The sequence below is a fragment of the Lactuca sativa genome, chromosome 3 (genome assembly GCF_002870075.4).
Source record: "Lactuca sativa cultivar Salinas chromosome 3, Lsat_Salinas_v11, whole genome shotgun sequence".
NCBI lineage: Eukaryota > Viridiplantae > Streptophyta > Magnoliopsida > Asterales > Asteraceae > Lactuca > Lactuca sativa.
Window position 1 is genome coordinate 259,595,003 of NC_056625.2, and position 72,089 is coordinate 259,667,091.

A 72,089-nucleotide genomic window follows, 5' to 3' on the forward strand; every position below is an offset into this window, starting at 1 on the left:
CAGAAGTATATTCTCTGAACCGTTGAGCAATGTCTGGTGAGAGAGCCATGGTTAAGATGGCCAATGCCTTTTCCTGTACTTCTACACTCTCAAAATCTTCATCAGTGCAGTTCTTAATTTTCTTGTCAACCACTTGCCCCGCAACTGTAGTGGTGATTCTTATTGGGTCCTTTATGATGCATTTCCAAATCTTGAAGTCCTTCATCTTTATGTATTTTTCAATTCTATATTTCCACTCGGGAACCCATCAGCAGACATAAGTCTTGGAATTCGCGTTGTGGTGCCCATGACAGTGTCGATCTCTTGAAAATGGTTTTGATTTTGTGATTCCTTTTTTTAAATTAAAATTAATTAAGATTTAAAAGTGAAGTAAAATTAACAGCCAAAAGAAATTGAGTTTACTGCTGATAATTTGGTTTACTGTCGTAAATTGTTTGCGGCCGTAAACTTGATGATTTTTCGGTTCAAATTTTCAAACAGAAATTTAAGAAATTAATTTATTTTACGTTCAATAATTCAATATGGTTAAAATATGGTCTTCAAGATTAACAGAATTGCACCAAAATAGAATTTATGGCCCAAGAATTTAGACTTCACGGTTGATGAATTCGACTGGTTTGCGGCCGTGAACTCGGTGTTTACGGCCGTAAGCTTGGACCGAGAACACAGAATCTTCGATTTTTAGATGAAACAATAAATCCCCTTTTCTAAAAAGCGCGAACTAGCACCAAATAAACGATTGTAGAATGCCTTTGACGCCGGTTTTGCTCTGATAGCAATTGTAAGGTCCAAAAACGGATCTTACCAGTGATCAAAAGCAAACAACAATCACACAAAACAAAATAATAAGCAAAGATGTAACAAACCAAGCTTGCATACATTTTATAGTTTTAAACGTCTGATACAACTTGGTGGAACCACAAATACGAAAGACATCAACAACCAATACGTCTGACACAACCCTATATATATATATATATATATATATATATATATATATATATATATATATATATATATATATATATATATATATATATATATATATATAGACACCCGAGACCGTGAGGAGTTTACGGCCGTAACGTGTTTACGGCCGTAAACTCTATTACAACCGCAAACAGTAAAACAAATGCTAATTACACACACACACACACCCCTATCATTAACTGCAAAACCTAGAACAAACCATTATTCTAAGCCCTTCATTCTCCACTAGCCATTCCACTACCAAAGATTCCTTTGGTCCCCTCCATATCCCACATGATTCGAATTAACCAATCATCTTCTATCTTCAAATATGGATGCTCCAAGCCCAAAATAAAAATCCATGACCCATCTTCACGAGCCCACTTCATCCAAGTCCTTAGCTTTTTAGGCCCAAATCTCCTTTTATGGATCCGCAAATCCCAATAATGCCTCAAAAGCCCACAAAGCCCATTTCCAAGCTAATCCACAATCGCATCAAGCTCCGAAAATCCTACAAAATACAAAGTCCCCTATATGATCCATAATAAAGAACATAAATAAAATACAATTCAATACTAATTAAAAGAGATAAAAACACTAAAATAAACTAATAAAAAGAAGGAAATAAAATAAACTATCAATAAGCATTGTAGGCTTCCTTAGTGATGAAATAAGACTTAACAGAGATGCTTAGTTCAATTATGTTTGGATATTGGGTAGTATCTTATTTAAGGTATGTGTGTGACCGGAATAGAGAGTAGAAACTCTGTTCGAGGAGATTGATGATCGATGGAGTATGTCCTACGTACAAAAGTACTTTCTGTGTACCAAGTCTTTTTCAAAGCTTTGTGTCTTAGGTTTTGCTTGTGTCGGGGTATTATTATGTGTTAGATTACTGTCTAAGTCCATAACTATTTTGGTATGTACTTGACCCGATTATGAGCATGGTCCTTTTGGGTTGCCTTCAACAGAGCAATATGTAGGATGAATTAAGGAGAGAAAGGTTTAATTATGATTTATTAATATATTATAAGAATAATATATTATAGGAGAAATCATATTGTTTAATTAATATTAGTCGAGAATTAATTTTGTAGCTAAAAGAGATTAATTAAACTTAGGGAACTGGATTTGTAATTATAAGATAATTGCAATTGGGCTATGGAATACCTAATAATATATAGGTTGGACAAATTCTATGTGGAAGCCCATTAGAAATCGTCCAAGGGATATGTTAAAGGAATCTATAGGCTGCTTAGGGCCTAAGCAGTCAGATTAGGGTTTCCTAGCTGAAAACCCTACTAGCCTACCTATATAAAGGAACCCTATGGCCCTAAAAACGTGGCTAATGATTCCCTTAGGGTTTCTGGATGTTTTTGGGTGCTCCTCCCTCTTCTCTCTTCATCCAAGTTGCTTAGTGGTGTTTGTGACTCGATTAGAGGTGCAACACTTGAGGCACTAAGCTTTCTGAAGCTAAGGATTGATTGTTATTGCTATATAACAATTAAAGGTTAGATCTAAACCCTATTTTATGTTAATATGATTAATTGTATACTAGATCTAGGGTTTATAGCTTTCGATATTCAATTGCATGTTCATTTGACAAACTAGATCCAAAAGCTATTAGGGTTTGAATGTACACCATAAGAATGATGTATTGCTCAAAACCCATCAGTGGTATTAGAGCCTAGGGCTGTTTGTTAGTGAATTTGATGCTTGTTTGATCTGAAAATCGAATTTTTTGCTGACTGTTTGATGAACTCGCCGAGTTTTCTCTAAGAACTCGACGAGTAGCATGAACTCGACGAGTTCCAAAGAGGACTCAACAAGTTACCTGTTCTGTTGTCGGGATCTTCGATTTTCTGGCTAGATTTTAATGGGAATAATTACCATAACTCGTTTTTATTACCTAAAATCGATTTTTTATGTTTGGAATGATTATGCTTGTCAAAATTAATGGATTTGGTTAAATATGGATAATAAAGGATTATTATTAGATAAATATTTGACCTAGTTAGCTTGAAAAAGTTTCAAAAGCACCCTTTAGGTTTTATAGTTTAAATTTGAATTTAAAAGTTTTATTTTTGAAATTTAAATAGTTAAACCCTAATGTTTTGAAAAAGTTTCAAAACTTGCCCTCATGTTTTGGAATTTAAATTTTTGATTAAAAGTTCAATTTTGAAATATATTTAAATTCTAAACCCTAATGTTTTGAAATGTTTCAAAACTTGCCCTCAAGTTTTGGAATTTAAAAGTTGATTAAAAGTTTAATTTTGAAATGTTAAATTTTAAAACCATAGTATTGTTTTGAAAACATTAAATCAAACCCTTATGGTTTTATTAATTAATTAAAGTGTATAATTAATAGAGATTTGATAAACCCATAAAGTATTGGTTTACATTTAATTAAATTAAAAGTATGATTTATTAAATTAGACCACCTAGTATTTTAAAAGTGTAAAATACACCCTATACTATATATATGTAACCTTAAAAGTCTAATATTATATATACATATATACATATATATATATATATATATATATATATATATATATATATATATAAGTAAAGAGTCAGTCTTACCGTTAGTAGGCCTCATTCATGAAGCTGGTCTATAAGGGGTGTTTAAGGAAATTGCCTATAAAATGGCGATTGAATGGGTCTCCACTCTTACCCACCGCACTCTTGACTAGTGGAGGATCGTTAGCCGAATGGGTAGGATAGGACAGAAACCTTCCATTATAAGTATAGTGAAGTACAAAGTAACTAAATGCTTTTACAAATTCCCAAATCATAGTTACTTTAAGCAAAATGAGAAATTGTATGCTAATCCATGGAATTACACTTCGTACCCATGTCAAACGTTAGTGGAGTGTGTGTGCTTAATCGGCACACTAATTTGGCGATGACATTGGCAACGAAGGGTGGCTCGATGTTTATCATAGATCAATAGAGCGTGTGTGGCTAACCGGCACATTGATTATGTGATAGTAGCATTGGGTGCACCACATGATTTGTATGGTTATTCACACCTTTTTTGTCATCCTCGGCATACCAGTCACAAATAGAAGGGCATAATCGAGATTAAGCATGCCATTGAAAAGTTTAATGAATCTCAAAAGATCTAGGAGTTTCAATTCATTTAAAACTTAATCCTCATTTTCGTTTTTCATGGTGGAAATTGGTAAATCGTCGTTTACCTACCTTCAAATATTCTACAACTAGATTACGACATCCCTCTTCTAGGTTGTAGAGTATTGTGTTGGATCCTAGCCTTGATGTTTCATTTGGGTGTTACATCAAGGATTCTAATCAACTTAACTTGAATTTTCTCCCGTTTAGTAGATGTCTAGTTCTGACAATCATGGTCATCCCAAATCCCTTGGAACAAGTTTCCCATATGAAGATGATATTCCACGATATGATTGAGGAACAAGAGATCATGCTTCATTTCCTCCACCTCCTCCAATTGCTTTCCCTAACCCACAAGTTCAAAGGCTTGAAAAGATCAAGCTCACTCAATCCCTTTTGGCAAGTAAACATGAAGATGGGAAACCTGTGTGTGTACACGTCTTAGAGATGAATTCACACATTGATGGGTTAAGGATGTTGGGAGTTGAGATTTCAGGTAAGTTGGCTGTTCACTGGGTTCTTCAGTCGCTTCCTGAATCATATAGTGAGTTAGTTAGAGAGTACTATATGATGGATCATGATGTAACCCTCATTGATTGGACCTATTTGCTTATAGTTGCTGAATCAGCAATGATTTGGCGTGCTAGTCAAGAAAATTTGACTAGTGAATCAAACTCCCAAACTTCAGTGGACATTGAAAATGGTGACATTGGAGATCCAGAAAAGGTAAATTCTGAGATAGTTCCTTGTGTCATTCCAAAGGAGTCCATTTGCTTTTATTGCCAAGAGAAGGGGCATTGGAGACGAAGCTGCCCTATTTACCTGAGAGATCTTAGAGATGGGAGAGTCATGACGTATGGCTCTACTTCATGTAAAATCCATTACCTAACTCTTTTAAGTTCTTATTCTAGATTCTTAATACATGATATGATAAGATTACATTTTGATGTTTTGTAGGATCGAAGAAAAGAGAGGAAGCTTAAGGGAAGAAGTGAGCTGAATCTAATCGTGAAGAAACGGATTTCGATCGCATCGCTTGAAGATTGGATTCTTGAGCTACTACTTGGAGTTAGAATAGATAGCTAAGAAATATGTAACGACATAGTTTTCAATTGAATCACATTGTAAGGACAAATTTTTCCGCAATAAAATAAATTTTGATTTTATCTTATTTATTTATCCTTTCAATGGCATGTATGAAAAATTGATGTGTGAAGGTTTCTACTATTAGCAATAATGGATTTGATTCTTAATTATGTTGTTTGTGGAAATGTCGAGAATTTACCAAATAGGGAGAGTTTCTCATCGCCTAAGTTTCAATTGGACAGAAACTTGGAATCATACAACTTGGTTGCGTGATGAATGAGAGACTTCATATTTGGAAATTAGACTAATTCTTTGACAAAGTGTCAAGTGAAGGACTAGGAGATCGAGTACACTAGGTTGTATGTTGATCAAGTCCACCACAAGAGTGACAAAGATATTCTTCATTATTTAGTAAAGTTTAGTAAATATGATTATACTTACAAGATTAAGTGTAATTCTGAGTTGATTGAAAAAGTTTTAATAAATAGCAGAACGAATAAAGAAGAATCAAGTAGGCAAAAAGATAAAAGTTTCTCCATTCTAAGAAGAAGGGAGAGTATCTTTTATTGTGTTTTATAATAAGTCTTAATGATTAAGAACCATATCTCAATTGATCCCCTAAGTGAGTCTTAGTGCATTTGTATGTCAAAGAAGAGGAATCGAGAATTATGGAAAGGTTTATAACACTCATCAAATGTGGAATTTGGAAAAGTTTTCTTATTGTTGCACATTTGAAATTGATAAGTTGTGATGTCTTGGATAAGACAAAGACCAACTAGGACCAATTTTGTGAAGTGTTTTTGTCTTGATAAGAACTACACTAACTCTTGAATATTTGTTTTGTCTAGGAAAGTTTCCTGACAAGCGAATCATATATGTCAAGAGGTCAGTGGGAGTTTTAATAATCTTGAAAAAGTTTAAAGAAGAAATCAAGAATAAACCTTATCGATCATCACTAGCACACGACTTGAGATTTACAACCTATCGTGTTGACATTATTTTGTTTCTATGCCATTCCAATTGAGTTAATTATGCATATGAGTTCTATGAGTTCTCATTTGAATGCATAAAGACAAAGCACCTTGATCGATGGAAAGTACATTGATAGGTAAGGACAAGTTGCTAAACTACTTGGAAGACATGGTGGGCACTCGTGTTACCATAAGGCAATAAATCAAGATTAAGAAAGTTTGGTCCATATGAGTTTGGATTTCTTGCAAACTTGGTTCTGGCAAATTCACATGGATAGGAACACATACACTATAAAATCTAAGTGTCATAAGATTCCCTCCTTCATGAAAATGACTGTGAGGAAATGCTTTCACTAAGAGAGAGTTTTAAGAAGATAGCAATTGTAAAAATTGTATTCTCAAATTCGATTAGGATTATAGCATCCCTTTCCATAGTTCGAATTGTGAGATTTGGCAATTAGTCTAAACATTTGGGACTTAGTAACATAAGTTATGAATTTGTCTAGACACACATGTGAGCTTTCTAAGGCAAAGGTATATAAGTTTAAAAATCTTAGATAAAGGCTTATCGAAGCATCTGGTATTAGAAATATGAACTTCAGAAATTCAATAGGTATTGTTTTCTGTAAGTTCAGTTGTTTTCTGAATACATGTCAAAGCTAGTGGGAGCATAAGTATTATGTTTATATGATGATAATCATCATGATAGTGGGAGCATAAATGTTATGCTTGTATGATTATTAAGGCAAGTATTGCAAGTTAGCAATATTAATTATAGAAAACAAGAGTTATACTTTGCAAAGTCACAAGGGTTGAAAAGTTGTTTTGCTATAATTAAGGGAGAGAATATTATACTTCGTTTCAAAATCTAAAGCTAAAATTGAGAAATTTTAATAAATTTAGTCAAAGGATAAATGGTGTGTTCTTAAATTTCGATTATGATTACGGCATCCCTCTTCATAGTTCGAATTGTAAGAATGTGACACATAAAATATTATGGCAGAAGATTGATAAAGTATCATTTCTTTATGTAAGCCATTATGCATCGTGTCTCATACGCTTCGGGTATAGGATCGATTGCAAATGTTATAATATTTGACCATTCTAAAATTTTCCAAATGTCTAGCGCATTAAGAGGGAAAAAGGACTAGACTCGTTTTGACTAAAATAATTAAACAACTATCAAAGGACGATCCAAAGTTCGCTGAGGATTGGTCGTTTGTGAGTAGTTGGAAGTATGGTATTGGACAGAACATATCGACATTATTATGAATAGATAAGATTCTACTAAGAATGAGTTGTCATATGGAAAATATGGAAATGTTTCCATATTCGGAGTTGGTAATTAAGAATTTATGTCTACATTAGAAAATTTTATGCAAAAAGGATGTTCAAAGGAATGTACTTTGAGTGAGAGACATCACATCTATAGAATTGTTTGTAGCAATTTCTAATAGAGACCTTGTAATATGATTGGCCAAGTCTTGGTGACTTTTGTGTTATGACTTTACGAAAGGATCGTTGTATAAAATGTTAGAATCTAGCATAATCTTATAGTGGCAAGAACCGTGTGTTCTTACACTAATGATAAGGATTGGGAATTATGAAATGAGCGTCATTGGAAAAGTTTTTCAATTGATCTATTTCACAAATTAAGGACCATAGGAAACAAAGTGTGCATGCTTGGAGCATGGGACAATTGTTGTTGTAATTCAAGTAATAAGTTGATTATTCGAAACAATAAATAATAAATAATGAGTAATCAATATGGTGGATAAATAGAAGTGTTTTATTTACTCTCACAAGTTTGGGGCCATATAAGATTAAGTATTATTGTTATGATTCAGTTTGCATGTTTTGAGTTCCAGAATAATTAGGTTATTCAAACCTCCACAGTCGGCCATACGTTGGAAGTAGGTATGAAGGAAGACTGTCATGAAGAGTCTGTAGATTGTCTGAAGAGTTTAGACATTGCACAAGTTTGATGCAGAGTTCATGAGTGCTTTGATAAGATTAGAGTATTGGATTAAACCCACGCTCACTTGGATCACTTCATGGATTTATCATGGGTGATTAGTGAGACGATGATATTGTATATTCTTGAAACCGAGACGTGTGAGTTGTTATTTGTTGGTTGGTTGCACATTGATAACAAGTAAACGCACCAGTAACTTAGTGTTATAAAACTTATTGTTGTGTGTGATTCGATCAGTAAATGCAAGCGAGCATTTGAGTTGAATTTTATCCATTCCTTTTACTCAAAGTGGGATAAAAGCGATATTTGTGGGCCCCTCGATGATTTAGTGATGACACCTAAGCACTTGGCCAAGCCAGGACTAAGTTGATGTGTTCAATTATAGTCTATTGTCAGTCGTCATAAATCGGAAGTCGGGAAACAATATAGAGAGAATGATTGAAATTCATGTCTTACGTCTATACGATATCTTGAGAATGGAGGAATATATAATCCCTTATCTAAAGGACACACGTATCTGATAAGATCAGAGTTGACAACGGCTTTTGAAAGCTATGATTGTTGATCAAGTTCTGAAGTTATATAGAATAGTTATTACACTTACCCAAGTGGGAGACTGTTGGATTAGTGTCTAATTCCATAACTATTTTGGTATGTACTTGACCCGATTATGAGCATGGTCCTTTTGGGTTGCCTTCAACAGAGCAATATGTAGGATGAATTAAGGAGAGAAAGGTTTAATTATGATTTATTAATATATTATAAGAATAATATATTATAGGAGAAATCATATTGTTTAATTAATATTAGTCGAGAATTAATTTTGTAGCTAAAAGAGATTAATTAAACTTAGGGAACTGGATTTGTAATTATAAGATAATTGCAATTGGGCTATGGAATACCTAATAATATATAGGTTGGACAAATTCTATGTGGAAGCCCATTAGAAATCGTCCAAGGGATATGTTAAAGGAATCTATAGGCTGCTTAGGGCCTAAGCAGTCAGATTAGGGTTTCCTAGCTGAAAACCCTACTAGCCTACCTATATAAAGGAACCCTATGGCCCTAAAAACGTGGCTAATGATTCCCTTAGGGTTTCTGGATGTTTTTGGGTGCTCCTCCCTCTTCTCTCTTCATCCAAGTTGCTTAGTGGTGTTTGTGACTCGATTAGAGGTGCAACACTTGAGGCACTAAGCTTTCTAAAGCTAAGGATTTATCGTTATTGCTATATAACAATCAAATGTTGGATCTAAACCCTATTTTATGTTAATATGATTAATTGTATGCTAGATCTAATGGTTTATAGCTTTGGATATTCAATTGCATGTTCATTAAACAAACTAGATCCAAAAGCTATTAGGGTTTGCATGTACACCATAGGAATGATGTATTGCTCAAAACCCATTATTATGTTCTGGGGTACGAGTCCTACTTATACCAGGCTACTATAATGTGCCAGAAGTACTATCATGTACAATGTCCTTTTTTGTCACTATTGTGTGTCGGGGTAAGGGAGCGTACGAGAGTACTTTATTAGTATTTCCCCATACTTTTTCTTTTGATTAGCTTTGTGTGTCAGCGTTTCCTTTCACGAAGTAATTGAGGGAACTTCGTCGACTTCCTAATAAAGTGTGTCAGTAATAGACCACTACTAGGTATATCTGATGTTATATTGTCGGATAGGGTGAGTCTGGGGGTAAAATACCTCACAATCTCAAACCACTGCTAGGCACAGTTATCTAGATAACCACCACTAACTTAATTGTCTTGTTGTTTTTATGAATGGAGGTTCGTGGTGAAACTTATTCCATTCCCCTAATTTGATGTATTTATTGATCATCGTCTATTGGCAGGGGATTTCCGAAGCAACGTCATTAGTTTTTTGTTCATATTGATCCTTTAGGCTAGATCTTGTACGATCATTGTATTAGATATATACGTGGGAATCAACGAGATGGGATAAATTGTTTTAGAGATATGGTATATCTTAGTTAATGATAATATTTGGATTTGTAGGTTTGAGATATACATTATTATCACATTGTGGGATTGAAATCCGTATGTACTTACCAGGTTTCCCAACCTGACCTACTCAGTTTATTGTATCACAGGTAGCTATACGAAAGTTACATTATGTTGAGAGATTCAAGGGAGTTTTAAGCCACTTGTTTAATTACTATAAGGCCTGTATATTTTGTTATGCTTATGCTTATGTATTGACGATGACATCCCAATGTTTTAATATAAATAAAATACATTTCTTTGGAAATGCTTTGATAATACATTTATCATATTTTTTAGAACAAATTCCGCAACCTTATTCTTCAAAAAGGGATACTCTGATTTTTAAATAAGCATCAACAAATCGGTCTTTTTTGCTGTGAAAATAGGGATGTCATATCTTATGATCCCTGGTATTGTTTCAAAGTGATATATTCAAGTGGATTATAGGGAATGCGACATAATTATCAATGAAAAGGTTTTATTCTCGTGAGAAGTAGTATTTTGTTGGGGCGATATGTTGTCAGTATTATAATTACCCATTTTTTAGTACAAATGATGCCTATTGTCATATTAGTTTAGATCGAATTACTCATTGAAGACTAATCCCTAGAAATGACAACAAATTAATACTTGATATGGATGGGACAATATATTAAAATAAATATTATATAAATCTAGTTTCGAATTTATAAAACCTAACCAATCCAAAACTGGGATTATCACTCACCAAGCAATGTACCCGATCATGAATATGATAACTAGGTTTAGTAACGGCGTGGAACACAAGTGGAACAAAAATGTACCAATAAATATTATCTAAACTAATTAGATTTATGTAATGGATTTGATAACCGATTAATCTTAACTAAAAACTAATAAATGCTCCAAACAATTAATTCAACAAGTAATAATAAGTTCAAACAAATAATAGCAAATGAGTCCCAAATCTGCTTGTCTATCAGTCACATCCATTTAAAGGTGCAGAATCCCGATCAAACGGATGCTACCAAATCAAATAGAGAAAAAGGAGAAGAAGAATAATATGAATCTTGTATGATTTGATATGAGTGAAGTTCCCTTACACAAGATTCACACACTTACACACACTTATGCTTCTTTCTCTCACTCTCTTTATGCTCATCGTCCCCTCCTCACCCCTAAAACCTATATATATATATATATATATATATATATATATATATATATGGGGAACATGGGCCGTAAACAGGTTCACGACCGTAAACACAATCGCAAACATATTACATGACTGAAAAATACATTTTCCTAGAAAAGTAAAGTACAAAACCAATATTTTAGACCCAACAATCTCCCCCTTGGTTTATAGCTTTCTTTTCTAATTGACCCAACAAGCTCCCCTTAAAAAGTAGCTGGTTTTTCTTGTTAATCTTCATTTGCAGCTAGCCTTCAGTGTTTATCTTCGATTTCTTCAGAGCTTTAAGTTGAACTTGATGAATCTTCAATAAATGACTTCATCTTGAACCGTTGGGCTTCTCTTTAAAATTTGACATTAAACATACGTTGGGTGAGCAGGCTTCTTGAAAAGATTCTTGAAAGATAGCGCTTTCAGCTTGAGAGTCTTCAGAGAGAACGAATCTTTTGGATCACTTCAGCAGGTACAAAGATAGCAACAAATTGATTGAGGAGGCTTCAATACAATTCATCACATAATCTTCAAGTGCAGATTCACCTTGCTTCTGGGGTTGAAAGATTGAATGTTGAAAGAATAATCTTCATTTCTTGCTCCTTCAAATGAGAATTCTTCGATGATCACGGACGAAGCCTTGGCTTAGAAAATCTCGATACAGTCTCCATAAGTCTCATCTACATCTGAATTCACTTTTCAAGACAAAAAAAACTAAAAGAAAACTTAACACACACTATTTTTGGATTTTTATATTTTCGGATAAAATGAAACAGAAACAACAATATTTTTGGATTTTTGTTTTTTCTAAACAAGAAATAAAACATAAATAACACTATTTTTGGATTTTTAATTTTCTGATTTTTGAGTTTTTTTTTAATTCTCCCCCTAAATTTGTGCAAAGAGGAAAACTATGAACAAATTTAACAAAAAGAAAAATATTTGGTATCAAAGTGTGAGACAGTCTTAACTTTGTTTATCAGTACCTTCACCTTCATGAATAGATCTGGTCAATTGCCGGTATTATGGTCCACTTAAACACGAAGGATATCGACATATTTTTTCAAATATACCATTTAGCTGACGACGACCACAGGTATTGTTGTCCACTTAAATTAAGCAGTGACATCTACAGACAGCCTCTTAAATGGTTTAATTTTAGTTTCACTAGAACGTGTTCCCCACTTCCCGATATACCCTGGTTATCAAGAACCTCCTAAGGACTCCTTACTTTAGGTAGATAAATAATTATTAAGGAGGAAGACATATTTAGAGATAGATGCATATGTTGTGTCCCAGGTCAGATCTCTTTCAATCGCGCAGAGGGGACAACATATGACTAACATAGATAGAGGGATTGAGAGGTGGAATGTTGCATATGTTGTGTTCCAAGTCGGATTATTTCAATCATGCAAAAGAGACAGCATATGGCTAACAGATAGGAAGAATTGCATAGATAAAGAAGATGCATAGAAATAGAGTTGCATATGTTGCATTCCAGGTCGGATCTCTTCCAATCACGCAGAGGATGCAACATATGACTGACAGAAAGAAAGCAAGAAAATAATTTCCTACAGACCTATTTTATCAGAACCCCCCAGTCGCCCTATTAGAACTAGAATTAAGGACATAAGTCCATACATCAAGGAAAAGTCAAACCACTGTTCTAGATGCATATTAGTTTAGTGTATCCCATGGGTTCCCGTGTTTATCTCACTGCTCAATCTACACAAGCATCGTATGGTCAGTCCAAACGATCCTATCTAAATCCACACTTTCAAATCCTTTGTGCCTACCAACACATTGAACGCAGAGTCTAGACAATTCAGATTCAGTACCTTACACTGGTTTAGACTGCCCGTTATCACTTTATCTTGATATCACTTCCCAATAATACCTACTAAAGAAAAACATATAAGGAAATAACAAATTGTCTTCAAAAAGAATCATTGTAAGATAAACTCAGGAGTATAGAGAAGAAAACTCAAATTGTAAGTCACCGATTGAATTTGCATCCAGAAGGTTTGAGAACAGCACGCATAATCTCAGAACAGATATGAAAATTCTTCATGTCATTATGCACTAACCCCATGTGTGATCCCTTCCTTTCTTCCTTTCCTGCAAATGACACATACTCTCAAACAAAGTTTTGAGTGTTGTACAGTTGAGAGAAGCCTCCTATCATGTTCCCGGAACAGCCACTATCAATAAACCAAAGTCTGATGATATGCCTCCATAGTTGCTTCGACATAAAGCAGGATTAGTTGGTCTTTGGAATCCAATCCATTTTGAAACTAGATTAACCTTTGTTATCTTTGCAAGGTACTCTCTCCCATGACATATCCTGTTTATCACAAACAGAAGATGAACAAATATTAGAATCATTAGGAGATTCAGGAGATTGAACCTTTGGTACCCATCTGTTGTCGGGTTTAACCCATTTCTTTTTCGATCTTATAGGTACCTCGGCACTTGATTTTGAACTGGAAGTCAATTGCTGAGACGACTTTGACCTAACAGGTCTTTGTTTAACTAGAGCATCTCTAGGATTGGACTTCTTGGCCGACATTCCCTTCTTGTTGTTGGGAGTTGATTTCTTGGCATTGGGATTTAAATTCTTGCTCTTTTTGGCATTCCAATCGCCATTTTGTGATTATGACCTCGAAGGGCATCTTTTGGGGTATCTCCCTCTTGGCGCAATCTGTCAGCCACATAGTAGGGAACGTATGCGAGATTTGGACAGTTTCGGGTAATGTTTCTAGGTGTTCCACAGTGAAAACATGTCTTTTTCTTCACTAGGAAGTTGTTTCTTCCTGCCCCTGGTGGTGTGCCATTGCCTTGTCTCTTATTGTTCCCACAAGCACATTTGCAACAGACACACTGTTTAGCTTGAATCGGTGGCATGTATTTACCAAAAACAGGTTAATCATAAGTAACTGAGCTAGAAGCAACAGATTCAGAGTTCAAGGAGACATTGGTTTATTCAAAAGTGTTCTCCTTGTTCTCTTCTTCCACTACTTTACCTGCACAAGAAGTATAAACATCGTTATTTTTCATTTCAGCACCCTCAGTTGGCCCTGATTGTTCAATCTTAACTGAAACTGGAGCAGGGGGTTGACCATACTTAAGGTGTGCTTCATTTGCTATTTCTTCTTGTGTCAAATGGGTGAAAGTGTAAGTGTGATTGAAAGGAGGAGGAACACTTTCATACCCTAGACCCTTTTGTTGGTTATCTTTAAATTTCAAACAGTTGCCAATAATGGACATAACTACCTCACTTGATACATCAAACTTTTTAAAGTTAAATTCAACATCTTTATATTTTGTTTTTAATGCATCAAGTTCGGCAGTCACAACATCAAAATCTTTCTTAAGATATTTATAATGGACACACTTGTCACTGTAATCTGTCTGTAATTTCCCAAAGTCCTTAGTCTTGGCCTCTAGTTGTTCTTTTAATGGTTTCAGGCCTTTCCTAAGTTGGTACCCCTCATATTTAAGTTCCTCATTTTCTCTTTTTAATAAATCGATGTGTTCACGTAAATTTTTAACATTATTAATGCACGCTTGAGAGCACGAAATTTTAGTGGCCTCGGTGTTTGAAAAACTGATTATTTGTTTTTTTAAATACGCCCTTTGACTATAAACCGAGAAAGTCAACCTTAAAAGTCAAATTTAAAAAGTCAAACTTGAAAATTCAAACTTAAGAGTCAAACCAAAAAGGTAAATTTAAAATTTTGAATGTTAAACAAGAAAGTCAAAGTTTAAAGCCAAAGGTCAAACTTTAAAAGTCAAAGTGACAATTTTAGGTCAAAAGTCATTTTAGAAAGTCAAAAATTAAAGGTGAAAACTTTTTGGTTGAAAGTGTAATTTGAAAAATAGAAAATTTTAATTTTGGGCAAAAAGTGACAATATTGCGAAATTAAGAACCAAGAAAGGAATCCTTTTGAATTAAAACGCGAAGGTTTGGAACGTGTAGCAAGCTAGATCGGATGGTAAGTTACTGGAATGATGAAAGCAGGAGACCTAGGTTCTAATCCAGGCACCCCTAAAAAATGAGAAACTCAAGCTGCAAACGTCCGAGAAACCCTAATTCGTGATTACGGCCGCCACCGAGAAACCCTAGCTGCAAACGCTTCTTCGCCCGTAAATGAACTTCGGGCCATGAACCCTTCTTAGGCAGTGAACACTTCTTCGGCTGTGAACCCTTCTTCCGCCGTGAACCTGTAACATACACGTTTTGAAATCGTGTTTTGTAGTGAATAATATTATGAAATATTATATAATTTTGAAAGCTGAGTTATAACAAGATAGTTTTTACTAAGGTTGAAGTAAACCTATGTTTAGAATCACTCGGAAAATGTTGTAAGTCTTATGAGATTCCAATCAAATGTCAAATATTGAAATTTAACGAAAATATAAAATTTCAAATAAGTAAAATTTTATTATTCAAAGTTGTGGATAATTTCGTTAGAAACATTTAGGCGAAAACCTCATCGAAATCCGAGTTATAACGAAGAAGTTATAACCAATCGAAGATCCGCAACAAAACCGGCATGGTGCCGAATGACATAAAAAGTGAGTTTTGACAAACTACTCTTTAGCATTGGTGATCTAAATGAAAGTCGTAGTATTTGTTAAACCGAAAATTTTGATAAAAAGAACGTCGAAATCTAACTTCGTATGAGGAAGTTATGATTTTTCTAAGTTTTGGAATAGCAGTAGATAGCTAAAAACTCGAAATAAAGATCGAGCGATATTTAGCCGACACAACCTAAATGAGAATTGAAGGTCTCGTCAATAGTAGTACAACGGTAAAAAGTCAGACAAAAACGGATGTCGGATTCAGAAGTTATGAATTTTTAACGGATTTTTCCTGTCCTGATCTGTTAAAAATAATAATATTAAAAATAAATCCAAAATTAGCCGATGAAGTCTAAACGAAAGTTGTAGAGAATAATTTTACCTACGCATTCATATAAATAACATCAAAAACGGAGCTCGTATGCGAAAGTTATAGATTTTAGAAGTGTTGGCTTCAATTTCCGAGAATTTCGCATGGCTGGTGTTCGGTCACGTCACCCTCGCCCGGGACTCGCCGCGTGTCTGACGCCGATGACTCAGCCGAAGACCATCTGACGTGTGTGCACCCCTGTGTCTAAAGCAGCTGCATCATCCAAGACATTGGACCAATCCGAAGTCGACGCGTGCCCATCTCGCATCCGAGCCTCGCCCCTTTTGTCGTGTGTACCGAGCCTCGCAGCCCTCCTTTCCTCTTGCTTCGGATCCGAGGCTCGCACCTATATAAGGGTGCGAGACCTCCCGGGTAAATGTTGGAAAATTGTCACTTTTCACCCGTAAACTCATATTTTAACTACTTTCACTTCCCCCGAAGCCTAGGTGTCATTTTTAATACCCAGAACACGCCCCGAAGTGCCCGAGAATCCCGAGAAATTTGTATTTTCGGTTTAAAGCCCAACCTTCACAGAGCCTGGTTTTCAATAAATCTCTCGGTTTTTTTATCAAAGAAAGCTATATTATTATAACGAAGTGTTGTACAAATTACTATTTTAAAACCCGGTTATTTCAAGGTGAGTTCAATATATAGGAACAATTGTATGTTATGTGTTATATGTGCTATGTGCTTTTCCATGTTATTATCTCGTGTTGTTATTTCATGCTATATTGGTAACAAAGTTATACCTTTGACCATGTGATCAATGAAAGGACTTAGATTCACGACGGTAGTAGTATGTAGCCTCTGGCCATGTAGAGCATGTCTCCGTAAGAAAATGACTTCTATTCTATGGCATTAGCAAATGGTTAGACATGGCTATACGCCTGAAATCTACTAAAATGTTAATCAGAAATTGTATGTCTTCTGTGCCATTTGGGCCGAAGCTTTATTGATGTATATCAAGTATGGAAATTGTTATGTCTCATTGATTGTATATCTATGAATTAAATTATTGATTAATATGGAAAGCTTGTGACATGATTCACATATGCCTTTGTTGTTCCTTGTTCCTCTTTGCTTCTGCCATATTGAAGTATATATATATGGCATAACGTTATATTGTATCGATTATTGAACTCACTAAGCGTCACCGCTTACCCTCTCAATGTTTAACAATTGCAGGAGATAAGTAACCACTATAGCTATATACTGATAGAAGATTTTGAATAGTTTGAAACTATTGTATTTTGTACTCATGTATGTATATAACTATAGTATCCTGGGAAGTTATGTAATATATAACATAGTCTTAATAGTCGGTTTGTATATAGTCGTTTGTAAATAAATTATCAATGTAAAATATTATTTGTGAATATGCATGTAACATATTTTGGAGTAACAAATGTTTCATAAATATGAAAGTGTGGGCATTTCAATCATGGTATCAGAGCAGTAGTTAAAGCGAACTAAATGCCACATATTGGTATTTAGACATAAAGTATTAGAAGTTTAATATATGAACTGAATCATTGTAAGTATATGGATACAAACCATAGGAAATACTTAACTGGGGTATTTGGTAGTGATAAACCCTAGTATTCTAAGATATTAAGTTACTTCAAAATTTTCAAAGAACTAGTTTAACTGAACTAGGAATTTTAAGAATTTCTAGACATAAACATGGATTATTAAGTGATGATGATACGATGTGTATATGTTATACTTAGGTTGAATACCTAAATGGAAACAAGCACTAGAATATTAATAGGAGATATGACTTATATTCTAATATGTGCTAAATGATAAATGAATATAGCATGCCTTAGGTTGCTTGCCTAATTGCTATTATTTAAGAAAGTTTAAGGTCTATTGCCGACCTTGGTTTAGAAGAGAAAATTTTATGTTCAGGATTCTAAGAGTTTCCGTATTAGAATTGACATGAAACTTTCAAAGTAATAAGGAGACTTACGATAGTTGACATCGATAAATAGTCAAGGCATATCGTAAAATAAAATCTATCAAGCGATATTGTAAATAGTGTATTAATACCTGTAGAGTGGTATTGTACATGCGAACTATGTTTGATGAAATAATAACGCCTTTAGAGGAATGTAGTGGGTTAAAAGTACATTCGGATGAGATGAATGTTTTGGTGTAATCCATGAAGTTGTTCCATCGCTGATTAGATTAAAGTAGTAATTGCTTCGAGAGTTAGAAGAACTGAAGATGGTGATAAATACTTCGATGATATCGAGACTGAAATTGTGCAAGATTTAGAAGAATTCAATGAATATCAAAGGAAAGGCTAACAAAGTTTTACACTCAATAGGCCAAGACCTTGCCTAACATTGTGACGTAGTATGCAGTTCGAGTAGTATGATAAGAGTTGATATGTAACCCTATGCAGGATGCCCAGACTTAGTATTTAATAATATTGAGTAGCAATTTACTTATGTCACGTCCATATGGAAGTTCCATTGTGTGTTAAGCTGACTTTAACATACATGATTAGGATGGTGAATTAAGTCGTTTAGTGGTAAAAGGATAAGTAACATACTTGTCTAAGTAAGGTAGAGTAATTAGTTAAATAAAATATGCACACACAATATTGTATGAGAAGAGATGTTAGTAATGACAGAGAACCAAGTTGAAGCTAGTAGAACATGTTGAGATGCAACTACAATGCAGACTTCTTTGGATAGACTCCTATGAAGAAGACTTCAAAGATACAACCATGGGAAGAAGACTTACTCATATACAGGAATAACGATGTCATGGAAAGATAATGAAATGAGAAAATATGCCTGATGACTTGCATGAGTTTGAAGATGATGCATGTAGTTGGAAACCGTTTGTCTCTATACTACTAGGATAAATTTTGGTGGAGTGTGTCTTGCAGAGTAGACACTACCCGAGAAAGAATTTATATAAAGAATTTGAAAGTGAAATTCGTATTAACCTAGGAAAAGTATTAGGATATGCTAGATCGAGCATAGGCATGAAAAAGGATTTCAGAAGGCGAGTATAATAAATCCAAGATATGTTTGATAGAAGTGTGAAATCCTTAGTTGAGTCTAGGAGAAATTTGAGTCTAGGAGAAATTGTCATAAGTACTTGTTTGAACACATTCATGTGTGATAAGTCGTTTTGTGAAAACTTTTGAATGGTAACTTGGAAAAATGCGAGATAATACTTGGGACGAGTATGAGTAGGTGTGAATAGTAGTAGAGGCCTATACTACTGGAAGCACATGACTTACATTTGGATCAGGGAAAGTCACAAGGTTATCAAGAAGCTAGTAATTGATTCCGTTCTTGTTCAAGTATGTCATTACCTTTGTTTCGGTGATGACTAAGAATATGATTTCCATTTGAACCTTAGTGGTCATAAAGAATCAATTCCAATTAGTATAAATACGCGAAGTGAGTTGACTGGTTCAGAGAACCATGTCTAGTGTAGTGACAAAATTTCAGCCAGAAGATAAAAAAAAAGGAGATGGTTAAGATAGTCGATAGAAATATAACGATCTTCATTAAAGGATTGACCAACCATGTTGCTAGAGATGTTACCTGTTATAAAGATGATGAAAAATTTTAGTTATTCATGAAAGGATTACGGTGTGAGATCCGTGATTTCATGATCAATCGGGATATTCTGTCATTGAATAAAGCTGTCAAGTATGCCTGACAGCGCGAGCATGACTTGGAGATACGTGGTGCCACTTTTTCTGTTTTAAATCATCCACATATTGATCGGACTGTTCCATTTTCCATCAGCTCAATCTTTTCGATCTGATTCTAATACAAGAGTGCAGTATCAGAGTACTTTTCGTGGTCGCGGTAAATCACAATCTTTTCTCATTAATTGTCATCACGTTGAAATTACGGAAAGAATCAGCAGGACTCGAGTGTTGTGACTAGTTCATTTTTTTTGTTAACTCTAGACCTACTCACATATTATTTAGTTCTAATGCCTCAGATTCTTCTGTGTCTCATGAATTTGCACATTCTTTTCAAATTGCTTGATATGCACTCGCGCAACCATTTCACGTAGATATATACCACATGAAGTGTATCATTAGTTGCTGATAAATTCTATAAAGATTTTGTCATAGAAACTGAAGGTTATAGTTTTCATGCTAACCATAAACCTATCTTGTTGCCCAACTTTGAAATTATTCTCGACATGGATTGGTTATCAAAGAACCACACAGAACTCGTGTGTTACAAAAAGATGATAAGCACCCCTATCGAAAGGGAAAATTCTATTTATGTCTACGGTGAAAATAATATTTTCTTTCTTAAAAACCCGTAAATCTATATCTAAAGGATATTCTACTTATCCGACTTATACAGTTGATATCTCATAAGAGGGGAAGAAAAACTATAAATGATATTCCAGTTGATAATGAAGAAGAATTGCATGGACTAGCCTCAGATAGACAAGTAGAATTCTGAATTGACCTTATGTCTGGTGCTACTCCAATTGCCAAAGACTGCTATATAGAATGATAGCATTTGGGTAATAGTCGATCGATTGACTAAGAGTGCGCATTTCTCGCCATGTGTTAAACAACTCCAATGGAGAAATATGTACAAGTATACTTGGATGAAACGTGAATTAGGATCTCGAGTTGCTCCTAGTACAACTTACCATCCCCAAATAGATGATCAAAAGAAAAGAACAATCCAAACAGTAGAAAATATATTGAAGGTATATGAAGTATTGTATGAGCGTAAATGTTATACTCCAATATGTTGGCGTGATGTAGGACAGAAAGTCCTCAGTGGCCCTGAAATGATTCAAGACACCACTGACAAGATACAGATTGTCCAAGAAAGAATGAAAGCGACCCAGGATTGACAGAGGTGCTATACAGAAAAGAGGAGACGACCCGTAAAATTCCAGGTGAGTGATTTTGTCATACTAAAGGTATCTCCATCGAAAGGTTTTATGCGATTTAGGAAGAAAGAACGATTAGTAAGCAAGCATACCACTTGGAATTGCTTGAAGATTTGGCAGGTATTCATGATGTATTTCATGTGAGTTATCTGCGCAAATGCTTGAGCATATATGATGAAACGGTCTCGTTATCGGAGGTGAAATTTGATAACAAATTAAGATACGTAGAAGAGCCTGAAGAAATCGTAAATGAAAGAACGACTGAACTACGTAATAAAGAAGTAGATTTCGTGCTTGTCAAATGGAAACACCATCGAGGCCCAAATTATACTTGGGAAAATAAGAATGAGATAAAAGCGAAATATCCCCATTTGTTTTAATCGATGTAATTTCGGGGACAAAATCCTCAAAAGGAGGAGGTATCTGTAACATTCACGTTTTGAAATCGTGTTTTGTAGTGAATAATATTATGAAATATTATATAATTTTGAAAGTTAAGTTCTAATAGGATAGTTTTTACTACGGTTGAAGTAAAACTATGTTTAGAATCACTCGGAAAATAATGGAAGACTTATGAGATTCCAATCAAATGTCAAATATTGAAATTTAACGAGAATATAAAATTTGAAATAAGTAAAATTTTATTATTCAAAGTTGTAGATAAATTCTTTAGAAACATTTAGGCGAAAATCTCATCGAAATCCGAGTTATAACGAAGAAGTTATGTCGACCAATCGAAGATCCGCGACTTAACCGACACGGCGCCGAATGACGTAAAAAGTGAGTTTTTGATAAACTAATTTTTAGCCTTGGTGATCTAAATAAAAGTCGTAGTATTTGTTAAACTGAAAATTTTGATAAAAAGAACTCCAAAATCTTACTTCGTTTGAGGAAGTTATGATTTTTCTATGTTTCGGAATAGCAGTAGACAGCTGAAAACTCGAAATAAAGATCGAGCGATATTTAGCCAACACAACATAAATGAGAATCGAAGGTCTCGTCAATAGTAGTACAACGGTAAAAAGTCTGACAAAAACGGATGTCGGATAAAGAAGTTATGAATTTTTAACGGATTTTTCCTGTCTTGATCTGTTAAAAATAACAATATTAAAAATAAATTCAAAATTAGCCGACGAAGTCTAAAAGAAAGTTGTAGAGCATAATTTTACCTACGCGTGCATGTAAATAACGTCAAAAACGGAGCTCGTATGCAAAAATTATGGATTTTAGAAGTTTTGGGTTAAATTTCCGAGAATTTCGCATGGCTGGTGTCCGGCCACGTCTCCCTCGCCCGGAACTCGCCGCGTGTCCGATGTCGATGTCTCAGCTGAAGACCATGCGGCGCGTGTGCACCCCCATGTCCGAAGCAACTGCATCATCCGAGACACTGGACCAATTCGAAGCCGACGCGTTCCCATCTCGCATCTGAGCCTCGCCCCTTCTGCCGCGTGTACCGAGCCTCGCAGCCTCGCGCCACCTGCCCTCCTTTCCTCTTGCTTCGGATATGAGACTTGCACCTATATAAGGGTGAGAGACCTCCTGGGTAAATGTTGGAAAACTGTCACTTTTCACCCTTAAACTCATATTTTAACTACTTTCACTCCCCGCCCCCCAAGCCTCGGTATCATTTTTAACACCCGGAACACGCCCCGAAGTGCCCGAGAAGCCAGAGAAATTTATCTTTTCGGTTTAAAGCTCAACCTTCGCAGAGCCTGGTTTTCAATAAATCTCCCATTTTTTATCAAAGAAAGCTATATTATTATAATGAAGTGTTGCACAAATGTCACACCCCAAAACCAAGAACGGCGGAAACGTTCTGGGGCGGAGGACGTCATGTACAGTATCACAACAATGTAAAGTAGTAAAACAAGCAACAACATCATCCATTGCATTAATAATATAATTATTATACAAGTGTGTTCTGTCAAATTTTGATAAACACTAAAGCATAAATCAAAATGAGAGATGAGTCTTGAACGAGCTCCATCTTCTCTAAACCTTGCATCGGTACCTGTCTATGATGACCTGAGGATACAAGTAATTTTGAAAGCGAGTATCAGCTTTGAAGCTGGTGAGATCATAAGTATTTTAGTGTCTTAATTTGTATTTAAGAAATTGTTTGTAAATGAACTGTAAGTATGGAAAAATGTATATGAACTGTAAGTATGAAAATGTTTGTAAAACAACTGTAAACGTTTAAACCCTAGAAATCCCTATGATTCCTACTTTATATAAAGGTGTCTTCTACCAAGACTTAACTCTTCTCACTGTAGTCTTCTACCAAGACTTAACTGTTCTAAATGTTTGTTTCTTGTAAAAGTGTGAATTATCAAAATATAGTTTTTACGTTAAATGTTTAAGTGAAATGATCACTAAATATATGTAAAGGGAAAATAAATGTAGTACGGTAGTGTTGTTTTATAAGAACTACTGTTGTACTAACTACCTTAAACCGGATTTATATTAAGGTATTATGTGATTCATTGCACCATACTATCGACTGGTAACAACGACATACGAATGGTCGTAAAACGGAATGATGTTTGGCACCCGCAGACCTGCAGGTCCGGCTGTAGCTAGCAGCAAGGTGTAGGATAGTCAATCCAGTATAGATCTATACGCAAACTCACGCTCTCCCTCCAAGAGACTCTGGCTACAACTCGGGCCATGACATTTAAGGCATGCTCCGATACAGTGGATCACAATTTTGTTAACGTATTCATGTATATGTACTTATGTAAGCGTAATAATGTAAAAGTATATGAACGTATGCCTTTGCTACCCAAAGGCACTGAACTGACTGAAGGAACTATTATGTCCATATATGTATACATGATATATAACTAATGTTTAAACGACCTTTGGACGCTACCCGATATCCCACTAGACCACATCTCAAGCGCGAAAAGGAAATATGGTGGATAGCCTTCCTAAGTCTTTTAAACATTACTTATATAACTATACAAATATAGGCATGCTTATAACAAAATGTCTATGTAAACGTAATTATGTAATTGTATAGTAATGTCCTGTAATGTATGTTCTCTCTATCTAGTAAGTATTGACTCATGAATGAACTGACTCATTGTGTGATATCGCGTTCTAGTAATAGTTCTAATATCTTCCTAAACTACCCATATGGTTGCTTACTAGTAACATAATTGGTACGTATGAACATGGATGTATACCCTTGCTATCCGAGGACATTGGATGAACTGGAAAGACCTTTTATGACTATATATGTACACATGATATATAACTAATATTTAAACGACCTTCGGACGGTACCCGATATCCCACCAGACCATATCTCAAGCGCGAAAAGGAAATAGGGTGGATAGCCTTCCTAAGTCTTTTAAACATTTCTTATATAACCATACATATAGAGGCATGCAATTTATAATAAAAGCATAAAATAAGTTTTGTAAAAACCTTTGAACATAAATATTTTCTATGAAAAGATCAACTTGATGTCGGTCTATAAAAGGGTTTTGAATGCATGGGTTTGATAAAACGGTTTAGTATAAAGGAACATTTGTTTGAAACACAATTGTAAATAAGTTTTAAATGTAATATACAGAGTAAAATATACAGTGTAATAAGGAGTTTTAAACATATAAACTGTTTATGAAAATCATTTGAAGGAAACTGTTTGGTAAAACGGCAAATGAGTAGTAAATCATTTGAGTGATGTTTATTAATCACATGTGATTGATATAATAAGTAGCATGATTCTACTTGTATCCCCCCCCCCCCATAAAACATTTAAAAATAGTTAAAACATTGATTAAGGGGGTATGAACTCACCTGTTGTGGGTGATACGGATGAACTGAAGAGGTAGGACCGCTAGGTGTCAAGTGAAGTCTTGAACACACTCTATGATCCTAGTTAACATATAATTTCACATATATGTAACAAATTAGTCTATAAACAACTAATAAACAAGTCAAGACACCCTAGGACATGCTAAACACCTTTATCAAGTGTTATTAGCCTCTAGGATTGCATCTAAGTGTTTGTAGGGGAAGCTATTGTGTGTAGGGCTCAAGGAAAACTCCACCATGAAGTTTACGGCCCTATTAACACTACCAAATGAGTTTACGGTCGTAAACTCATGAGTTTACGGCCGTGAACTCATACCTATGTGTCCATTTGATGTTTGGTGCTCTATAAGGCCCTAATAAGCATTTCTACTTAATGGCTTGGTCTATGGAAGAGTTTAGGGCATAATATAACTCCTTTTAGGAGTTTACGGCCCTGGGACCATATTCCCTTGGAGATTACGGACGTAATCTCCCTTGGGAGGGTGTTTAAGGTGTTTTCAAGTCCCTAAATTAACTAGGAACTAAACTAGGCTATTGTACAAGGCTTTGGAAGAGTTTATGGCACGTTTTGGCACCATTTTATGGAGTTCACGGCCCTAGAACCTTTTGGTCCGTGAACTCTCTTTCTCCTTTGAATCTTAATTGTTTTGGTGGTCTAAACATGTAACGTAGGCTTCTAGTTTGAGATCCGAGGCTTTGAGGAGCATTGGGACACTTTTGGCCCTTAAAATGGAGTTTACTCCCCAAGTGTTCTTGGGCGGTAAACTCCCAAATCTTGAGGTTTTGGATTGTTTTCTAGTCCTAAATACATTTATAAATAAGCCTAAGTTCGTTACTTATCATGGGGAAAAGACTAGGTAGCATTTAAGCCTCATTTTGGAGTTTACTCTCCAAGAACGTTCTTGGGCGGTAAACTCCCGATTCTCACAGATTTGATATGTAATCTAAGTTATTAAGCACATAATAAGCTTTATAAGACAACTAGAGAAGTGTACTCACGATTTGGGATAAAAACCCGAAGATCCGTGAGAGAGAAAATGGCTTTTCTCTAGTTGGAAATGCGAATAATGAATGAATTTGGTTCAGAATTCTATTTATAGTCCTGAGATATTTTTGGCAGAAAATATTTTTATTCCCGGAATGAACTCTACTATTCTAGAGTATTGGAATAACAGTGTTGCACAAAACCCTAGTGCATCCACTCTCCTGATATCTCCTTAAGTGTAAATCCTGAAAAACTGCCAAACTTATACCCGAAGTCTGGAATTTCACTGAAACTGTTCTACTTCTATTGGCTTCAAATGGTTTGTACAGAATGGAAATTTAGGGTTGTCACAACAAATTACTATTTTAACCCCTAGTTATTTTAAGGTGAGTTCAATATATAGGAACAATTGTATGTTATGTGTTATATGTGCTATGTGTTTTTCTGTGTTATTATCTCGTGTTGTTATTTCATGCTATATTGGTAGCAAATTTATACCTTTGACCATGTGATCAGTGAAAGGACTTAAATTCATGGTGGTACTGGTATGTAGCCTCTGGCCATGTAGAGCATGTCTTCGTAAGAGAATGACTTCTATTCTATGGCATTGGCAAATGGTTAGACATGACTATAAGCCTGAAATCTACTAAATGTTAATCAAAAACGCAAGAATCCTTCAAAAATAAGATCAAATACACTCCAGATCTAGCCAAAAGGATTGATACTATCCAAACTCTGATACCACTTGTAAGTCCCAAATCTATTTGTGTCTCAATCATATCCGTTTGATGGTGCGGAACGGATGATGCCAGATCAAAATAAAGAATAAGGAGAAGAATAATATGAATCTTGTATGATTTGATATGAGTGAAGTTCCCTTACACAAGATTCACACACTTATGTTCCTTTCTCTCTATCTCCTTATGCTCATCATCCCCTCCTCACCCCTAACACCTATATATATATACATATATATATATATATATATATATATATATATATATATATATATATAGCGAACATGGGCCGTGAACCAGTTTACGGTCGTAAACACAATCGCAAATATATTACATGACTGAAAAATACATTTTCCTAGAAAAGTAAAGTATAAATCAATATTTTAGACCCAACAACAAATAATACTTTTCCTTATATTTCTATTCACTAATTAATTATGATTAATTTATATGAAATGCAATGGAATTAGAAAATGTTAGTGGGTTATTATTATTATTATTATTATTATTATTATTATTATTATTATTATTTTGTTTTGTATAATAGCTTTTCATAGATATATTTGTTCGGCCCATTGGCCTCCTCTGATGTATTCACATATATACTGTGAATTAATAATAGATGGTCCCCATCTATTATTAATTCACAGTATATATGTGAATACATCAGAGGAGGCCAATGGGCCGAACAAATATATCTATGAAAAGCTATTATACAAAACACAATAATAATAATAATAATAATAATAATAATAATAATAATAATAATAATAATAATAATAATAATAACGCGCTAACATCCCCCCGCAGTGAGAACGGGAGGAGACTCTCGCACGTTCAAAATGGTTCTAAAATCAAGAAATAAGGACGTAGGAAGACTCTTCGTAAAGATGTCAGCATACTGAGACGAAGAAGGAAAATGAAGTACACGCACATGACCAGTAGCAAACTTGTCCCGAACAAAATGAAGATCAATCTCGATATGTTTGGTCCTTTGATGATTAACCGGATTAGACGACATATAGATAGCACTCAGGTTATCACAATATACAATCATATCTTGATGAGGAGAAGAGTGAAGCTCTAACAGAAGACTGCGAAGCCAACATGTCTCAGCTACAACATTCGCGACACCGTGATATGCTGCTTCTGCACTAGTCCGTGACGTTGTGTTCTGTCGTTTAGAGGACCAAGAGAGGAGATTGTGTCCAAGAAAAAACACAGTAGCCCGAAGTGGATCGTCTAGTAACGGGACAGCCAGCCCAGTCGGCATCAGAATACGCGATGAGATCGTTACCAGGAGAAGAAAATAGTTGAAGCCCGTGACCGATAGTACCGCGTATGTAATGCAAGATGCGTTTCAGAGCTGTAAAGTGAGGTTCCCGCGGGTCATGCATATAAAGACATATCTATTGTACTGCATATGTGATATCCGGTCTCCTAAATGTGAGATATTGAAGAGCACCAGCAAGACTGCGATACAAAGTAGGATCATCAACCGGCGGACCCGACCCATCAAGCTTAGATGACATATCAACTGGAGTGCGAGCTGATTTACAGTTAAGCATCTTAACCCGATCAAGGATCTCATTGGCATATTTATGTTGAGACAAAAATAGACCAGTGGTGGAGGGAGTAACAGAAATACCCAAAAAATAATGTAAGTCACCAAGATCAGACATAGAAAACTCAACACTCAAAAGAGAAATGATGTGAGTCAGGAGCTGAGAAGAGAATCCAGTGAGAACTATGTCATCCACATAGAGGAGGATATATGCCATATGAGAACCCTGTCTGTAAATGAATAGTGAAGAATCACACCTGCTATGCACAAAACCAATACGTGTGAGAAACATCGCAAAACGCTGAAACCAAGCTTGCGGTGCTTGTTTAAGACCATATAACGATCTTTTCAATAAGAAAACATGATCCGATCTAGAAGGGTCCCGAAACCCTAGGGGCTATTGCATGTATACAGTTTCCTGAAGGTGATCGTGAAGAAAAGCATTCTTCACATCAAGTTGACAAATGGGCCAATGGTGCATGACAGTAATGCTCAAAACAGTACGGATGGTAATAGGTTTAACGACAGGACTGAACGTCTCATCACAATCAATACCAGGTCTCTGGCTGCTTCCATTTGCAACAAGACGAGCTTTGTATCTAGACAATGAACCATGTGCATTTAATTTCTTCTTAAATAGCCAAATACAATTAATAACATTAGCATCGGGTGGTCGCGGAAGTAGAACCCAAGTATTATTTGAGATAAGAGCAGTATATTCTTCTTTCATCGCATTAAGCCAGTTAGGATCATTAAAATCCTATAAATAATTTTTAGGAACAGGAGATGTAGAGTCTATGTGTAAATTGAGTTTACAGATTGGTTTAGAGATACCCAATTTAGATCGGGTAAGCATGGGATGTTGAGATTGAGTAGATGTGACACTCGGAGGGGACTCAGACAGAGGATATGAGGTGGCCGGTTGAGAAGGGTTGTGGGGCGAGAGAATCCTAACACTGATGAATCAACAACAGATGGGTCAGGCACAATTGGGCTTGGCGGACCGGTAGAGGAATCAGACTCACTAGGCAGTTCGATAGTTGGCTGATCAATGACTCCACAAGGAGATGCTGGTGGAGTCGAGGGAGGTGTGTCACCATGAGAGAATGATGGAAACAAGACATGATAAGGAAGATATGAGGTGTTGTTTTCATTGTCGAGAAACGAGTATGAGGGTGCGATATTAGGCATCATAGAGCCAAAAGGAAATATTGTTTCATCGAATACCACATGGCGTGAGATAATGATTTCATTAGTGTCAAGGTTAAGGCAGCAGTAACCCTTGTGATTAGTCGGGTAACCAATAAAAATACATGGAGTGGAGCGTGGTGCTAATTTATGAGGTGTAACAATATGTGGAAAACATACACACTCGAACACCCGTAAGTGATCATAATTTGGTTGAGTTTTGTAAAGTTTATGAAAGGGGGTGTCATGATGAAGAGTGGTTGAAGGAAGAATGTTTATAAGATGTGATGACATGTGTAAAGCTTCGACCCAAAATGTAGGAGGAAGTCGAGCATGAAAAAGAAGAGCACGTATACCATTGTTAAGAGTGTGAATCATAGGCTCAGTTTTTCCGTTCTGTTGGGATGTATAAGGACATGAAAAACGCATTAGGATGCCATTTTGATCGAACAATTGATGAAATTTTTTGTTGTTGTATTCACCCCCGTTATCACATTGAAGTGATTTAATATCTGTTTGAAACTGATTTTTAACAAACTCATGGAAAATTACAAATTTATCAAACACGTCAGATTTGTTACACAATGGATAAACCCAAACATAGTGAGAAAAATCATCTAGAAAAAAGACATAATATTTAAGACCACTTGTGCTCTCAATAGGAGAGGTCCAAACATCAGAATGTACCAATTCAAAAGGAAAAGAAGAAACATAACTCGAAGAATTAAAAGGCAATCTAATGTGTTTGCCCTTTTGACATGCATGACATAGACTAGAGTCTTTATTAGACGAACTTGAAATAAAACCATTATTAACCAAATGTTGAAAAATGTGATGCCCCGGATGTCCAATACGTTGATGCCAAAGAGACGGAGCAATGGAGACACAAGCTTGAGGAGTCGGGGTTGTAATAGGATAGAGATCCCCAGTGCTATCACATCGCATGAAAATTTGTTTGGTGTGGAAATCCTTCACAGAAAATCCAAACGGGTCAAACTCAATGGTACAAATATTTTCACGAACAAAACGACGAACAAAAATAAGATTTTTAATAATAGATGGAGTAATCAAAACATTTTTAAGTGTAAGAGTGCGATACGGATTTTGATGCGGAAGAGTGGTGTGTCCCATTTTAATTACAGGCATAGATGATCCGTCCCCTACTATAACAGATGAAGAAAAATTATTATTTTTATCAGAAACGGACTTGAGTATACCTGCACTGGAGTGAAGGTGCGATGTGGCCCCGGTATCCATGTACCAATCACTTTGCCCCGGGTCATTTAGAGTCATCGTATTGAACATTTGAGGCAATGTAGTAGGTTCATTATGTGGTTGGTGAACCTGATGTGTCGATTAGAAGGCCTGCTGAACAGGGGTTGTAGGTGGGCTAAAAAACTAATGCTGGTGGGCTGATGTGTGCTAGGTCAGAGGCTGTTTGGGACCAATATTGGACTGAAATGGAGCAACTAGTGGACTAGGTAGAAGACCCGTGAGTGGGATGGTGTACTTGAAACCACCCATAAGCCCATGCACTTCCATTGTGATTTTGATTCTATTGACCACCTGCATTAGAAAAGTTAGAGCCACCATTAAATTTACTACCATTATTGTGGTAGTTGTTGTAGTTATTTCAACCACCATTGCGACCACCACCCCGGCCACCTCGATAATTACGACCCCCTCGTCCACCACGGAAGCCACCACGGTGATTAGAAGTGTGGTTTGAGGTCTCAATGTTTAGGGCAATTTGAGATGAAGCATGATCCATATGAGTGAGAGAGACCTCTTTCTTTTCTTCTTGTATCATCTCCTGTTCTTCAAGAACCAAGATAGAACGAGCATCCCAAAAGGACAACGGTGGATCATGATGTCTTATGTTTATTACCACATGTCGATATTTTGAAGTGAGCCCGTTCAGCATATAGGCAACTAGATTAATTTCTGGAACTTTAGAACCCATGTGTTCAAGACGATCAACAAGTGACTTGATCTTGTTACAATATTCAGTGATTGTCGAGTTTCGAATTGAGATGTTACGAAGCTCCCTGTCAATTTGGATGATCTTTGAAGTCTTGTTGTCATGAAAAACTTTCTCGAGGCTTTCCCAGATCTCAAGGGCTGTTGCTTGTTTCTTAAAAATCATGTTCAAGAGAGAGATAGAGAGAGTACCATAGAGCCAAGATTTGATGATTGAATCCATCTGAAGCCATGCATCCTTAGCCGATGTTGACTCTAGTGTTTCCTTTTCTGATGATGCTTTGATTGGTTCAACAGGAGGGCGGAGATGATCGTCTACCCCATATCCTATGCAATGAATCTCAAAAAGCTCTCTCCATATGTCATAGTTCATCTGCTCCAGGTAAAGAACAAGGGGTACAACATGTTTAATGTTAATGGTAGATGTATGTTTATTAGACGAGTTGTTTCCTGACATCTTGAGAGCACCTATAGCAGAGACAGAGTAGAATCAGAAGATTAGAATAGAAGATAGAATTGACAAGATGCGAAGAGGTCGAACGAAAGAAGAATATCCGTTGAGTAGGGTTTACAGGGAAATTGTTATTGCTCTGATACCATGAGATTGTTTGTATTTTCACATTAAAAACCCACCTATTATTAATTCACCGTATATATATGAATACATCAGAGGAGGCCAATGGGCCGAACAAATATATCTATGAGAAGCTATTATACAAAACACAACAACAACAACAACAACAACAACAACAACAACAACAACAACAACAACAACAACAACAACAACAATAATAATAATAATAATAATAATAATAATAATAATAATAATAATAATAATAATAATACCCGCTAACAGCAAATATCCATAAATTCCTATATTGATGAATTCATACTTTATATCCTTTATAATATGAAGTGCAATGGAATTAACTTTCCTAGATCCACTGTAAATTCATATTGCGAAAGAATCAATTGATAGGATGACCGTTTAACAGGGCCGGCCCAACTACATGGGCAAGTTGGGCTTAAGCCCAGGGCATCAAAAAAATTAGGGCATATTTTCTATACAGCAAGTAATGTTATAAGCAAGTAATGTTATATATGTAAGTTTGGCCCAAAAATTTAGTCCAATTACTTAGCTCCAAAAATTGACAGCGATCGGCAACATTGGGGCATTCGATTCTTGAGCGCGAACCGAGAACGCAATCGTCAATCGTCAAATGAAAAAGCTAAAATTTTTGAAAATCGGACAGTGGGGAGATCGAGGAGTCTACGAACGTTCAAATCGACTGAAGGATTTGTTCAATCGATCTTCATCTCAAATCGACTGAAGTATTTTGTGGTATGATTTGTCGATTCCATTCCTTCCTCTCTGATTCTTGTCTTCTTGATTTCTAATCGATCTTCAAACACAACCCGGAGACTCGATTCTTGTCTTCATCTCTGATTATTGTCTTCTTGATTTCTACTTACTGAGACCTGAGTTCGAATACATCAAACACAACCCGAAGATTGGAGAAATCAAGCACAACCCGGAGACTCGAGACCTGATTGCCGATTTCTATTCTCATCCACTCGATTTTTGGGTGAGTTTTCTTCAATTGATTGTGATTTTGCTCGATTTTTGGGTGAGTTTTCTTCAATTGATTGGGATTTTTCTAAATACATAAACTTGCTGCCATCAATCATCGGTTCTTTGTTCTTAATATGAGTAATTGATTATTGTGATTTGTTGTACTTGTAGGAAACGAAAGACGTGTGTGGTTTCTCGGTTTCTGATTCTTTTCTCATCTTCTGCTCTTCAACTGATTAGGGTAAGTTTTCTATTTTACTTCAAGTGATTTTTTTTTTAATTTTTGTTTGAACACCAAACCTGCTGCATCAATCTATCACCTCTAAACTAGCAAGTTAGAATTTCTTTACCCCATTTAGGAAAAGCTGAATTTGTTCATTGTTTTCAAATTAACGTTTGTGTTGATTCATGCTTTGTGTTAAAGTTCAAGATTTGATCTTTAGGTTTCTTTAAATCAAACAATAGTGTTGTGAGGATGGACCTTGCTTAGTTTGATAAGTATGATATTTCAATCCATCCGAAAATTGTGATCCAACATATGAATCTTGCTTACTTTGAAAAAAAATATGTTGTGTGTCACTTGTGTGATCTTTGAAACTAATTAATACACTTGGTTTGTACATACAGTGTTGGTTGAAGAAACAGAAGGATCCTTGAAAGGTATATATTTATTTCATTGTTTATTTTAGTCTCTTGAAAGGTATATATTTATTTTAGTCTCTTGAAAGGTATATAATTTTGTACATTTCTGATTTTATGTTTTATTTTTCAAATTATAGACATCTTCAAAGTGGGATTATATGTTTGGTTATATGTTTTTGTTATTGTACGGTACACATATAAGGGCATAATTTTTTTATCTCGCCCCGGGTAGTAAAAAACAATAGACCGGCCCTGCCGTTTAAATTGCCTAAATAAATAGTATAATCATGAATATTAAATGATTACTTTAATGTGTAACCTAGGCACAGCTTATTTATGGAGTTTTTGGTCGTCAGGCACAGTGTGATGTAGGATACATAATACGAACCTAATATTAAATCATGCATTCAATTATACAGACATAAAACTACCATCATCAATAAGCGTATATTTTTAATAAGCATTCATTAACAATATGAACAACTACTAATATTTATGTGAAACAAATCAAGTCATATCATCTACATCTAAACAAAAGTAATGGGACTTAACCCATAATTCAAACAAACAAAACAACAAAAACTAAAATAATGCTAAAAATACCGTAAGAGAACCAAAATGAATATTCTTAAATTTATGTACTTCATTCTAATACTTTTACTGTGATTTTTGAACTTTATTTTGCTTGTTTTTTTTCTATATTCTTCAACATACACTATTTTGGATGACCAAAGTCTTTGTTTTCAAGACCGACCTAAAATATGGTGCGATGATATATTCGTAGCGTGGTACGGTATTTATCTACAAAATCTTCAAAATCCTTAGAATATTCTTCATTCTAATTTCTAGTTGACTTCCTTAGGGGTGTTCGCTTGGATGGTTTAGTTCTATCCGATCCAATCAAATTAATCTAAATTTATTTTGTTTTTCAAAACATAGATCTAAATCGTCCAAACTAAATTAAAAAATAATTCAATCCAACCAAATTAAAATTCAGTTGGATCGGTATTACAATTCGGTTTTTAAAAGGCAAGATATTTTAATAAATATATACTTGAGTATTAGCTCACTCTATAGAAGAAACTAAAGAAATTTTTTTAATTAATTATGAATTAAAATTTACAAACAACCATGAAAATATATTAAAGTATAATATTATAAATAAAAAAAACTTTTGATAAGAAATACATATTAATGTATTATGTTAAATGAAACTTTCTAATATATTGGAAAGATAATTTTTTAAATTTATAAACTATTAAAGATATTTATTAGAAATAATAAATTTTATTTGGTTTTTTTTGTATTAATCGGTTCTTATTTCAAAAGCCAAAACCATTTTAAAATCCAAAATAATAATTTGGTTTTGTTAAAAACCAATTCAAAATTTTTATCCTAACCAAATAGTCTAATCCAAATTATTCAATTGAATATTTCGATTTTATCCAAATAATAAAGAATCCTAATCTTCCTTGGTCATTAAGCCACAAAATTATGCTCTATATTTTCTCTTTACAACTTCTATTTTATCAAATTTTCATTTTTATTTGCAAAACATAAATATATATAGCAATTATGCATCTATTGTCCTAATTTAAAAACAAAGATATTATTAAAAATATATGAAGTGTCTCTAAAAATATATATAATTTCACAAACATCAACTTATACTTTAAACTTTCTATTCTTAGCCATTTTTCTAACATTTTGAAATCATTTTTCTAATATTTTAAGTCCTTTGAGATGATTTAATTTAACCTTCAGTTAAGTCCATGTTTTGTGAATTTCGCGCCTAAGGCTCTTCTAGTAGTTAATATTTCATTAATTTGATTCGAATAATTTTTAAACTAGTGTCATACCCGTCCGGTGAAAGACTGAGCGGTGTAATAAAAACAGGTTGATTTTACTTTATTCTATATTGGTCATTGTTGTACATGTCTTAACAAAGTATATTGCTATTCAAGCGGGTCTCACAAAGTGTCAATGATTCAGTTACCACTTGTATGATATAAGAAAAAAATAAAATGAAACAAAAGTTCATCAGAAAACAATTGATTTATAATGCTTTGTATATATCATAATGCGTTATAACTTACTTAATTGTCTTACTCGTCCTTTGATTCCGTGATTATAATTGATGATGCATTACATGGTACACTAATAATGAGTTGAAATGTTGATGTAAAATCGTATACGCTATTATTGTTGCAAAATACATTGTTGTAATCGAGAACTTTGGTAAAGTACATTGTTATTTCTGGAAATTTTGGTAGTGTACATTGTAAATTACCGTAAACAAATACGATAAAAAAAATTCCCCACACACCACTTTTAAAGTGTCTTTCTTTATTTTCACTCTTTTAATGTTAAACGCACATTACCTAAATTCAATAATACAACATAATTAGATTAGAAAAAGAAATCATCAGGTGATTGGCAGTAGGGATGAACATTTGACTCTGTGGAACCAAAAAAAAAAACCGGAAACCGAACCGAGGTATTCGGTCTGGTTCTCTATTTTCCACTAAATTGATTCCTAGTTCTTCGTTTGTTGGGCCCGGTCTAAAACCATAAACAACCTTACTTGTAGAACCAAACTGGTTCTCTATTTGAGATTATAAGCACTACATATATTGTCATTTTGCATTCTCAATTTGATAGCCATTTCAAAACCGACATCAAATTAAAAGGGTAAGATGGTCATTTACTTAATTTGGACAGTTATCTAGTAAAAATGTATGTATACAAAATTTTTCCGGACATATATCATTACTCGTTCAGCCACTTTATGAATACATACTTAAAAAAGAAAAATAGAAACTTGCAATTTATCTTGATAAATCTACCCAGTTATAACATTTAACTTTCAATTTTTTTCTTAATATACCAGTGAAAAAGTTGTTTATATTTAGATTGACATTATTATAAATAAGTAGATTTTTTCAAAATAAAAGTACAGTGTCGTATTAAGAACTAAAGTAAGATGCTATAATCAAACAGGCAATCAAAATACAATATTATTTCTTGCATTTAACCCAAATATTTTATTCGATAAGATAGAAGAAAATTGTTACTCTTTAAAAGACGTGCAACCAAGAAAAAAATCATGCCCAAACTACCCTTTGGCTAAAATTAAATTAACATCAATTAACTTTTACTTAGGTAAATCAAAGATTCTTTTGTTGCAGATTAAAACGTAGGTATAAAAAAGATCTTTAATTTATAAAAAAAATAACAAAAAAAACTAAAAGAACTTAATGATTTTTAGCTTTTTATAGTATTGTAACCAGCAAAAATAAAATCTAATTTGACAAATGTAGATTTATTCTTTGGAGCATAAAGAAAAACCCAAAATAAAAACAAAAAGTAGGATAAAAATCTTATCTTGCACCAAAGATATGTTCTTCAATATATTTCTAGTTTTTAAGTAAAATAAAAACTCGTTAGATAGTTTCGGACTTTCGGTAGATTTCATGAAGTACTTGGCCCCGGTTTGGGCCCACGGGATTTTTTTTAGTTCTTTTTTATAAATTCATAAGAATATTAATCAATGATTAGCTTACAAATTAGCCATGGCTTGTGTTTTTTTTTCACTTTCCTTCTTTCTAATTGGTTTGAAGGTCCCTACACAAGGAAAATTATTAAATAAGTGTTCCATTCTTCCACAATCATAAGAAATTGAAGGAAAGAAATCATAGTTTTAACAAAGGTTTAAGCATACCAACCAAAAAGAAAAATGAAGAGTGAATCAGAAATAAGATGACAAACCAGGGGAAAAACTTGTTCATGCCATGATGAGGGTACCTAAATAACAAATTTAACAAAATAAATACATGTTAGTTAAAGCAAAATATTGAAGTATCACTTACATTTTATTGTTAAAAAAAGAATAGATATGTTGCTATTATTGGTAAAAACGATAAATATGTTGCTATTATTGGTTAATAAGATAAGTACATTGCTATTAATGGTAAAAAAAATAATCATGTTGCTATCATAATTTGAAAACATACGTACATTGTCCAGGAAGATCATCAGATGGGTTTTTCCTTGCACCTCACAGCAATATTGATGTCATCTGATGGACTAAGGTCAAAGCTAAGACAATCTGTTTCATCATCCACCTGAAATATAATAATAATCATTATTTTGTATTTAAAAACTAAAACTCACAAAACATAAAACATATAAGTAATAAGAACAATACGGAAAGAAAGACGTAATAAATAAAATTAAGGAAATTAAGTGATTTTTGATTTTTAGATAGCCAAAGAAATGGAAGTTTCTTTTTCACTTAATACCGAAAGAAAGACATAATAAAGAAAGTTAAGGAAAATAATCTTTCATCACTGAGCCCTAACTTTTTACAAATTTTCCCTCATATTTTTCCCTTCCATCTCTCCCACAACGTGCTGCCATTTTCTAAGTATATTTTAAACTATCATTTATTCTAACGTAACTTTATCCAAACATCACTTAAAAATTAAAAAAAAAAAAAACAAAAATATATGATTAGTATGTATTAAGTGGATGTACCTTAAGTTTTATACTTTGTATTACATCATGCATGTCTCCCAATAAGAAGTTTTTTCTTTCAACTTCATTAAAAATTCCCTCTTTTTGATTATCACTTACTCTTCACATTTTTTCTCCTTGGATTTCTTTGGTGAGAAGCTATAAATCTAAAGACAAATGAAAAGTTAGTACAAAACAAAACCATACTTAATTAATGTTGATATTAAAATATATATATATATATATATATATATATATATATATATATATATATATATATATATATATATATATATATACATATATATACATATATACTTGAAAATTTTGCCATATTATAGCACCAACAATAGTTTTGTATTTAAACTTGAATAGAGGCAATGAAGTTTATAAACTGACAAATAAACACTTTATTTGAAAGTACAATGCTTAAATAAGAAAAAGTAACATAATTTTTACTGAAAATATGTACAATGCTATTATTTCCAACAAAACAACTTTCATGACTAAGTGCTTAAGCTATTAAGCATTTTAATGGGTTCAAAATATGATTGAAAGTGTGGATCAGACAAGATACAAAGATACAACAACAACACGAAAACATTTCAATACAAATGGAGGGTGGGGGGTACAATGGTCCAAAATCAAAAATGATGCAGGAGGGGTAACATGGTCCAAAATCATTAAAAATTAATTAGGAATTTGTTATAATTGTAAAAAAGTAATACATATATTTTTCTTTTTACAAGTTGTTGGTTAAGGTAATGAATCTGAATTTGCATCTGTTTTAAATTCCTTACTCGATTGTTTGATTTTGGTTCAATTTCTTCAGATAAATTTAGTCTTTGGGGTTTTTGATGCTTTGATGATGTTTTCAAGTTGTTGGACGTTTGACTATGTCTTACAGGTGCATGATAAAATGCCTAAGAGGGATCATAATTTAAGGAAATCCTTATTCTGTTAAGTTTAATTTCATTATATCTTTACTAAGGGTTCTTTTTTCATTAGAAATTACAAGAAGCTATCCAGAGACATTATGAGGTTTACATATAGAACTGATTCCATGTTTCATTTCATTGTAACTTCTCAATAATGATGCTGCAATTTGAGGGACTTACATGAAACTCTGATGAGGAAGACATGCCAAACACGTAAACCTTAAATAGGGTTGCTGGAGTTGCCTGTGATGGTAGACCTCTTGACAAACATGTGAAGAACTTCAAATTGTCTGCCAATGGTCCACAATTGGATTTCATACTCTAGCTATGTTATTCATATCACCTGCATCAATAACCAACAATAAAAGAACCTAAAATCAAAAACAATAACTGGAAAAATTATAGAAAACTGAAAGCACAATCAAACATTTCTCTTAATCAGAGCGCCATATCTGCAACATCGTTTTTTTCTAAAACAAACAACCCCACCACATCAATTTCTTCTTCTATAGAAGTCTGCGTTTGACATTAAAATCCAGACAAACCTGTAATCAAGAAGACCTTAGACATTGATTGGGAGAGCTTCTGGCCTTTATAGCATATACAAAAGTGCCTCCATTACATGTAACCTAAATTGCCCAGTATAAATATTTAGCTTGATGTAAGATATACTTGTCCATTTATACACAAATCTCATGGTGCTTCTGGAGTTATTACAAAAGATTGAAGGCAAAATCTGTAGCAGTGCATGTGTACATGACTTCTTAGATTATTAATAAACCATTAACTTTTTAGATTAACCAAAAGAAACATAAAGGCATTAATACAAACAGTTGGCATGCTTACTTATGAAAATAAATAAATAAATAAATAAATAAAAAACGGAGGCTCAGATATGTTGTAATGGAGTTTGTTTTGCCTACATCCGTCATGGCTGCAATCGCAGTTGCAATGCATGTCAATTTAGAGAGAGAAAACTCTGAAGACAAAAAAATGCCTTCCGGACGGATTGCCCAGCCAAGATACAGATCAGCTCTCCAAACTCCAATTTTGCTCAGGCTACATTTCATCATCATCGCCTCGTCCATCTGAAGTACAAATCAACATCAACAACAACAAAATTACGTGAATGCCTTCAAAGAGAGAGAGAGAGAGAGAGAGAGAGAGAGAGAGAGAGAGAGAGTAGTTGGTGGTGAATCGGCGTCGAAATCATCGGCTCATACTTGATCAGAGGATCAAATGGCAAGAGGAGTTGCTATCAGAGAGCCTCATCACCCTCGCCGGAGTCTCATTCGCTTGAGCAAAAAACAACGAACTAACATCGAACCATCATTATATAGGCGGATGACGATGAACTGATTCAACAGTTACCGAAATAGAGGCATGGACGCAATCGTGGGTAGGGACGGAATCGTGGGTAGAGACGGAATCGTGCGGGAGAAGAACCAGGAAGATGAACTGCAAGAAACCGCCAAAATCGAGTTTATGCGGACGAGATTGAAAGAACGTGGAGTTTTAAGGGCTGAGATTTTGAGGACGACGGTTAGTATTTATAATTAATTCGTATCGTCATAACTAACTAAAATATTTAATTTTTTAATTCAATTTTTATTTAATCTTAATAACTTAATTTATAGCTTTATTTTATTTTCCATTTTTTATTTTCGCAAATAGTGGCCAAAAGTTCTAGGCCTAGAAAGTGGGTATTACATTTCACATGCGGTTGTATTGTAATATTTTGATATGTCCCGAATTTTAATTTGGGAAAATATTTATATAGTTGTGTTGGTATGGGTTTAACAAGTTTTCCTAAATTTCATGCCGAATTTTAGGATGAAGTTTTATAATTTTTAGATATTTATACCTATTTAACTATAATCATTCCTAGTTGCAACCAAAAATATGCTTTACCATGTCTTCGAAATATCCCAAATATGATATAAGATGTGAGGTGTCAAATAGGGAGGGAAATGATTTTGCATGAGTGGTAGAGCTAGTTTGAAGGATGTATGGAGGTTGTTCTTAAGCTGAGAAAGATTAGGGGGAGCTCTAAAGGATTTCTTGAATCAAGAAAAAAATAAAAGAGATGTAGGATTGTGCTTTCTGGTTGAGATCGAAAAGAGAGGATGGGTGTGCTGCGAGCGAAAATGTAGTTGACTTGGAGTTGTCAACTAGCTATGGTTGTGGTCGATGGAGAAATGTAGCATATAGTGCTTGTGGTGGTGGTTGATAATGAGGCAATAACATCGACATAATTATTCATAATTTTATATGTTCTTAATCTTTGAAAAGAAATATAGGTAAAGAGAGAAAGAGAGTCCTTAAGAAATAGATAGAGTTTTATTTTACTAAAATGATTAAATAACCTATAAGACTACAAAAATGAGAAATGAAGAAAAAGATAAATCGGTCATTTTCAAATACTTAAGTAGTACTTTCTACGGGGGAAAATGACTCTTGAGGGTAATTAACTTTTGCGTTTGTACTCATTTGGTCCCTTTTATATTTTTTGTATTCAATATACCATCGAACTTCTTGTTGGTGTTTACCATAGCCCTTTTGACCGGCTTTTGGCCTGTGATAGCCGGTCAAAGGGTTATGGTGAACACAAACAACAAGTTCGATGGTATATTGAGTACAAAAAAAAGGAAAGGGACCAAATGAGAACAAACGCAACAGTTGGTTACCCTCCTGATTCATTTTCCCTTTACTCATTTACAACAAATCCCACATCATCTCCTACTGATATTAATGACTTTATGAGACTCATTCTTGCTTCTCTTCAAAACATAACCTACGAAAGGACATTATTCATACATGTACAACTTTATAATGCACTTGAATATTTATTAGGGGAATCTTGACTAAGCAGGCGCATTTCATGACTACATTTACATTTTCAATCAAATGATTTATCGTATCATGGATTCTAGACAAGTCTACAAACGAGTGGAATCACAAGTATTGTGATTTTTTAGTTTACTTAGCTTTAAGATCGAACTAATAGGATAAGATACAACATCAATATGTACAATATCATGCTGCTTTTGTAGACACATCACCATAATATTGTACATATTGATGTTGTATCTTATCCCATGAGTTTGATCTTAAAGCTAAGTAAACTCAAAAATCATAGCACTTGTGATTCCACTCATTTGTAGACTTGTCTAGAATCCATGATACGACAAATCATTTGATTGGAAATGTAAATGTCGTCATGAAATGCGCCTGTTTAGTCAAGATTCCCCTAATAAATATTCAAGTGCATTATAAAGTTGTACATGTATGAATAATGTCCTTTCGTAGGTTATGTTTTGAAGAGAAGCAAGAATGAGTCTCATAAAGTCATTAATATCAGTAGGAGATGATGTGGGATTTGTTGTAAATGAGTAAAGGGAAAATGAATCAGGAGGGTAACCAACTGTTGCGTTTGTTCTCATTTTTGTACTCAAAAGGGCTATGGTAAACACCAACAACAAGTTCGATGGTATATTGAATACAAAAAAAAGAAAAAGGACCAAATGAGTACAAACGCAAAAATTAATTACCCTCAATAGTCATTTTCCCCTTTCTACGGTTAACAATATTTTTGGGAAACGAAATATTTCAAGTTTCTTCAAGTTGACAAAAAATTATTTTATTGCATACAATGGAAATAAATAAATAAATAATATATATATATATATATATATATATATATATATATATATATATATATATATATATATATATATATATATATATATATATATATATATATATACGGTTACGTTATTTTGTTTTCACTATCTATTGTGTGCATGTATGATTGATTCTGGACCAATCATTTTAGTTATTTTAAGAAAGTAATTAATGCATATTACATGTTGAAGATATAATAGATATTAATTACATCTTCAACATTTAATATGCATTAATTACTTTCTTAAAATAACTAAAATGATTGGTCTACAATAATTCATACATGCACACAATAAATAATAAAAACATTTGAACCTAATTCTCTCTCTCTCTCTCTCTCTCTCTATATATATATATATATATATATATATATATATATATATATATATATATATATATATATATATATATATATATATATATAGAGAGAGAGAGAGAGAGAGAGAGAGAATTAGGTTCAAATGTTTTTATTATTTATTATGTGCATGTATGAATTATTGTAGACTATATATATATATATATATATATATATATATATATATATATATATATATATATATATATATATATATATATATATAGTGAAGATCAAATAAGAAGGAAATTTTTGATAGGAAGGTAAGAAGTTTTTTTTCTACATATTTTTTTCACGAACAATCAAAATGAATAATTAGATGATTCATTTGTAAGATGATTCACAAGAAAAAATTCTCAAAAAAACATCTCGATGATTCATTTATACAATGATTTTGTTGTTATTCACTAAAATTGTCACAAAAGTGAATTTTTTTCTTAATTTACTTAAAAATGAATCATAAATATGTTTTTTTGGGAATTTTTTGTTGTGAATCAACTTACAAATGAATCATCTAGTGATTCATTTCTTTTGTTCGCCAAAAAATATGTAGAAAAAAAAAACTTCTTACCTTCCTACCAAAAAAAATTTCTTACCGGATCTATATCCTATATCCTATATATATATATATATATATATATATATATATATATATATATATATATATATATATATATATATATATATTATTTTTGTTTTGGTTTTACTTGTGGTAATAGGTATAGTAAGTCATTTAGGTTGTGTTTGGCACGTCACAGCCAGCTGATAAGCTAGCTTATTTTTCGAGTTTTTTTATGTTGTCGTGTTTGGTAAGCCAAAAAGTAGCTTATAAGCTAGCGTTTTGAAAAGCTACTTAGACTAGCTTTTTAGGAGCTTTTTTGAAATTTTCCAAATACACCCCTTAATTAATTATAGAAACACATATTCTTACATGTCCTTTTATGTAATTTTATATATTTCAGCTAGCTTTTCAGCTAGTTTTACCAAACGTTATTTTTTATCAGCTAGCTTTTCAGCTATCAGCTAGCTTTTTATTTAACAGCTAGCTTTTCAGCTAACAGCTAGCTTTTCAACTAACAACTAGTTTTTCAGCTAGTCCGCTAAACATAGCCTTAAGAATTTTGACCCAAGCTTCGGATTTTGTTACGATCTCTATCCAGCTTTCTTAATCTTTTACAATTTCATCCCAAAATTAGTAAATCTTTACAAATTAACTTTTTAACAACTTATTTCAAAGTTCTTTACAAAAACCATATACAAAAAATTGTACAACCTTTTTATTAAACAATTTGAACTTTTTTTTTTCAACTTTTACAACTTTTTTACATTTTGTGAACTTTTATTTGAAAGGTTTTACGATGTTTTTAGAACCTTTTAAAAAAATTTAAAATATTATTAAAATCATATCACAGTAAAAAAAAAATGGACCGAATACTCAAATAGATTGAAACCCCATAACAAACCAACATAAACAATAAATTAAACCTATAAAACCAACTTTGTATTCGACTTACATCAATTCTTTTTGTGTATTAGATGAATCAACACATCAAATAACAAATTTGGTTTTATGTGTTTCAATCTATTATTTATGGTGTTTAGTTATAAAGGTTTCCATCTATTTATTGTCTTGGTAGTAAATTTTTGACAAAACTGCACAAATGGTCCCTGTGTTATGTCAAAAATTGCCACTTTGGTCCAAAAAGGTTTGGACTAGCACCAGTGATCCAAAACTTTCATTTTGTTGTGTCTTTAGTCCAATCTGTTCTATTTTTTTTCAAAATGACGGATCTGCCCCTGCTAATATTTTTTATCTTTTTTCTTATTTGTTTTCCTTATTTTCAGATTAAAAAAAACAATAAAATAAAAATAAAATAAATCTCTCTATCTCTCTCTAAAAAAACAAGAAAATAAAAATAAATCTCTCTCTTTAACACACACACACACTCTTTCTCTCTCTCTCTCTCTCTCTCTCTCTCTCTCTCTCTCCTTCCCCAATATTTCTCATTCCCTCTTTGTTTGTTCTTTATGGCTCTAAAGAACACTTCATAAAGCCCAGAAACCGGTGCCATCGCCAGAAACTGGTGTCACCGACGGAAACCACTGTCATCCAAAATCATTGTCGACGCCACCACCATCTTCATCATTGGCGCCACCGCCTTCAGCCCCACCTTCAGCCCTCATCGTCTTTGTCACTAGCAACCTCCAACAAATCTGAAAGTCATCATCACCTGTAAAAAATCCTAATCGATTCCCACCATCGGAGACCCTTTTGTCACTTTCTTTGTTCGTCTTCTCCACCGGAAACCATCAGCAACTTCTGAAACCCTAGCGTCGCCACCTTATCTCATATGGATTAGGGTTTTGAACGAAGAAGAAGGACGTCGTCGATTTGTGAAGACAACGACGTTTACAAATCAGGAACGTCGTCGATCTTGAGGGTTTCTAGACGAAGCCACCTTCGAGAATTTGAAATGCATCCTTACAAAGCTTGAATCGATAGATCTGGGGGCGACGATTCAGATCCTCCTCCGTCTAGATCTGGAAGCCAGTTTGTGGGATACCACCGTCAGAAGCAAACATATTGCCTCTCGCCGCCTTTCATCTTCTCCTCTGACTTGATTGTTCCTCAGCAAAACCTAGCTCGAAGCAAACCCTTATTTACAGATCTGTTTCCATTGCCGGAGAAGAAACAAAGAGCATGCCGGTGAGGGTTGAGATCGGGAGGTGTTCCAACGAGAGAGAGAGAGAGAGAGAGAGAGAGGAAATGGTGATCGGTGGTGGTGGTGTTTACAGGAGGGAGGACTGAAAACAATTTTTTTCTTTTTTGTTTAATTTAAATAAAAAATATAACAAAATTAAAAAAATAGAAAATGAAATTACAAAGGGCAAATCTGTCATTTAAAAAAACTTCAAAGTAATTTGGACCAAACTCGCTACAAAATCAAACTTTTGGACCACTGGTGCCGAAACCTTTTTGGACCAAAGTGACAATTTTCGACAAACCACAGGGACTATTTGTGCAGTTTAGTCTAAATTTTTTAATAAACATTCAAAAAGGTTTAATAGCCGTTGTAAAAAAGTTTAAAATATTATAAGAAAGTTAAAAAGAAATGCTGTAAAAAAGTTCAAAGATATTGACCAAACGGTTATAATTTTTTCATAAAAGGTTACAAAAAATTTCTTAAACAAAATAATTCATACAGAAAAACTAACTTTTTATAAACAATTAAAAAAAAACTAATTTTTGGAAAGTATGTACCAAAATTGTAACAAAATTTGAAAGTTTGGCTAACACTAAAAAAATATAAAATGATATAGTATACCTAATAAAATAAAAAAAAATAATAATAATAATAAATAAATAATTTATTTTCAATTGACGCAATAAAATCATTTTATTGCATATTAAATATAGTCATAATAGTTGGTTATTAAAAACAGTGTTAACCATACTATTTAATAATAATATAATATTGACCATAACGATTTATGTCAACCTTTTGAATGGGATTAACATGTATTCAAAATTCTCAGAGCATTGGGTATGGATCGGTGTTATAACGCCATCTTAAATGTCATATCAACCTTAACACTACCATAACACCATGCAGAAAATGGTGTTCCAATGTTATAACTTATTAAAAGGTAGAGAGAGAAAGAGGTACGAAAACGATTTTGATTGGTTACTATTCCCGTTTCAATATGTGGTAACGAGCACGGGAAGTGTCGTAACGAGATTCAACAAGTTGGGAGGGCGGTGTTCCCCGTGTCATGACGCCGTTTTTATGTGCCAACTCAGCCAATTCATTTTTCATTGTGACCCACACCGCATACTCTCATAAAACTATTTATGTTACATTTTTCAACTCTTTTTATAATATATATTTTTCTTTTTTTTTTTTTCTTTTTTTTTTTTTTTAGATTCTTGATGTGTAAAAATCCAAAACGAGGTCTATCTGTGGGCACTATCCATAAAAGAATATATAACGCTAAAAGGTAAATTCGACCCGACCGATCTTGTTACCTGAAAGGCAATTACCCGGTTTAATTTTTAATCATTTATTGCAGTCATGCTTCATTGGCCCTGCATACACGTACAATTATCTTCAGAAATGGCTACCACCACAGCAACTGAAACCACAACTTCTTCACCTTCCTCAGCGTACGATCGACAAGTGGAACTCAAAGCTTTCGACCAAACAAAAGCCGGTGTCAAAGGCCTCATCGATGCCGGAATCACACAGATCCCTCGCATCTTCATCCACCCACCAGAAACCTCCACCAAAACAACCACGGCTTTGGAGATTCCAGTCGTAGACCTCGGATCCAGAGATAGAACATCAACGGTGCAGAAGATCCGCGCAGCCTCGGAGAATCTTGGGTTTTTTCAAGTTGTGAATCACGGGATCCCCGTGAGTGTTATAGACGAGATGCTTCAAGGAGTTCGTAGATTTCACGAACAAGATGTGGAGGTGAAGAAAGCGTTTTACACGAGGGATCTTTCGAGACCAGTGGTGTATAATTGCAATTTCGATCTGCTCAGTTCCCCCGCAGCGAACTGGGGAGACACCTTTTATTCATTTATGGCTCCATCACCTCCGCCACCTGAGGAATTGCCGGAGGTTTGCAGAGACATACAAATAGATTACTCGAATCGTGTGCTAAAACTTGGCAGCTTACTGTTCATGATGATCTCCGAGGCCTTGGGGTTGAACGCAAGTCACTTGGGAGATATGGACTGTGACAAGGTGCTTTTATTCGCTGGTCATTATTATCCAGTTTGTCCACAACCAGAGCTAACCATGGGAACAGCCAAACACACAGATGGTGGATTCATAACTGTGCTTCTACAAGATGAAATAGGAGGACTTCAATTCCTCCATCAAAACCAATGGATTGATGTTCCTCCAATTCCTGGTGCGCTTGTGATCAACATTGGGGATTTATTACAGGCAAGTAGTAAGTGTAGTTGAGCATGTGATTTTTACTCTGAACATTCACTTTTGGAGTCTAATTGTGTTGAGGTTTTTCAGGTGATGTCGAATGACAAACTGAGGAGTGTGGAGCATAGAGTGGTGGCAAATAAGAATGGGCCGAGAGTTTCGGTGGCATGTTTCTTCGGATCCTCCGTAGCACCATCACAGAAGGTGTACGGACCTATCAAGGAACTTGTTTCAGATGACAACCCTCCGAGGTACAGAGAAACCACCGTTCATGAGTACAGTCAATATTCATTTTCTAAGGCCCTCGATGGTGTTCCTCGTTTGCTTCATTTGAAGCTTTAGATTATATTACAAATTTCTATATACCCACTAGCTAAGATATCCTTATCAAAATCGTTGTGAAAATATGAAAAAATTTATGTTACTTAGGGGATAAAAAAATATATTTTTTTAGTTAGTTTGTTAATTTTAGTTAGGGGTGATAAATTGGGACATTGAATCCTGTTTTTGTCTGACACGACACGACACGACAATGTTTTATATAACACGAACACGAACATGACACGATGTCGTGTTTTTTTAACTAACATGAAAACGAACCGATTAAAAAACGACAAACACGACAAAGATAACATAATAAAAAAAAAATTAGTTTATTTAATTAATATTTAATCATACACAACACGAAAAACACGAAAAACATGACAAATAAATGCTAATCGTGTCAATTTCGGGTCAAATTTTAAACACGGACACGAAACGACACGACATCGTGTTTTTTACACTTAACACGAACATGACACGAACACGAATTAGAATTTCAGTTTCGTCCCAATTTCGTTTCGTTTCGTGTATTTTTATCGTGTGGTATCAACAATTGACAATTTTTATCGTATGGTGTCAACAATTGCCACCCCTAATTTTAGCAATGAATATTCATTTTTTTGTGCTTTTTATGCGAGCATGTTGATTGAGGATGGTAATTCCACACATTCAAACTCTAGCATGCCAAAAAATATTGCTGCGTGTTGTGCTATTAACCTCCCAAGTAAATTTTGAGATAAGTTGATATGGATCGTTCAATTGGTAAAGTTTTACCATTTTTTTATATGCAATCTTTTTTATTCTTAGATTATCTTGTGAAAATGAAACAAATTATATATATATATATATATATATATATATATATATATATATATATATATATATATATATATATATATATATATATATATATATATATATATATATATATATATATATATGAAAGAGTTATATGGAAAATGAATGATTAGGGCAACACATATTTGAACCAATGAAAACATGACAACACATCACTTCCACAATAACTTCCACAATACATTACTTGTGAAGAAAGAAATGGACACGTGTCATTTGATTATTGGTTCTGGTAGATGTTGTCATAGTTATTTGTTTTCCATAGAACTCATTCCTATATATATATATATATATATATATATATATATATATATATATATATATATATATATATATATATATATATATATATATATCACAACGACCTTAGCATCAGTAATTTTTTAGCCTTTAGTTTTTTGCCACAAATCTCTGATGAATTTGACATTTTCCGTTCCTAAAGTCAAAACTTTTACATTTTTGTGTTTTGATTAAGCTTTTGTGCCTTTATGTTTTTGCGACAAATCTTTATTAACTTTGACACTTTTTGTCTTTGCAGTTAAAAGTTTTACAGTTTGGTGTTTTTGCCACAAATCTTTAATGAATTTGACACTTTTCGTCCTTATACACAAAACTTTTACATTTTGACATAAAAAACACAAAAGCCTCCTTTTGAATTTTGTCACTATATATTCCCAACTTTGACAACTTTAACATTATTGCCACAATATTTTTGAATTTTATCCACCAATGTCCCTTCTTTTGGTTGTACACTTTTAACATCTAATTTTAAGGGTTGTCGATTTTCTCCCATATTTGTGGTGATTTACAATTTCAGCATATATCTTTTTCTCATATTACCTCAAAAGCAGCATAGCCGCGGGTTCTTTACTAGTTATAAGAATATCATCCCAATAGAAACCAAATTTAACTATTACAATATTACGGAAGTTAATGGGTCGTGTTAATCACACCCAGGGAGGCATCTTTAGGAAATTCTACAAAACTCATAAACAAGTGAAAGTACATGCTATGATATAACAGGTTAAAAGTAAAGTACTTTGTCATATGTTTTTTTTAAGTCTTGCTATGATTCGCTTTATTTAAATAAATAACATCATAAATGGTCCCTATGGTGTTTCCAGATCTGAAGTTTAGTCTCTGTGGTTTAAACACATCATAGATGGTCCCTGTGCTTTCAAAACTTTTGACGATTGGTCCTTATTGCTAACTCCGTTAAGTTTGTCCGTTAACTGAAAGACATTTTCGTCATTTCACTACCATAGGGACCATTTTTTTATTTAAAAAAATATAAAAATATAGTATGCAGAGGGGATCCACCCTCTCTCTCTCTCTCTCTCTCTCCCCCTCTCTCTCTTTCTTTCTCTCGTTCATACACCACACAACACAACACAAACACAAATGCATCCATTCTTCTCATGTTTGTGGACTCCTCAAGCACTCCCCTGCTCACCACCAATTACCATCCCCAACATTGTGAAGCCATTGTCCAGAGACCTTCGCACTCACCGGCTCACCGAAGACCTTTGCATCCCACATATTATCACTACAACTATAAATATTTATAAAGATGTGTTATTTGAAGATACTTTCTAGAATTTCATATACACATTTTTAGAGGAAAAAGTGAAGATTCATAATACATAATTGTCGATTTTCCATGTACGAATCTAAATGATTTTTATGACTTTTTTGAAACTGTTCAGTAGATTAGATCAGAAGTCTATTTCCACCATTAACCAAAACGTCTACAATACTTCATACAAACATGTGTCATTCTTCCTTTGCTTTTACTATGCTCAAGTAGCATTATCTAACTTCGATTTGGGAAAAGTGATTACTAGGACTGTAGCTTCTCTTGATACGAAGTTGACGAATATCAAAAAATACAAAGATTGTAAGATTGTTCTTAAACCTTGGGAATTAGTCTACTTGTTTAAGAAACAGAATGGTCCTACTACAAAGGCATTTTTTCAAGATGATAATGAAAGGTTTCCAAAAACACAATTCAAAATCTTATTTTCCATGTTACAACTTCTGATGCAAATTTAGAGAAGCATTGGAAAGAGATTATGGAACATTTAAACTTATGGCATGCGGTTAGAAAAATCTCTTCTCAGTATCACTTATTTTTGTAAGAAAAATTTGGAAAATCAAAGACTTGTCACGAAGGGGAAGTCCATAGAGTTAAAAATATGGTGTTACTTGTCTGAAGCTCAATGTTGTTTCCAAAGTTGTGTTTTGAAGATGATTACTAAAGTGGTATTGTTGTGAAGACCTTGATACCAAAGTAGTTTGTAGAGCATATTGAAGCTCATTTTGTATACGTTCATCATTTGTACTAAATGCTCCTAACAGAAGGTGTATCTTAGTTTGAGCATGTACTTGGAACATACCACATGTGCATGTCTACATGTTAATGTATGATTATTCCTAATCGCAACAACCTTGTATTGATAAATAAAGGTTCCTGTCTTAGAACTATGTATGTTATCTGATTCACATTGTGTTTAAATGACTTGGATTATTACAGCTTTATTCTATGCACTTTGTTGTTGATCAATCGATTAAGCTTTAAAGTTATATTTAAACTAGGCATGGAAATTTCATCAGACCTAGTGGGTAACCCGGTTTACCTATCCCAATCGGGTATGGGTATTTCCTGTAAAAATAGGTATCGGGTATAGAGTCGAGGATTCCCAGTAGGCTAAATTTGGGGATGAGGTCGGCGCTGGGTATACAAATCTCCAACTTGCCTTACCCCGCTTATACATATATATATATATATATATATATATATATATATATATATATATATATATATATATATATATATATATATATATATATGTGGAAATCTACATTTTAGATCTATTAACAAAAAAGTTGCTGCATTAACATTTTTAAGGTCGTAACTAAATTGGTATATATATATATCACAAGGACCTTAGAACAAGTAATTTTTTAGCCTTTAGTTTTGCCACAAATCTTTGGTGAATTGGACATTTTTCGTCCCTAAAGTCAAAACTTTTACATTTTTGGGTTTTGATTAAGTTTTGTGCCTTTAGGTTTTTGCCACAAATCTTTAGTAAGTTTGACACTTTTAGTCCTGCAGTCAAAAGTTTTACATTTTGGTGTTTTTGCCACAATTCTTTAATGAATTTGACACTTTTTGTCATTGTACTCAAAACTTTTACATTTTGACATAAAAAACACAACAACCCTCCTTTTGAATTTTTCCACTATATTTGGCAACTTTAACATAATTTTCACAACATTTTTGAATTTTCTGCACCAATGTCCCTTCTTTTGGTTGTACACTTTTAACATCTAATTTTAGGGGTTGTCGATTTTTTCCTATATTTGTCGTGATTTACAATTTCAACATATATCTTTTAAAGTTTGCCGATTTTTCTAATATTACCTCAAAAGCAGCGTAGCCACGGGTTCTTTACTAGTTGATTGAAAGGTAAATATTAAGGGTACCAAGTATATTTGCATGGTTATTCACACCTTGTTTTGTGATCCTCGGCATCCCAATCACAAAACCTGAGACGGAACAATCGAGATTGTAACATGCCATTGAAAAGTTCAATGAATCTCAAAAGATCTAGGAGTTTCAAATCCAATTAAAAACTAATAAATTATTTCGTTTTTCATGGTGGAAATTGGTGAATCATCATTCGCCTACCTTCAAATATTTTATAGCTTGGATTACGACATCCCTCTTTTAAGTTATAAAATCTTGTGTTGGGTCTTAGCCTTAATATTTCATATTGGGTGTTATATTAAAGACTTTAAATCAACTATCTTGAATATCTCCCAAAAGATGTATGGTTCAGACATCTATGATTTTCCCAAAAACTCTTGGAACAAGTTTTCCTAATGAAGATGATGACCCGAAAATCATTCTTCACTCCCTACACCTCTTATAGTTATTCTCCTTAACCTACAAGTTCAAGGTCACTCAAGCCCTATTGGCAAGCAAGGTCTATGTGTGCTCACATCTTGGAGATGTTGTCACATATTGACAAGCCGGGAGAGTTGGGTGTCAAAGTCTTGAGAAAGTTGGTTGTTCAATCACTTTCTAAGTCACATAGTGAGTTCCTTTGGGACTACTATGTAACAGACTATGACATGACCCTTAATGATCATATCTATTTGCTTGGTGATGCTAAATCATCAATGATTTCGAGCACTGGTAAAGCAAATTTGATTAGTATATCAACTTCCCAAACTACCACGGACATTGACAATTGGTAACATTGGATATCTAGAAAAGCTTTCTCTTCCCAACGGAAAGGGATCGACTATAGTCAACTCGGTTAACCAAATGGTAAAGAGAAAGGCAAGTCTGAGATAGTCCAGTGCACCATTCCCAAAGGGTCCATATGTTTCTGTTGCTAAAGGAAAGGGCATTGGCTGCGAAGCTGCCTTAACTATCTGAAAGATCTGAGAGAAGCTCTAGTCAAAAAGCTTGAGTCTGCTTTAGGTAAGTCCACTATCTAACTCTCTTATGTTCTATTTGAAGACTCTTGATACATTTTTAATGTATGACAGGATCAAGCAAAAGGAAGGGAACTTAGAAAAAGAGTATGCTGAATCTGATCGTGAAGATGGATTTCAATCGCATGGTTTGAAGATTGGATTCTTGAGCTACTACTTAGAGAGTTATGATAAATTGCTAGGAAATATGTAATAACATAGTTTCCATTTGAAGTTGCATTGTAAGGAAAGTTTTTCCGTATTTGATTAATAAATAATTATTTTTATTTTATATGTCCTTGCAATGGAACTTATGGAAAATTGATGTTTGTATATTTCTAGCAATAATGGAAATATGAATTGGATTCTTTCATTTGTGGTAGTGTCTGAATTTACCAAATAAGAAAAGATTCTCATCACCTAAGGTTTCAGTTGGATAGAAACTTGGAAATCATGCAAGTTGCATAGTATGATGAATGAGAATTCTCATCTTTGAAAAATTAAGATTAATTCCTTGTTCACGTGTATATGTGAGTCAAGTGAAGGACTAAGGGATTGAGTACACATTCTAGTGCACTGATCAAGTCCACCACAAAAGATAGATAAGAATATTCGTAATGATTTACTAAAGCCTAGTAAATATGGTTATACTTACAAGTTTAAGTATAACTCTGAAACATTGGAAAAGTTTCGATGTATGGCAGAACGAATGAGAAGAATCAAATTAGACAGAAGGATAAAAGTTTAATCTGAAAAGACGGGAGAGTACTTTAGTATCATGTTTTGTGATCATCTTAATGATTTAGAAATCATGTCACAATTAGTCCTCTAAGGACATCTTAGGGCATTCTTATGACTAAGAAGAGGAATCTTGAATTTTTGGAATGGTTAAATCAAGAAGATAAGTCATACTTCGTTCCAAAACAAGTCTTAGAGTCATACTCCAAGACTGTAAGTTGAGTGACATATCTTAAAGAAAGGTTTATAACACTTACTCTTGTATATTTGAAATTGGTAAGTTGTGATGTTTTGGGTAAAACAAAGACAAACTAAGGCCAGCAGTGTAAAGTGTTTGTGTTAATAAAGAATCTGCACTATCTCTTGAATATTTGGCAAGAGAGTCTTATATGTCAAGAGGACAGTGGGATTCTAAAAGATCCTGAAAGAATTTCAAGATCTATTCAAGAATAAAACATGTAGTTTCTCACTAGCTCACGACTTGAGGTTTATAACCTATCATGTTGCCATTTTTCCTATTTTTGTGCCCCTTCCAGTTAAAGTTGGCTTTGCATATTAGTTCTGAGAGTTCTCAATTGGTTGCATAACAAATTGAAAGCAATAGCAGGCCCTTGTGTTGCCAAGTGGCAAGAAGTTAAGACTGCACAAGTTCAATCCATATGAGTTTGGATTTTTCACTAACCTTGTCTTGTGATTATGGTTTTGACAAATTCACATAAAATCTAAGTGTCATAAGGTTTCTCTCCGATTCATGAAAATGATGGTGAGGAAATGCTTTCACTAACTAGATTTTAAAGAGATAGAAATTGTGATATTTGCATTCTCAACAGTCGTTAGTGGAGCGTGTGCGGTTAACCAACACACTAACATGGACCTATGAGGAATGGAAGAGGTCCAACCAATTGAGACTATGATTTTGTCATCCCTTTTCATAGTTCTAAAATTGTTAGACACACATGTGTGCTATCTAAGGAAAGGTGTATGATTTTGATAAAGTTTTATCAAAGTATTTCGTATCAGAAGTCTGAACTTTGGTAAGAAAGTCAATAAAGTATTGACTTCTAGAAGTCCACTTGTTTTCTGATACATGTCAAAGCTAGTAGGAGCATAAGTTTTATGCTAATAATCATCATGTTGGTGGGAGCATGATAATTATGATAAGTATTACAAGTTAGCAATGTTAATTCTAGAAAACACAATTTCAATTCTTGAACTTGCAGGGGTTGGAAAAGTTGTTTGCTATAATTAAGGGAGAGGATATACTTCATTTCAATTCTAAAAGCTTAGATTGAGATTTTAATCACCTTTAGTCAAGGATACATATATATATATATATATATATATATATATATATATATATATATATATATATATATATATATATATATATGAATTTTATGTTGGAATGGTTCAACATAAGAAAATTCTATATACTGCATTCTCAAAGTTCGATTATGATTACGGCATCCCTCCTCATAGTCAAATTTTGAGAGCGTGGCAAATAAAAATTTTATAGCATGAATTGTGTCCCATATGCTTCGGGTATAGGATCGATTACATGTGCTATAATATTTATCCTTTCTAAATTTTCCAAATGCCTGGGGCATTAAGAAAAGAAAAGGTCTAGAATTGGATATGACTAAAATGATTAAGCAATTGTCGAGGATAATCTAAGGTTTACCAAAGATTGGTTACTTAGGGACAGTTGGAAGTATGCTGTAAATTTTTGGAGAGGTCCATTTTGACATATTATGAAAAGAGGCAACTCTTGTTCAGAAGTGATAGTCAAAATGAGAGTATGGAAATATTCCTATAGGTGGAAATTATTCATTAAATCTGTGTAAGATTAGGAAACTTAATGTAAGAAGGACGTTCAAAGCAATGTACTTTGAATATGAGACTTCGTTTCCATGGAGTTGATATCCATTGGGATACTCTATAATGTCTGCTGACAAGTCTTGGTGACTTGTGCATAATCGTTACAAGAGGATCAATGCATATAAGTTTAGAATATAATAGATTTAGGCAAATGGCAGGAATTTGGAATTGTTGCATTTGCGGTAAGGATTTCGGATTGTGAAATGAGAATCATTGGAATTATGTTCAATCGATCGATTTCACAAAGTAAAGATCATAGAAAAACTTAGTGTACATACTTGGTGTATGGCATTACTAATGTTTGGAAAAACATATTGTGCATACTTGGTGTATGTCATGACTAGTGTTTAGAAAACATATTGTACATGCTCGGAGCATGGGACAACTATTGTTTTAATTCAAGTATAAAGTTGATAGTTTGAAACAGTATGCAATGAATGATGGGTAATCAATATGGTGATAAATAAAAGATGTTTTATTTATATTCATAAGTTCTGAGACCATATTGGATTCGATTATTCTTATGTTTCACTTTGCATGTTTAGATTTCTAGAATAAATAGGTCGTTCTTCCTGAATGACTAAGTTATTCAAACCATCCACAGTCGGTCATATGTTGGAATTGTTGGGTTTTTAGCATTCTAACACTCCTAAGTGTACATGCAACCCTAAATACCTTGGATCTATGTTTTCTCTATTATACATGCAAATATGAATATTCCAAGGTATTACCTTATCTAGCATACAATCTTTTGATACTTGGGTAATATAACAAGTTAGAATACATACCTTGTTGATGTAGCTTGTCTTCATGAAGCTTGAGTGCCTAGTGCCCCAAGTTTGGCACCTCAAATGGTTCACATAACATCAAATGCACATGGATTAACTTAGAGAGAAATGATACACTTCATGAAAATTAGCTAGCCCTTTCTATCACACATAGTGGCCAATTTTTCCCCAAGAATATGATCTTTATATAGTGTTTCAATTAGGGTAAACCCTAATTGTCATGGCTTTCAATTTCCTTGGATCCAAGGGATCAAATACACCATGGAGCATCCATGGAGCATCCTATGGGTTTTAGCCCAAATTGATAATCCATGAAGTCTTAGCCCACTATAAAATTATGGATGATTTACACAATCAACGCATATATTTAATTAGCCTTCTTTTGATCACTTAATTAATTCTAGATTAATTTTGGACCCATACTAATTAAATAATCTTATTAATATATTAGAACTTATAATATATTATTAAACCTTAAGTGTTATTTCTCTCGTTTTTAGTCTATCCAAATGCATGATGCCATGCAACCCAAATGGACCATGCCGAGTCGGGTCAAGTATATACCAAATATAGTTATGGACTTAGACACTCTTCCAACAGTATCCCACTTGGATAATTCTAAAACTATTATTGATTATGACTTCAAAACCCGACTAGCAATCACAGCTCTCAAAAGTTTCTATCGAACTTTGACGTGTTAACTGAACTCTAATCTTGTCAATGACCAGTCCATTAGATAAGGGATTATATATTCATGCATTCTAGATATCATATGAACTGAGACATGGATTATAAATCAATCTCTCTATCCATTTGTTGTTTCCCGATTTCTGATTCATGATGACTGACAGATTGAACAGATCAAATCAGTCTTGGCTTGGCCAAGCACTCACATGTATCATCATTAAATCATCAAGGGGCCCACATATATAACTTGTGTCCCGAAGGTAAAAGGAATGGATAAACTTCAACTCATATGGCTTGTTTAACTACTTGTTGAATCATACATAAAGGCACGTTTTATAACATCGAGTTACTAATGCGTTTTCATGCAATCAATGTATAACCAACTCATAGTAACAACTCATATCTATGGGTTTGAAGAATATAAGATATTATCGTCTCATGATCACTCGTGATAGAATCCATGAAGTGATTCCAATGAGCATGGGTTGAATCCAATACTCGGAACTTATGAGAACTCATGAGTGTTGTAACACCACTTTGTCTAACATCTTAGACATCTACAAGCCAGCCCATGACAATATTGATTCATATCTACTTCCAACATATGATCGACTGTGGATGGTTTGAATAACTTAGTCATTCGGGAAGAATGAACTAGTTTATTTTGGAAGTCAAAACATGCAAAATGAAACATAAGAATAATTGAATCTAGTATGGTATCAAACCTATGAATATAAATAGAACACTTTTTATTTATCACCACACTAATTACTCATTATTCATTTTTTTGGTTTTATAAACATAATACTTGAATTAAAAACACTAGTTGTCCCATGCTCCAAGCATGTACACTATGTTTTTCTAAACAATAGCTTTGCCATACACTAAGTATGCACTTTATGTTTGTCTATGATCCTTACTTTGTGAAATAAACCAATTGAACATAATTTCATTGATTCTAATTTCACACTCCCAAATCCTTATCGAAAATGTAAGAATTCCACATTCCTATCATTTATCCAAATCTGTTAGATTTTAAACTTATATGCATTGATCCTTTTGTAATGATTATGCACAAAGTTACAAAGACTTGGTAAAGAAACATCCTTCTAATTTCACACTCCCAAATCCTTATCGAAAATGTAAGAAACATCCTTCTTGCATTAAGTTTTCCTAATCCTACACAAATTGAACAACTTCCACCTATGGAATCATTTCCATATTCCCATTTTGACTATCACTTCTAAACAAGAGTTGCCTTTTTTTTTTCAGAATATGTCAATATGGTCCTTCCAAAAATGAACAATATACTTCCAACTGTCCCTGAGCAACCAATCTTTGGTAAACCTTAGATTATCCTCGACAATTGCTTAATCATTTCAGTCATATCAAATTCTAGACCTTTTCCCTTCTTAATGCCCTATGCATTTGGAAAATTTAGAAAGGATGAATATTATAGCACATGTAATCGATCCTATATCCGAAGCATATGGGACATGATTCATGATGTCTCACATAAAGACATGATTCTAGACAAATCTTTTGCTACAATATTTCTATTTGCTAAGTTCTCATAATTCAGATTATGAAAAGGGATGTTGTAATCACAATCAAATTTTAGAACGCAAATCATAGTCCCATATATAGAATTTCCTTAACCTGAGCGATTCCAACACAAAATTCATATATAACCTTGACTAAATATGATTAAAACCTCAATCTAATCTTTTAGAATTGAAATGAAGTATAATATCCTCTCCATTAATTATAGCAAAACAATTTTTCAACCCCTACAACTTCACGAATTTAAACTTTTTGTTTTTTGTGACAACCCGGAATTTTCATTCGGCCAAACCCTAGAAGTCAAGCACTTCTTATTATGAGTTAATGTCATTATTTCTGATTTTAACAAATTTAGGGTTTGTTTGATTATTTTAATATTATTCTTTAAACGAACGGGTGAAAGAAAGTGTCGTCTCGAGTTTTGAAATTTAAAAACCGCAAACTCCTTGTGTCTTAGAAGTTTACGGCCAAACTTTTATGTTTGAGTCGAAAAAACTTCCAAACTTCGTGAACTCATGCTTATACATGAGTTTACTCCCCAAGTTTATCACTTTTCACTTTTCACCCCAAAAGAGTAAACTCCAAAAGAGTAAACTCAAGAAACCCTCTCAAGTAGAAACTAGAAACAATTAAAGATCTTCAAACTAGTAAGTGTTCTATCCATTCCAAGTTGATTAAACACTTAATCTAGTGTTTGTTGTAACAACCCGTTATTTCCGGACATTATAAATCGAGTCTTGTAACCTCTTTGGAATGTAATAAGAATATCATCGATAAATGAATTATTCAAAAGCTCCGATTGGAGTACACTATGTAGTAGATATCGTCTTAAGGTTTCCAAATATATAAAGAACACTAAAATCCGAGTTATGACGAAGAAGTTATGACCATTCTAAGATTTCCGACAAAACCGGCAACACCGATTAAACGAAAAACGCGAAGTTTCAATACAATAGTTTTTAGCCTTAAGTATCTAAATAAAACTTATAAATAACATTAAATCGTGAACGTACATAAAAAGAACGTCCAAATCTGACTTCGTATGAGGAAGTTATGATTTTTCCAAGGTTCGGGTATAGCAGTAGGCAGCTAAAAACTCGAAATAGAGCTCGAGATACTTTTGACCAAAACAACCTGAATGAGAATCGAAGGTCTCAACATTAGTAGCGCAACAGCGAAAAGTCTGACGAAAACGGACATCCGATGAAGAAGTTATGGATTTTATACGGACTTTTCGTGTCCCGGCCCGTTAAAAATAAATAATTAAAAATAAATTCAGAATTTGCCGATGAAGTCTGAACGAGAGTTGTAGATCATGTTTTTAGCTACACGTGCATATAAAGAACGTTGAAAACGGAGCTCGTATGCGAAAGTTATGGATTTTACAAGTTCGGGGTCCAGAATCCGAGGCTGTCAGGCCCCCACGACGTGGCCCAGCTTGGCCGCGACCCGGCAAGCGACTGAGGGCGTCCAATCAACGGAAGAGGATAGAACTTGCTCCCCACGACGTGGCCAACCCTAGCCACGATGTGGCACTCAAAAATACACCCTATAAATAGAACTCTTGGGGTGCCGGGTTTAGGTGCTCCATTCTTCCCTCTCTCGTGCTGAAACTCTGCGGTTAAGCTCCCGAAGCCCTCCCGAAGCCCCAGTTTTCACACTCAAGTTCCGAAGGAAGGTTCTACTCTCCCGAGATTTCCGAGATTTCCGAGAATCCCGAGGAAAATCGACTTTCACGAGCCGAAGTTCTGCTCTCGTTTTCCCAAATCAATCAGGTGAGTTCATACCCCTATAATCTACACTTTCAAATGTTTTGTAAATGCTTTTATACACTTTTAAGGGGGGGAATACAAGTAAACACACGACTAAAATCGTGTGAAACACCGATCTTTTGCTATACTTTTCATACTGTTGTTTTAACTATCTTATGAAGTTATTATGATGCAAAACACCTCACAACACAACTTTACCCTCTTGGGATACAATATGTTTATATATAGAAATATGTTTTATTTATACGTTTACATACAAATACATCATATCAATGGTAACATTCTTTACTAAATCATTTTATGCATTCAAAGAACTTATGATTTATGCTTTGTCAAACATTGTGAAAGAAGTTAAACTTTGCATACAAACTACTACTTTAATACAGACTTAGTTGAGAATCCATGAGTCGTGTATATCTTCAAATGTTACTTTCTTTATTAGAAAATAATGCTACAAGTCCTGTCTATAACCAGAGTCTCCCGTTCGGAGAACGTGTCAAATGTGTATAGATCTATACGGGAAGTCATGATCCCGCGCCCTGACTGTTAGCTACAGTCCGTCTTTTGGGGTGACAGTTGTCATAACGCTACGACACCTGAAGAACGTCGCTACAGGCATATTATGTTTAGTATGGTTATAAAACTCATCGGATATACAATTATTATGGTATTATGCTTTTATGAACGAGTAGTCATTAAAACTATTCTTCATCTAATAAATGCGATCTTCGTATAGCTTTACTATGTAAAACTATGACACAACTTACAAGCACGTCGCTTTCTTGCGATTTTCGGTCTTAGAGACTGCCAGTTATGTCAGGAAAATAAGGGTTTTTCCTGTATACAAACCAAACAACTAATAGGAAAATAATGGATTTTCTCGGTACAATTAGTTGCAATTTACATCACGAACATTCATATGCATTTCATACTTTTATAAGAAAATAAGGGTTTTTCTGGAAAACATACAAACACTTTTGAATGGCATACATCTTCTCAAAACACCACTTATGAACTCACCAACTTAAATGTTGACACTTTTTCTTTGAAATAACTTGTATTCTCAGGAAACCGCTAGCCAGGTAGCAACTACTTCTGAAGACTAACGCGCTGGCGTTAGTAACATATTTTGGATCACCATTTTGTATTTGATTTCTTTTGTAAACATGTAACATCTACAATCATGTAAACTTTTCAAATATATTTATATTATGGTGCTGTGTACTTTCCTTTCTATGAACTGTTATGATACTGAATATGACGTCCTCCGCCCCCGAACGATTCCGCCGTTCTGGTTTGCGGGTGTGACAGATTGGTATCAGAGCATCGTTTATAGTGAATTAAGTATATCAAAACCATTTTTTTTTGGTATACAACTATAAACTCAACTGGGCAAAAACACTCTGAGAAGAGTCATACTTTTGAAATTAAATTTATTTAGTTTTTGAAAAGTAAGCATGCATTCATTTAGTACTAATAACAGTTTCACATCGTACCATATTAGAAGTATTATTAATAAAGTTGTGCAGTACAGGTACGCCTTGGGACACGTAATCAGAACTGGGAAGGATATAGCCTGATCAACTATATTTGTCCGAGAGCCGACTAACGTGTGCCGAGGGGTGTCTGCAGTGGACAACAAATTTTAAAAACTTACCAAACCGTTACTAGAATCAAACACAATAATTGAAATACTATAGGAGTATTTGCTATCTAAACTAATTTAACTTACATGTTTTGCATGTTTCGACTTTATTCAATTCTTATGACCCTATTTCTCGTACAGTCAAATGGCTGGATTTCACCACCCCAATGACCCCTACTTTCCCAACCAAGGCAACGGAGGATGGATCGAAGATGATCCCGAAGAGGATGAGGAACCCATAGAATTGGGTGATGACTCCGGTACTGACTCAGAGCCGGAAGTGATCGATCCATCACCCATTCAACCTCCTGTCCATGTGAGGAACTTCCAAGGACCCACTCCCGTCTGGGGAAGTCACCTACATCATTGGAGCCAACAACAAGGCATACGCCCTCCCTACGGCATGTGTCGGGACTTCTATGATGTCCGCGGTGGAAGTTCGGCCGATCGAGCACTCCCGGTAATGGTGGGTAAGTTAGCCAATCAGTCCTATCAGTCCGGAGTACAAGCAAGCCGACTCCGGGATATCAACGTGGAAGTGCAGGTTCACACTTCTGATATCCGTAGGCTGGACAAGATACAAGATAATGCTCAACTCCAGTCTGAGGCATTTCAGGCACAGATGATTGCAGCCCTAGCCGAATTAAGGGAGCAACAAGCCGCTTTTGATCGGCGCCTAATGGAATCGAAGCAATCAGATGCGGAGTCAAGCTCCAAGCGCAACCTACGTCGCAAATAGTGCCTGCCAGGATTTCAAATTTTGTTATAAATTAGGACTTCGGATAAGAATATTCTTTTCTTTAAAACTTTCTGTAATCGGAGACCTTTAGAAAGGTCAAAAAGTTTTGTCTAAACTCGGATGTAACACAACTATATGTTTAATATATATAGGGCATATCTCTTTCTTGTTTTAATTATGTGTAGTCCGTTCAATTCATAAGTGCATCCATTCAAACGTTATTAATGAATCAAGCTCGAAACCCATTGTTGATCAAACCAAATTCTTAATCTATTTAAGGTAGTTAACTCAATATCATTCAACTCACAACCACCAAAACTCATAATATCTCATTTTTGTTTTGGCAGAGCAATGCCTCCTCGTAGATCAGCACGTACCAACGCAACCCCACCACCACCTCCACCACTAACTTATGATCCGGCAATGGTCCAGGCTGCTATCACAGCAGCAGTAGCAGCAACCCTCTCTCAAATAAACTCCAACGCAAATGGAGGTACAGGAAGCAGCACGAATCATCCCAATCGTGGCACCGGCTAGGGCCATGTAAGGGAGTGTACTTACAAGGAGTTCTCCAACTCTAAACCAAAGACCTTTAATGGCAGTGGAGGAGTCATTGCACTAATGCAATGGTTTGAAAAGACCGAAACGGTCTTCGAGATCTGCTCGTGCCAAGAAACAAGCAAGGTTAAGTTCGCTGCTTGCACCTTCATAGATCGAGCCCTCACTTGGTGGAAAAGCCATGTGAACTCAGTGACGCTCACTGTCGCTAACGCCATGAGTTGGGAAGAACTGAAGGTACTACTACTGGAAGAATACTGCCCGAGGGGTGAAGTGCAAAAGCTTGAGCAGGAGCTCTAGAATTTGAAAATGGTCGGGTCTGATCTAGTCGCCTAAACAGCTAGGTTCAACGATCTCGCTGCTTTGTGCCCTACCATGGTCAACCTAGAATCAAAGAAGGTCGAAAGGTACATTTGGGGGTTGTCACCCCAGATTCAAGGGCATGTCCTAGCTTCCAACCCTATCACCTACAACAGCGCTAAACGCCTGGCGCAACGACTCATCGACCACGGAGCGAAACAGAGTACCATCACAGCAGCCGCAAATCCACCTAGGGAGGCTCAGGGACAGAGTAGGCCTTGGAACAAGAGGAGGGGACAAACCCTCCAGGAGAACCCCAAGAAACAACAAGTGATAGCGACCCACGCTATTACTGTACCTACCAACTCTGCCCCCACAAGTTCATACAATGGAAAGCTACCGAAATGTAACCAGTGCAACTTCCACCACCGCGGTCTCTGCCATGTCCTTCAATGCACCAGGTGCAATAAGAAGGGTCATACAGCCCGCTATTTCAAGGAGCCAACCCAACAATCCGCCCCCACTGCTAATACCGGAGTAAGCCGCGCTTTCTTTGAGTGCGGGAGCACAGGGCACTACCGCAAGGACTGCCCGAAGGCAAACAACAGGAATACCGGCGGAAGAGGCCGAGTTTTCGCAATGGGACAAGATGAAGCCATTGCGGACCCTACTGTTGTTACGGGTACGTTTCTTCTCGATAACTCGTATGCATGCATTTTGTTTGATAGTGGAGCGGAAAGGAGTTTTGTGAGTCATGACTTTAAAAGCATGCTAAAACCAATACCACAATCATTAAGTGAACCATTCATCGTAGAAATGGCCAACGGGAAAACCGAAGGCACTAAAGAGATATACTTAAACTGCACCCTAACTCTAAACGATAATCTCTTTCAAATCAACCTCATGCCAGTCTCGATTAAGAGTTTCGATGTCATCATTGGCATGGATTGGTTGAGTTCACATCGTGCGGACATTCTATGTTACGATAAGGCCGTTCGCCTTAATCTGCCAACCGGTGAAACCTTCCTTGTCTTGGGCGACAAACCTAGTACTATGCTTAGAATCATCTCAAGTATCCAAGCTCAGAATTACTTACGTAAGGAGTGTCACGCATTTCTAGCGCATGTTGTAGACGTGAAACGCGAGGTCCGGGACATCAAGGATGTGCCCGACGTATGCGATTTTCCCGATGTGTTTCCCGAGGACCTTCTAGGGATACCACCCGTAAGACAAGTCGAATTCAGAATCGATCTGATTCCCGGAGCTACCCCAGTAGCCAAAGCGCCCTATCGATTAGCCCCGGCAGAGATGCAGGAGCTGTCCAGCCAACTGAATGAACTACTTGGAAAAGGATTCATCAGGCCGAGCTTCTCACCTTGGGGAGCACCCGTGTTGTTTGTGAAAAAGAAAGATGGATCGTTCAGGATGTGCATCGACTACCGAGAACTTAACAAACTTACCATCAAGAACCGATACCCCCTACCCCGAATCGACGACTTATTCGATCAACTCCAAGGAGCCAACTACTTTTCCAAGATCGATCTGAGGTCGGGATATCACCAGCTACGAGTCCTAGAGAGTGATGTTCCCAAGACGACCTTCCGGACAAGGTACGGACATTATGAGTTCGTAGTAATGCCGTTCGGACTAACCAATGCCCCGGCCGTATTCATGGATCTAATGAATCGGGTATGTCGTCCATTCTTGGATAAATTTGTGATAGTATTCATAGACGACATACTCATTTATTCAAGGAATAAAGAAGAACATAGTCAACACCTGAGACAAGTCTTAAAGACGTTGCGGACTGAGAGACTTTATGCAAAATTCTCAAAATGTGAGTTTTGGATTAGAAAAGTGGACTTTCTCGGTCACGTGGTCAGCGAGGAAGGAATCCACGTGGACCCCTCGAAAATCAAAGCTATCGAAAACTGGTCTGCACCAACTACACCAACAGAAATTCGCCAATTTCTAGGTCTTGCTGGTTATTACCGAAGGTTCATCCAAAATTTCTCCAGCATCGCAAAGCCTCTTACCGCTTTAACCCAGAAAGGTGTGACCTACAACTAGGGAGAAAAGCAAGATGTTGCATTTCAAACCTTGAAACAAGCCCTTTGCAGTGCACCTATCCTTTCTCTCCCGGAAGGGACCGAAGATTTTGTGGTGTATTGCGACGCTTCGAAGCAAGGGCTGGGTTGTGTGCTAATGCAGAGGGGAAAGGTTATTGCATATGCCTCACGACAACTGAAAACGCATGAGGTCAATTACACCACTCATGACTTAGAACTTGGAGCAGTGGTCTTCGCTCTTAAAATCTGGAGGCACTATCTTTACGGTACCAAGTGCACTGTCTTTACAGACCACAAGAGCCTCCAACACATCTTCGACCAGAAAGAATTAAACATGAGACAACGACGTTGGGTCGAATTACTCAACGACTACGAATGTGAGATTCGTTATCATCCGGGAAAGGCAAACGTCGTAGCCGATGCCCTTAGTTGAAAGGAGTACTCAGGCCGAAGAGTGAAGTCATTAGCTATGTCGATCCATTCGCACCTGTCAACGCAAGTCAAGGAAGCTCAAATAGAGGCTTTGAAACCCGAAAACGTGACAGGTGAGGCCCTTAGGGGAATGGACAAGAACTTAGAAATCAAGAGTGACGGAGCACGCTACCTCATGAACCGGATCTGGACACCAAAGTTTGGTGGATTCAGAGAGGTAGTTATGAACGAGGCACACAGGACCCCATACTCCGTACACCCAGGGTCAGACAAGATGTATCTAGATCTCAAGCAACTCTACTGGTGGCCAAACATGAAAGCGGAGATCGCTACTTATGTGAGCAAGTGTTTAACTTGCGCCAAAATAAAAATAGAACACCAGAAACCTTCAGGTCTACTCCAACAACCTGAAATACCTGAGTGGAAATGGGAGCAGATTTCCATGGACTTCATAACCAAACTGCCCAAAACTCAGAGTGGCCAAGATACTATTTGGGTAATCGTCGACAGATTAACCAAGTCAGCCCATTTCTTATCGATCAAGGAAACCGATAGGATGGAAAAACTATCAAGAACCTACATCCGGGAGATTGTACGACTTCATGGAGTACCGATGTCCATCATCTCAGATAGAGACAGCAGGTTCACATCCAGATTTTGGCAATCATTGCAAAAATCCATGGGAACAAGGTTGGACATGAGTACAACATACCACCCTCAAACTGACGGGCAGAGTGAGAGGACGATCCAAACCTTGGAAGACATGTTGCGAGCATGTGTAATCGACTTTGGCAAGGCATGGGATATTCACTTGCCTTTGGTCGAGTTCTCTTATAACAATAGTTATCATACTAGTATCAAGACCGCTCCATTCGAAGCCCTTTACGGCCGTAAGTGCAGATCACCCCTGTGCTGGGCGGAAGTGGGCGACACCCAATTGGAAAAAGGTCAAGTCCCTAAAAGCACCCTCACTGGTCCGGAGATCATCAGAGAAACTACCGAAAAGATCATGCAAATACGAGAACGACTGAAGTCCTCAAGGGATAGGCAAAAGAGCTATGCCGACAGGAGACGTAAACCCTTGGAATTCCAGATTGGCGACCGTGTACTACTGAAGGTCTCACCCTGGAAGGGCGTAATACGCTTTGGGAAGCATGGAAAGCTAAATCCCAGGTACATTGGACCCTTCAAAATCATTTCGAGAGTTGGTCCAGTGGCCTACAAACTCCAGCTTCCAATCGAGCTTAACAAAGTACATCCAGTATTACACGTATCGAACCTGAAAAAGTGTTTGTCTGACGAAACACTTGTAATTCCACTCGATGAAATCGAGTTAAACGAAAATCTTAACTTTGTGGAAGAACCCGTCGAGATCATGGATAGGGAAGTTAAACGGACTAAGCAGAGTCGCATTCCAATAATAAAAGTTCGATGGAATGCTAAGAGAGGACCCGAATTCACATGGGAACGGGAAGACCAAATGCTACAGAAGTATCCGCATCTCTTCCTCAGCCCCTAAAACTTTTATCTTGTATTTAATTTCGGGACGAAATTCCCTCTAACGGGGGGATGATGTAACAACCCGTTATTTCCGGACATTATAAATCGAGTCTTGTAACCTCTTTGGAATGTAATAAGAATATCATCGATAAATGAATTATTCAAAAGCTCCGATTGGAGTACACTATGTAGTAGATATCGTCTTAAGGTTTGCAAATATATAAAGAACACTAAAATCCGAGTTATGACGAAGAAGTTATGACCATTCTAAGATTTCCGACAAAACCGGCAACACCGATTAAACGAAAAACGCGAAGTTTCAATACAATAGTTTTTAGCCTTAAGTATCTAAATAAAACTTATAAATAACATTAAACCGTGAACGTACATAAAAAGAACGTCCAAATCTGACTTCGTATGAGGAAGTTATGATTTTTCCAAGGTTCGGGTATAGCAGTAGGCAGCTAAAAACTCGAAATAGAGCTCGAGATACTTTTGACCAAAACAACCTGAATGAGAATCGAAGGTCTCAACATTAGTAGCGCAACAGCGAAAAGTCTGACGAAAACGGACATCGGATGAAGAAGTTATGGATTTTATACGGACTTTTCGTGTCCCGGCCCGTTAAAAATAAATAATTAAAAATAAAGTCAGAATTTGCCGATGAAGTCTAAACGAGAGTTGTAGATCATGTTTTTAGCTACACGTGCATATAAAGAACGTCGAAAACGGAGCTCGTATGCGAAAGTTATGGATTTTACAAGTTCGGGGTCCAGAATCCGAGGCTGTCAGGCCCCCACGGCGTGGCCCAGCTTGGCCGCGACCCGGCAAGCGACTGAGGGCGTCCAATCAACGGAAGAGGATAGAACTTGCTCCCCACGACGTGGCACTCAAAAATACACCCTATAAATAGAACTCTTGGGGTGCCGGGTTTAGGTGCTCCATTCTTCCCTCTCTCGTGCTGAAACTCTGCGGTTAAGCTCCCGAAGCCCTCCCGAAGCCCCGGTTTTCACACTCAAGTTCCGAAGGAAGGTTCTACTCTCCCGAGATTTCCGAGATTTCCGAGAATCCCGAGGAAAATCGACTTTCACGAGCCGAAGTTCTGCTCGATTTTCTTCTCGTTTTCCCCAATCAATCAGGTGAGTTCATACCCCTATAATCTACACTTTCAAATGTTTTGTAAATGCTTTTATACACTTTTAAGGGGGGGAATACAAGTAAACACACGACTAAAATCGTGTGAAACACCGATCTTTTGCTATACTTTTCATACTATTGTTTTAACTATCTTATGAAGTTATTATGATGCAAAACACCTCACAACACAGCTTTACCCTCTTGGGATACAATATGTTTATATATAGAAATATGTTTTATTTATACGTTTACATACAAATACATCATATCATGGGTAACATTCTTTACTAAATCATTTTATGCATTTAAAGAACTTATGATTTATGATTTGTCAAACATTGTGAAAGAAGTTAAACTTTGCATACAAACTACTACTTTAATACAGACTTAGTTGAGAATCCATGAGTCGTGTATATCTTCAAAGGTTACTTTCTTTATTAGAAAATAATGCTGCAAGTCCTGTCTATAACCAGAGTCTCCCGTTCGGAGAACGTGTCAAATGTGTATAGATCTATATGGGAAGTCATGATCCCGCGCCCTGACTGTTAGCTACAGTCCGTCTTTTGGGGTGACAATTGTCATAACGCTACGACGCCTGAAGAACATCGCTACAGGCATATTATGTTTAGTATGGTTATAAAACTCATCGGATATACAATTATTATGGTATTATGCTTTTATGAACGAGTAGTCATTAAAACTATTCTTCATCTAATAAATGCGATCTTCGTATAGCTTTACTATGTAAAACTATGACACAACTTACAAGCACGTCGCTTGCTTGCGATTTTCGGTCTTAGAGACTGCCAGTTATGTCAGGAAAATAAGGGTTTTTCCTGTATACAAACCAAACAACTAATAGGAAAATAAGGGATTTTCTCGGTACAATTAGTTGCAATTTACATCACGAACATTCATATGCATTTCATACTTTTATAAGAAAATAAGGGTTTTTCTGGAAAACATACAAACACTTTTGAATGGCATACATCTTCTCAAAACACCACTTATGAACTCACCAACTTAAATGTTGACACTTTTTCTTTGAAATAACTTGTATTCTCAGGAAACCGCTAGCTAGGTAGCAACTACTTCTGAAGACTAACGCGCTGGCGTTAGTAACATATTTTGGATCACCATTTTGTATTTGATTTCTTTTGCAAACATGTAACATCTACAATCATGTAAACTTTTCAAATATATTTATATTATGGTGGTGTGTACTTTCCTTTCTATGAACTGTTATGATACTGAATATGACGTCCTCCGCCCCCGAACGATTCCGCCGTTCTGGTTTGGGGGTGTGACATTTGTGCATCTATTCATCCATTCACTTTTGTGTTTTTGATTAGATTTCCAAAAACACCAACAACACCAAGAACACACACTAAGTGTTCTTGGACTTTTAGCATATTTCAAGCTTCTTTATAGTAAGTACTTCAATCCTTGAGTCTTATTGAGTTAGTATTACAAGTTAGCAACAAGAAAATATGCCAAGAACACATGGAACAAGGTGTTCATGGTCCAAGAATGTTGTTGGGCCGTAAACACCAAATAAGGCACCAAAGTGTGCCTAAGTCATTGATCTAATCCCTAGTTGGATGTTTAAGCCTTCCTTAACATGTTTGAACCTTCCCTTGAGGTGTTTTAGCCTTGAAAAACACCAAAGAATGCCATGATCATGTGTTTACGGTTTGGGGAGCTCCCAAAACCGTAAACACCCTTTAGTGTGTTTATTTGGGCCATATTCCTTCCTTTGGTCTAAAAACTAACATAGGCAATTACCTTGATGAGCTAGGGACTTGAAAACATAACAATACCAATTTCCATATGGGTTTAAGGTAGTAAACCCAAAGGGAAATGACCATAACGCCATAAACACCTAACAAGGGGTGTTTTGTTGCCCTAATCCCTTCCAAAGTCCAAACCACCAAGTAGAAATGCTTCAAAGGACTTGCAAACCCTCAAAACAACTTATGGTAAAAAAGGAGAAGAGTTTACGACCGTAAACTCTGAGTTTATGACTGTAAACTCATTAGGTCAAGGTCATGAAAACCGTAAACTCCAAGGGAGTTTACCATTGAACCCCAAACACGATAGCAAGGTCCTTTAGCACTTAGATGCAATCCTTATGACTTGTAGCACTTAAATAAGGTGTTTTACATGCCTTAGGATGTCTTAACGTTGTCAATTAGTGGTTTAAAGTCTAATTGAATACATATATGTGTGATTATATGTTATCTAGGATCTTTGAGTCTGAACGAGTCTTCACTTGTCACCTAGCTATCCTATATCATTCAATACATCCAAACCACCATCTACAGGTGAGTTCATACCCCTTAATTAATGTTTTTAAATGATTTTAAATGCTTTAATGGGGTGGGGGGGATTACAAGTAGAAAATAGTATGTTATTAAAACAATCATATGTATTTATAATTGTGTTTTCATTCAACAGAATTCACATACTACAAAATGTGATGCATGAAATGGTTTTATATCTTAAAAATACCTTGATAGCAAAAGT

The 72,089-nt window shown here is 35.1% G+C and overlaps 2 protein-coding genes and 1 long non-coding RNA gene across 10 annotated transcripts; 1 reads left to right on the forward strand and 2 right to left on the reverse strand.

Annotated features, from left to right (window-relative positions):
• Positions 1-31,093: 31,093 nt before the first annotated feature.
• LOC111911040 (uncharacterized) lies at positions 31,094-31,897 on the reverse strand. Its single transcript, XM_023906822.1, has one exon. The coding sequence runs from the start codon at positions 31,895-31,897 to the stop codon at positions 31,094-31,096; it is 804 nt and encodes a 267-aa protein (XP_023762590.1).
• Positions 31,898-35,854: 3,957 nt separating this feature from the next.
• LOC111911043 (uncharacterized) lies at positions 35,855-40,676 on the reverse strand. Of its 8 annotated transcripts, none has more exons than XR_006189625.2 (8): positions 40,032-40,672; positions 39,654-39,737; positions 39,289-39,451; positions 38,192-38,337; positions 37,673-37,779; positions 37,381-37,459; positions 37,219-37,279; positions 35,855-36,036 (listed from the first exon to the last, which is right to left on the reverse strand). It is a non-coding gene; the product is annotated as an uncharacterized LOC111911043 (long non-coding RNA). The 8 variants fall into 8 exon arrangements; XR_006189624.2 differs by having other exon boundaries at positions 37,424-37,459; positions 40,032-40,665; XR_006189623.2 differs by having other exon boundaries at positions 37,219-37,459; positions 40,032-40,676.
• A 6,383-nt stretch (positions 40,677-47,059) lies between these two features.
• Positions 47,060-48,546, forward strand: LOC111911042 (1-aminocyclopropane-1-carboxylate oxidase homolog 1). Its single transcript, XM_023906824.3, has 2 exons — positions 47,060-48,102; positions 48,184-48,546. The coding sequence occupies exons 1-2, from the start codon at positions 47,221-47,223 to the stop codon at positions 48,433-48,435; spliced, it is 1,134 nt and encodes a 377-aa protein (XP_023762592.1). The 5' UTR covers positions 47,060-47,220; the 3' UTR covers positions 48,436-48,546.
• Positions 48,547-72,089: the final 23,543 nt, after the last annotated feature.

What these genes read in the sequence shown, in the direction of transcription:
- LOC111911040 (XM_023906822.1), bottom strand. Translation starts at nt 31,897, where the DNA reads ATGTCAGGAAACAACTCGTCTAATAAACATACATCTACCATTAACATT.
- LOC111911042 (XM_023906824.3), top strand. Translation starts at nt 47,221, where the DNA reads ATGCTTCATTGGCCCTGCATACACGTACAATTATCTTCAGAAATGGCT. An exon ending in ACATTGGGGATTTATTACAG is followed by an intron (nt 48,103 to 48,183) that starts GCAAGTAGTAAG and finishes GAGGTTTTTCAG; the next exon opens with GTGATGTCGAATGACAAACT.